At 41.3% G+C, this 71,032-nt stretch overlaps 5 protein-coding genes and 1 long non-coding RNA gene across 10 annotated transcripts in view; 4 read left to right on the top strand and 2 right to left on the bottom strand.

Moving 5' to 3' along the window:
* LOC121798225 (protein ANTAGONIST OF LIKE HETEROCHROMATIN PROTEIN 1-like) overlaps positions 1 to 144 on the top strand; it is a 1,517-nt gene extending 1,373 nt beyond the window's left edge. Inside the window, exon 1 of the mRNA XM_042197128.1 lies at positions 1 to 144. This exon is cut by the window's left edge and continues 1,373 nt beyond it. The gene's annotated coding sequence lies outside the window, so the exon portion shown is untranslated.
* A 540-nt stretch (positions 145 to 684) lies between these two features.
* LOC121800291 lies at positions 685 to 5,139 on the bottom strand. The gene is made up of 3 exons (XR_006050469.1): positions 4,146 to 5,139; positions 1,600 to 3,249; positions 685 to 812 (listed from the first exon to the last, which is right to left on the bottom strand). It is a non-coding gene; the product is annotated as an uncharacterized LOC121800291 (long non-coding RNA).
* Positions 5,140 to 37,547: 32,408 nt separating this feature from the next.
* LOC121800028 lies at positions 37,548 to 47,710 on the top strand. Of its 4 annotated transcripts, none has more exons than XM_042199574.1 (16): positions 37,548 to 37,702; positions 37,816 to 37,899; positions 38,907 to 39,221; positions 39,306 to 39,558; positions 39,939 to 40,234; positions 41,105 to 41,284; positions 41,505 to 42,242; positions 42,392 to 42,486; positions 42,583 to 42,642; positions 42,716 to 42,804; positions 43,969 to 44,529; positions 44,656 to 44,712; positions 45,371 to 45,441; positions 45,530 to 45,587; positions 46,306 to 46,570; positions 46,698 to 47,710. In XM_042199574.1, the coding sequence occupies exons 3-16, from the start codon at positions 38,962 to 38,964 to the stop codon at positions 47,366 to 47,368; spliced, it is 3,654 nt and encodes a 1,217-aa protein (XP_042055508.1). In that variant the 5' UTR covers positions 37,548 to 37,702; positions 37,816 to 37,899; positions 38,907 to 38,961; the 3' UTR covers positions 47,369 to 47,710. The 4 variants fall into 4 exon arrangements, with proteins under 4 accessions (XP_042055508.1, XP_042055506.1, XP_042055507.1 ...); XM_042199572.1 differs by having other exon boundaries at positions 38,787 to 39,221; XM_042199573.1 differs by having other exon boundaries at positions 38,667 to 39,221; positions 42,395 to 42,486.
* A 1,883-nt stretch (positions 47,711 to 49,593) lies between these two features.
* On the bottom strand, positions 49,594 to 52,176 carry LOC121797975 (mitogen-activated protein kinase kinase 2-like). Its single transcript, XM_042196776.1, has 8 exons — positions 51,986 to 52,176; positions 51,811 to 51,895; positions 50,961 to 51,095; positions 50,610 to 50,837; positions 50,351 to 50,533; positions 50,028 to 50,245; positions 49,891 to 49,936; positions 49,594 to 49,806 (listed from the first exon to the last, which is right to left on the bottom strand). Exons 1-8 carry the CDS (start codon positions 52,120 to 52,122, stop codon positions 49,711 to 49,713), a joined length of 1,128 nt encoding a protein of 375 aa, XP_042052710.1. The 5' UTR covers positions 52,123 to 52,176; the 3' UTR covers positions 49,594 to 49,710.
* A 2,230-nt stretch (positions 52,177 to 54,406) lies between these two features.
* On the top strand, positions 54,407 to 56,076 carry LOC121800025 (protein RETICULATA-RELATED 3, chloroplastic-like). Its single transcript, XM_042199568.1, has 2 exons — positions 54,407 to 54,453; positions 54,867 to 56,076. Exon 2 carries the CDS (start codon positions 54,876 to 54,878, stop codon positions 55,935 to 55,937), a length of 1,062 nt encoding a protein of 353 aa, XP_042055502.1. The 5' UTR covers positions 54,407 to 54,453; positions 54,867 to 54,875; the 3' UTR covers positions 55,938 to 56,076.
* Positions 56,077 to 56,552: 476 nt separating this feature from the next.
* Positions 56,553 to 58,429, top strand: LOC121800026 (protein RETICULATA-RELATED 3, chloroplastic-like). 2 transcript variants are annotated; one of them, XM_042199569.1, is made up of 2 exons: positions 56,553 to 56,806; positions 57,099 to 58,429. In XM_042199569.1, exon 2 carries the CDS (start codon positions 57,153 to 57,155, stop codon positions 58,209 to 58,211), a length of 1,059 nt encoding a protein of 352 aa, XP_042055503.1. In that variant the 5' UTR covers positions 56,553 to 56,806; positions 57,099 to 57,152; the 3' UTR covers positions 58,212 to 58,429. The 2 variants fall into 2 exon arrangements, with proteins under 2 accessions (XP_042055503.1, XP_042055504.1); XM_042199570.1 differs by having other exon boundaries at positions 56,554 to 56,731.
* The last annotated feature ends 12,603 nt before the right edge of the window (positions 58,430 to 71,032 follow it).

Below are 71,032 nucleotides of genomic sequence, written 5' to 3'. Positions count from 1 at the left end.
AACGAATAAGTTATACTAGTAGCTAGTAACTAGTTTGTGTAGTGCAATTCATTGATTTGATTTAATTTGTCATAGCGATCATATGTGTGTATTACTACTTTAAACAGATTTCATTATAATTTAAAATATTCATTATAGTTTAAAGTATAGTCTTTTGTAATGTGCTCTAATAATTCAGATGAATTTCAGATGACACCGGCAAAAACTAGCGCAAACAGAGGAAAAAAACACATATCACTAGTTAATGTCCCACTACAGAATGAATTTCAGATGCAGAGTTTTGATAGATGTAAATTAGAGGAAGTATATATTTCCATCAGCATAACTTTTCTTAGAAATATCAACCATACTTTTTGTAAAAAAAGGATTTCAGAATAATTGTAGCCATACTTATAAATAACTAAATGGATATGCAATTGGTCTTGATAATTCAAAAGAACCTAAAACAACATGACTAGTTAAAAAGCAAAGGGCTTGTTTAGTTTGCTTGACATGACATGACATGACAACTTAATATATATGCAACAAGATAGTGCATGTTTGGTAGGTTGGATAACTTATCTAGGGATGGAAATTGGAATTTCATCCTTAGATGAGTTTTCCACCCTACCAAACATGCATGCACGAGATAATTACATGGGGATTGGCAGAGTTGATAAACAAGGAATATACAAATTGATGTTTGAAAAGAATTGCAAAGAGAGAAGCAAGTCATTGGAATAAATAATTTGAGATTCGCCAGAATTGAGAAAACAGAAATCAGGAAGAAATAACGTCATTCTGGGAAGAATATCAGGTGTTTTGTTGGTAATCTGCAAAGTAAAATATGAAGAGGATATTGGGAGTTAGAGAGATATAATGGGGATTTGTACAAGTAAAAAAAAATAAATAAAATACTATAGAATGTTGACATGGTATACATATAAGTATAAAAGAAAGAGACAAGAAATCAATGTGCTAAACGAAAAATACTAGAAATAAAGGAATCTTGTCCACTGATTTAAATGGTCTTTATATTATGTTCTAGGATGATGGTATGACACATAAAATTTCTTGCAAATTCCCTTAACCTGAATATATGTAACTGGAATTTTGTTTGAATATTTCATAAAATTACTTATAATTAATGTATGATTGGTGGATAAATAATTCAAATTGAAAGATATATAAATTTAAGTTTTTTTCAGATTTATTGAGATATTTAATGCTTGAGAATTGCCACTGAAAATGGCATGTGATAAAGATTCAAAAGTAGTATAGCATTAAAACAACTTATCGAGTTCATTATCTATATTGCACTACGACATTATTCAAATGCATCTACAGTTTGTTTGATTTTTCATAACTACAAAATGATTGATTCCCTAATTTACCCTTTCTTTGATTTTTCATAACTACAAAATGATTGATTTCCATAAAATAAATCTTATAGATATGCTATGTGACGTAATTTAGGCGGTTTTGATCACCATAATCTAAAGGCTTGGTTTTTATTTTGATCCTATACCCTAATTTTAACTTAATTGAGTAAATTTAAGAATTACTATTATCTTATCATTATTGATAAAAACCAATATGCATATGCTTCAAATTAGTTACCTCAAAATCTTGACTAGTGGGGCATAATCTCCTTCCTCTACTCCCTCCATGAATTCACTTGACATGCCCCTGATTTTTATCTCTTGAAGAGTGGAGATGAGCTTCTCCAAATTACAACACGAATCGATCGACAAGAAAGTAAGTTTTGACAATGCTTTTTCTTTCACTTCCCATTTCTTCATATCTTTCAAATCAGAAAGATAAAGCTTCTTTAGTTGTGGAAATGAATTTGAATGGAAAATCAATGTTCCTCTCATCTCTACTTTCCTTAACTCGAGTCTTTGCAACATCGGATACTTCCCAATCTCCATCACTTCTACAACACCCTCGTCCCAACTTTTGACACATCCCTTGTTTGTGGTGTGGAAAATTGCCACTCATATTGCAATTGTAGAACCACATAGTAACCAAAGAAGGAGACATCAACCCATCATTTATTACCTTTCTGTGAACTTAAATCACATGACTCAACCACGAGATGAGTCTCACGTAGTTGGCTATTTTTGTTGCTCAACACAATTGACAGGCTATCCACATCATAAACTCTTAACATATAGACTTTGCAGGCTTACTAATTTGGGAATATCTTCAATGCAAGTAGTCTCACTACTGATACTTTCTAATGTCTCCAACTCCTCTAGTCCATCTAGTCTTAGTTTCTCCTCTCCAATCAACTTTATTCTCCTACTAAGAAACAAATGTTTTAGTCTTTTCATCTCCCAAATCACATTTGGCAATCTGAGAACAATCAAGGGTGATAGCCAAGTACAACATGCTGCATATAGATTTTGGTAGCTCTCTCACATTAGACAACATCAAACTCAAGTATCTTAAATGAATTAGTTCACCCACCTTACTTGGTAACATTCCCCTTTCAAACTCATAACCTTCTACCACAAATATCCTCAACCATTTCTCGACTTCTCAAAGTTAATCGAATTCTCTTTCAAGACAATTTGTGAACCAAGAAAACTACCTTTTCGGAGAAGCATAAACAACGAAGATGATTAAGTTCCTCTAGCCCATCTATACTTGATATACTCTTCTCGAGGTCATAATTTATGGCTAATCTGCTTATGGAATTGCAAATGGATGGAAGCAGTGCTAACCTTGGTGGAGGAATGCCACACAGATATTTGGAAGCATCAATGCGCTTCACAAACTTTTCTTCTTCAGCCTTCGAAGAGCAGAGATCATGCATCAAATCATGCAGCCCACATGAATCAAAATTCTTATGTAGAGTGCTGTACACTTGACTCTTATGCAGTTGAACCATACACCTCATAGCAAGCTCAGTTAGATATCTGCTCTCGTTAGGCCCTTTATCTTGATATGAAATGAAGTCTTCCGCCATCCACAATAAATACAATCTCTCTGTATCAATCTTGTGATCCTCGGGAAAACATGCTAAATAAAGGAAGCACGGTTTCAAGTAATAAGGCAAGACATCATAGCTCAACTCCAACCCTTGTTTTACCCTTCTATATTCTTCAACACCTTCTCCATGCCTTAAATATGTTTCCATGTTCATATTTACCTTTTTCCAGTCTAGTAAAGTTTGCTCTTTTTGGTGCAAAATCCTTCACACTTTAACACGATTTCTCTTCAAATATGTTCAAATGCTTTTAAATCTTCATCAACTGCCACAATCTACAACATAATAAGATACGGTGTATTTTATTTATTCTTAGAATTAACACAATAATACTAATAAGAATTAGTATCACAAGTTATTTTCTAGTCGGAAGTAGTCTTACAATTTCATCAAATAAAAATATAAATAGTCCTTATATAAATCTTATTCTTTACTCTTTATCAAATCTTTCACTATATTGTATCTATATACCTCATTTATTAATATATATATACATTTGATCTCTTTTCCTTACTTCATTGATTTATATAAATATTTTTTTTCTTTCATTTTTTTGACAAATATACCCTAGAAAAAGTTATTTTCTACACAACCTATTTTAGTTTGAACTATTCAATTTAATATCTATATACCACCACAAATTCTATTAATATGAGATGTAGGAAGACTAGTCTATGTTAGAGGAGAGAGCCTATTTGATCTATAGATCCTACATAAGTAAGCTTCTAACTAACTGATGTGGAACATTGAATCCGTAACATTCACCATCATAAAAAGAATTGGTGAGGTAGCCTAGAGGCTCTAACTCCCTCACGTCTCTCTCTTTCTGCCTTTTGATAAACATTCAAATTTATGTACACTTACCCCAACAAGCCCAACCCCAAATGAATGAAATGATAGTGAATATACTAATTCCACTTCAAATTTTAACTTACCATATCAGCCTTGATTTGGGGCATAAATTGTGAAAAGTTTGCTATAAGTGCTAAGTTTATGACTTTTGCAACAAACTTTTTAACTTTATAGAATACCAAATGTTAGTATTAGAAATCATTTATCTTATTTTTAATTTAAAAACTCAAAATATCTAACAAAATAACACAACGAAAGCATTGAGCAACCAACCAATGCACCCTTAAACAGTTAAACTTGACAAGCTACAAAAACTAACCTGGAGAAAAGTCTGCTACTTTTTAAAGTAAAGCCCAACCTTCATCTTCTATAAGAAACTTCAACTTATGAGGTTCGGATTCTTGATTAGCAATATTCTGGGAGCGAGTGGTGAGAATGACGTTACAATTCACCGGAAAAGCTTGCTTTATGATCTCCCAATCATCATTATTCCAAATATCATCAATCACCACCAAACATTTTCTCTCCTTTGAAAAACTATGAATTCTTGTCACCAAATCCTCAACTTTCAAGTCATCAATTTTTTGGTTGCTGGTGCAGAGTTGTTTCAAAATATTGACGAAAACAGCCTTAGGATGATACTGTTGGGTGATGCAAACCCAAGCCCGAGCATAACTTTGGAGGTCTCTGTGGTTGTAAACCTTTCTGGCGAGAGTAGTTTTTCCGAGACCACCCATTCCATATCTTCACTACTCGGGGCCGTTTATCATCCTTCACCTTGGAGACCAAAAGCGCGATGTCTCTCTCCATGCCCACGAAATGAGGCTCAACCTCCTGCGCATACGTCTGTCTCAGCGTCCTGCTTCATGAGAGATGAGCATTCTTGTCCCAACTCCGACTCTAACTTGTTAGTGAGGCCGGATAAGGTGGATATTATGTCGCGAGCCTCGTCCCCAACATGGTGGACGCTGTAGCACTCACAAATGATGCAAATGTACCTTTGGAGTTTTTCCTTGAGACTCTTTCACCCTTCCCTTTTGGATTGAGCTTCAACAGCATACGTTTCGAGCAGATTCTTAGCTTTGAAAGCGAGATCTTTGAGTTGGGAAATGTAAAGCTTTAGAGTTGGAGAATCACGTCTCTCTCTATCTGCTTTCATCAACAATGCATGTATGCTTCTCAAATCTCCTTTGACTTTGTCAACATCACCTTACACACTAAGAAAAAACTCAACCAGCAATTCACGAAGGATTTCCAGAAACACATTTGCAAAATAATCTGCCATTCTTTTTTTTGACAGATTAGATTTTGTGTTATCGATGCAAATGCTTCACAGCAATGCAGAGAAAATAAGAACACCCAATTAATTAAGGCAAATGGAATTGTTTGATAAGGAAGGAAGCTCACAATACGTGCCTTCTGTAGCATAGAGATCCTACTTTTAGCTATACTAATTAATGTTTAGGAGTTTGCTTTAGTCTATTGCTTTAGTAATGCTTAGAGGTTTGCTTTATGCTTAAGTAATGTTTATGGATTTAATTTATTCTTCAAGAGGCTACACCTATTAAACACTGGGAAAATATACTAATTAAAAATCAAATCAAATTAAATTCTAACCGCTCAAAGGAGATATACAAATAAATCACAAATTCATGTTACACTATCATGCAAAAAGTCTAGATAGCATTCGTTATGATCAAACTCATGCGTTTTAATAATTTTTTTATTTTTTATAAGAGTAAAATATACTCCTCCATTACTCTCTCCGACCTCCGCCCAACAATAGCTAGAAGTCGCCTTTGGTGTCGGCGCGAGTTTTAAGAAATAAAAAATATAAGATTTGAAAAGTTAGTAGAATATGAAAGTCATCTTTTTGTAATAAAATGTGAGTAAATTGAGTTAGTGGAACATAAGACTTACTTACCACTTATGATAAAAGTGAAATAAAACTCTTACTGTGGAAATGACGAAATGACAAAATATGACTGTTATTGTGTGATAGGAGGAGTATTACACAATAATTACACACCCCAACTTTTGATTAATGAATGTAATTATATATTAATAACTTTTTAAATTAATAATAAAAGTAGTTTTAAATTCTAATTGGGCGTAGTAAATCTTAGTGAATAACAGTAATTGTAAAATTCAATAAATTTAAAGAAATTAAATTAAATTTGAATATATAATATGAAAGAAAAGAAATGATAGTAAAAATATTGAACTCTCTTTTATTTACACCACGTATTTTTTTAAAGGTTTATAATAGTGTTAATAATATTTTTACACTTTTATTTTTTCACTTCTATGTATTGAAAGGAAGAAATAATTGAAACCTAATTTTCCATTAAACCGAGTCATAGTCGCCGCCGATAACATCTCCGATACCAAATCACGGCCAGCCAGAGGTAGTTATGGCTCCGCCGCCGTCTGATCCGAGCCCCGAGTAAGTTTACATCTCCCCTCCGATTACATTTCGTTCAATTCAATACGTATTCAGCTGAACCCCGCAATTCATCTATGAAGCGACGTCGTCAGAAGGCCACAGAGAGGTCCTCAATTCAAAATTCTAATTCCTCTGATCTACGCCCCTGTTCTTCCTCTCAGTAAGTCAATTTTCTCCGTTGTTGTGTGTATTTTGGCGCCTTACAAATCGATCGACGTAATTTCCCCTAATTCTCGGTTGATTGGCTGCAGTTCGTATTTCACTCCGGCATAAACCGGTTTTGAGGGATCGATTGTTCACTGTAGCCTTGGCAGGAGCTTTCGCGCATGGATTGTACTTGGTGTATCCTTTAATTATGTCTCTCTGTGTGTGTATATGTGTTGTGTGTGTAAAATGTGAATGATTTGGGGGTAAATTTGAGTTTTATCAATTGAGCATTGCTGCTGATCTTAGCTGAGTAAGATGGACAAATACCTAGGAGCATATCTGGCTTTGTTAGTGTTTGTAGCTTTGAACAGCTAGCCGTGAGAAGAGATAATCTTGCAATTTTACGAAAACCTTGGATTCTCGAACCTGTTAGGATGCTAATGTAGTTTAAACTCTGATTGTGTTTGTTATAGTAACCTTTGCACAAAGAAGAGGAGTTGGACACACTCCAATCTCTGCTGATGCATCATTACAGACTGGATAACTATTTAGGTTCGGTTGATAATGATGTTGGGGTGAATTTGAGTTTTATCTATGTGAGTATTATTGCCACTGCCCATCTTAGCTAGTAAGATGGGCAAATACCTAGGAATATATTTTGCTTTGTTAGTATTTGTAACTTCAAACTGTTAGCCACGAGAAGAGAGAACCTTGCAATTTTTCGAAAACCTTGGATTCTTGAACCTGTTACGATGCTAATGTAGTTAAACCTCTGGCTGTGTTTATTATAGTAACCCTTGTATAAAGAAGAGGAGTTAGATATGCTCCAATCCTTGCTGATGCATGATTACAGACTAGATAATTATTTTAGGAACCACTGATTTAGTTGAGTTTGAGCCTTGTCTTTTCTTCTAACTATTCTGGTTCCTTAGTCAAAACAATGAAGGTGAGTTTCATGTTCGTTAAGAAGAAGCTTATGTAACAATTATCCTTATTTGTATGACAGATTTCACTTATATGATGTTTCATATTTAGGAAAATGGTGATTGTTTAGTATTTTTCTGAACGAGTACAACAATGTTTCCTTAGATGCATATTTATCAATTTGGCTAGTTGCAACTCTAGTCCTCTGAAAATCTTGATTGTATAATACTAGGAAAGTGTGTTTAAAATTCACTTAGAAGTCCAAGTCTTATAGGGTTGAGTCCTTTCTAATAGAAGTATATTGCAGGAGTGATATGTTCTCTTTATTTAAATTTTAAACATTGTTTTTTATTTTCCTTTTCCCCAAAACTTTTCAGCTTATGTATCTTGTGTTTAGTTGTTGCTTCTTGTTTTTCCTTATATGCTTGTTCAGAACTGATATAAGCAAGTGACTTGGTGGAACAAGGATGGAACTGTTTGGATGAAGGATTGCCTAGATGCCTGTATTTCACTTCATTTCTTGGGAGTTCTTCATGACATTTTTGCCAAATCGGAACTTCAAGTGTGTCTGGACATCTATCCATATTTTCCTTATTTTCTAATTTGCGTAATCCAAGGCAGATAAATAATAGGCACAACTAATGTGCCAACATTTGTGAGAGATTTAGAATTTCACAGTAATAATAGGCTGGCCGTTAATGGCACATCGATAATTGGAGCTGCCTTTTTGAGCAGTATGGTGGAATGATAACTTAGTTTCAGCATTTTATGTGATTGAAAATGCATTTTTGAGCTGATTCTGTTTATGTCTGTTTTTCATTCTATAATCTGTGAGAATGGGCTGATTTGTCTGGTGTCAATAAACATTACTTCATCAATCCACGATAGGGCTGGCAATTTTTGGCACGACACGATAATACGACACGAACCCGCACGAAATTAATGGGTATGTGTCGAAGCTTATTGGGTTCGTGTCCTTATCGTGTCGACACGATAAGGACACGAAAATTTCGTGTCGTGTTCGTGTCGTGTTCGTGTCGTGTTCGTGTAACACATTAAGAAATATTATTATTATAATATTATTTTTTTTATTTATTTTAATATTTAAATTAGGTTTAGTACTTTAGTCTTTCTCCTTTAGCGTTACTTTTACTTTCCAATTTAGGGCAGCGCCGCTCTTCTCTCTCGCCGTTCTTCTCTCTCGATCTCTCCGTCTCTGAGGGAAAGAGAAGTATGAACACATTGTGGCTTGTTTTCTGAGGGAAAATCAAAGTTTGGATAGTTGTCCTAGAAAGAGAAGTATGGATATTGGTGTGATGTTTTCTGAGGGAAAATCAAAGTTTGACCCTATGCATTTTCGTCAGTTGTTGTGTAATGCCATAGTTGTTCATGATTTGCCATTTCGATTTGTGGAGTATGAACACATTGTGGCTTGTTTTCAGTACATTAAGCGGGATATTAATCTGATGACTAGAAACACGATAAAGGCTGATGTCTTAAGAATGTATGAAAAAGAGAAGACTGTTGTTAAGTCTAGACTAAGTGAAATACCTGGTAGAGTCTGTTTGACCTCTGATTGCTGGAGTTCCATTACTAGTGATGGTTATATTTCATTAACATGTCACTTCATTGATGAGGAGTGGGTCTTACAAAAGTTGGTGTTGAATTTCTCTTTGATGCCATCACCACATACTGGCAAAGCATTGTGTAACAAGTTGTTTTCTATGATGTGTGATTGGGGGATTGAGAACAAAATATTTTCTTTGACATTGGACAATGCAGCTGCGAATGACTTATCAATTGACTACTTGATCAAGCAAATGAATTTGAATAATTCACTTATCAGTAAGGGTGAATTTTTTCATATTCGTTGTTGTGCACATATAATCAATTTGGTTGTACAGGTTGGTTTGGAGGGCATTGAGCAATCTGTCACTAAGATTCGTGACAGTGTCAAGTTTGTGAGAAGTTCACAGACGAGAAAGCAAAACTTTTTGGAATGTGTGAGGAAGGTAGGATTGGAGACAAAGAGAGGTTTGAGGCAAGATGTGATCACAAGGTGGAATTCAACCTTTTTTATGCTTGATAATGCATTATATTATAGGAAAGCTTTCATGAATCTGGAACTTTATGATGCGAACTACAAGTTTTGTCCTTCTTCAACAGAATGGGATAAAATTGAGAAGATTCGTGGCTTCTTGTCATTGTTTTATGATGTCTCTAACTTATTTTCGGGTAGCAGCTATCCTACAGCGAATTTATATTTTCGCCCGGTTGTTATGTGCTATAATTATTTAAAGCAGAATATAAATAGTCCAGATGAGTATATCAGAAAAATGGTGGGACAGATGATGCCAAAATTTGAGAAATATTGGTCAGATTTCAGCATGATTTTGACTATTGCTGTAGTCTTTGATCCACGTTACAAGCTTCAATTTGTGGATTTCTTTTATAAAAAGTTATATGGAGCATCAAACAGCCATCAGTTTTTACTAGTGAAACAGAAGCTGTTTGCGTTATTTGAGGAATATTGCACTTGTTGTATGGATAACGTTGATCATGCTAGAAGTGGTGAAAATGAGAGTAGTGACTTCACAAATGCAGCTTCTTTGGCAGTGGTTGAGGTAAGTTATTAACTTTTGTTATATATCATGAATTTTATTAGATTTTATTGAATATAAATTCATTTTGATTTTATTTGTATCTTAATTGTAGGAGTTTAATTCATTAGATGTTGAATTCGGATTGAGCCAAGAAAAGTCGCAATTGGAGTTGTACATGGAGGAAAAAAGATTGGATGTCAAATCCAATCTTGATATTCTTAATTATTGGAAAACACAACAATACAAGTATCCACAAGTTGCTTGCATGGCTCGTGATATTTTGAGCATTCCAATCACGACAGTTGCTTCTGAATCTGTGTTTAGTGTTGGTGGAAGAGTTCTTGATCCACACCGTAGTTCACTCAAGCCGGACACAGTAGAGGCGATTATATGCTCTAGAGATTGGCTGTTTGGAAAAAAAGGTATTTCTTATTTGTTTAGTTCATGCTAAACTTATTATTATAATTGTCTCATTAATATTTTTTTTTTCCTTTCGAAGCCATCAAAGTTGATATACCAACAAATGACTTAGCCGAAGACTTTTTGAATGGCGATGAGGAAACTCAAACTGTAAGCTCTACAGCTTCCACATCCACATCCACCACTTTTGCTTGAAAGCTTCATAGGTTAGACTTTATACTTGCTTGATTTGTACAAGACATATACAATACTTCAATTCAATTGTTTCTTATGTGTATACAGTGCCTCCACATACTGGTTGCTGGTTGCTACTTGTTGCTTGCTACAATGATCAAGAATTTTGGAAAAGAATGATGTATGTTGCTGCAATAGCCAAGAAAATTTGGAACAAAGAATGATGTTTTGGATTTTTCTATTTGCTGTACGTTTAATTTGTTGAACTATTTTTGTTTGCTAAATCAGATTGTGACATTGATTTTAAGTTTTTTATCCTTATTGTGTTATCAGGTCCTTATCGTGTTATCAGGTCTAATTATTAGTGGGTCGTTATTGTGTTGTGTCATGTATGTGTCGTTATCGTGTCGTGTTGACACGAATTGGTTCGTGTCGTTATTGGGTTCGTGTCGTGTTAGTGTCGTGTTCGTGTCTGAGGGTTGCGTGTCGTGTTCGTGTTCGTGTTTGGAGTTTCCTTAACGTGTCGTGTTCGTGTTTGGTGTTATCGTGTCGTGTCGTTATCGTGTCGACACGATAACGACACAACACGCACGATTTGCCACCCCTAATCCACGAAAAGTATATATAACAATGTGGCAACATTTGTTGGTCATAAAAAAATACATCCACCAACATTCAATTGTGGGTATTTGAAAAAGAAGAGAATTAGTAGTATAATACAAGAAAACGAACTGATAGAATATCATGAGGATATGTAATACAGGTCTTGACATGGAGGAAGAAGTTAGTTCTGGGTTGGAAAAAGATGAGGTCTTATTACTCAATTGAAATAATAGAAATAACAAGACTCAAATATAATGGAAAAACAAACCTAAGCCTACGTGGTTCGACGCTCATAATTTGATCAGGGAAAGAACCACAAAGAAAACCAAATGGAAATAAATAACTGACTCAGATAACAATACTTAAAATAGACTTGACTCGATATAAGGAAATAACTGAACATAATCATGGAACTTAGGATGTGGATGTCGGTTGTGGTGCGGGCGTGTTGGAGCCAATGTAGGTGTCTTGGGTGTTGGTCGTGGAGAGTCGGGAAGTGCACTGGAGTGTGATAAAAATGTGGTTGGAGTGTGATCCGTATGAATACGAGAGTACATAAACAAATTCAAGAAAGTCTTCAGTTGAGAGAGCCTTCACTAGGTTGTTGGACCAGAACGTTTTCTTCTGATAAAGAAATAGCACAAGTAAGGTCAAGATCATATATATAATCAAATACTACTAATATGTTACTTGCTAACTAATCAATACATTATATTAAAAATATCAAATGAATAATGTACGTAAGCTAAAAAATTCATTACCACCTAATTAGCCTCATCCTTCTTATTCGAATATCGACAAGTTGCCCATAATACTACTTCACATGTGGCTAGTTGCCTAGTTGTGACTATATAGCCCACAGAAAATTTTGATTGTAAAATACTACTTGGAGAGTGTGTTCAAATTTCAGATAGGAGTCCAAGTCTTATAGGGTTGAGTTATTCCTAATAAAAGTATATTATTGCAGGTGGAACAAGGATAGGACTGTTTGGATGATGGATTACCTAGATGCCTGCATTTCACTTCATTTTTTGGGAACTCTTCATGATATTTTTGTCAAAATTGGAGCTTCAAGTGTCTAGATATCCATATTATCTAGATATTTTGAAGGAGGATCAATAATATGCACAACTCATGTACCAACATTTGTGAGAGATTTAGAATTTCGCAGTAATAATAGGCTGAAGTTATCACATTTATAATTGGTGCTGCCTTTTTGAGCAGTATGGTAAATTGACAACTTAGCTTCAACATTTTGTGTGATTGAAAATGCATTTTTGAGCTGATTCTGTTTGTGTTTGTGTTTGATGCTATAAGCAATTGTTTATTTCGAGGAATGAAGATTCTAAATAGGCTTATGATTTTCGAAAATTGTAAGCTTTGGTTTCTTCATTTTATCTGATTATTCTGAGTGTCTACTCTTGGTTTTACCTTTACCACATTTCTCGGTAGCATAGTTTTTTTTTATTGTGAGTACTTGATGCAAAAGGAAAATTGTAAGTTGTAGTACAAGACAAGAGTTGAAAGAATATCATGAAGATATTCGAGTACATAATTTTTTTTCCAAGAAATACAAAGAAATAGCACAAGTAATGCACATATGAGTCAATAAACATTCCAATTATACGTTCCTGGTTATTTCAGACCCCAATTTAACACGAACGAAGAGTCAATAAACATTACTTCATCTGTCCATAAAAACTATAGTATATAACAATAATAGCATTTGTTGGTCACAAAAAAACAAATCCAACAATATTAAATTGTGGGTATTTGAAAAAAGAGAATTATAAGTCGTACAAGAAAACAAATTGATAGAATATCATGACTCATGAGGATATATGATACAATCCTGAAAAGATAAGTTCGTATTGCTCAACTTATATAATGGAAATGACAAGACTATTTTATAATGGAAAAATAGACCTAAACCTACATGGTTCGACTCTAATCTCATCCGGGAAAGAACCACAAAGAAAACCCGGATGAAAATAAATAACCGACTCGATAACAAGACTTAAAATAGGCTTAACTCTATAAGGAAATAACTAAACATAATCTTGGAACATATGATGTGGATGTCGGTTGCGGTGCGGATGTGTTGGAGCCGATGTAGGTGGCTCAGGTGTTGGTTGTTGATGGGGTACGGACTAAACAAGCCCAACAGCAGTGACGGCCCATCAGCCCAAAGCCCAAGGAAGAGTATCAGTTCGGCATTAAGAGTATCAGTTCGGCATTACCAAAGAGTTCGGCCCCAGCCTACAGCTCGGTAAAAGCCGACCAGTCAAGCTCTACTCTCAGATCGGCTAAAGCTGCTCGGCAATAGTTCAGCAGTTCGGTCTCAGTATTCGACCGAACTGGAAGATAGTCAACTCATGCAGGATCACATGCAGGATAGTGGACCAAGTACAGAGATAGTGGACTCATGCAGGATCTCATGCAAGATAGTGGACCCATGCAGGATCTCCATGACCTCCACGACATCCACAACCATCATTAGTGGTGATGCAAGCCACGATCTTAGTTCAATGTATAAATAGAACTTAGATCAGATAGAAAAGGGTTAAGTTCTAAAGAAGCTCTCGAGACATAAAAGATCATATAGCAAGTCTGTATTGTAAGCTGTAGAAAACAGATCAAGCAATACAACTCTACCCTCTTTTCTTCCCGTGGACGTAGATTTACCTCAGTAAATCGAACCACGTAAATCTCTGTGTCGTGATCTGCATTTTCCTGCATTCATCACCATCAAAAATTCGCCAAACCATCACTGGCGCCGTCTGTGGGAAACAGAGAACCAAATCTGTGATAAAGCGAATTTTTGACCCTTTTTCCACCACAAAAAAAAATGCATACTAGATCACATACTACCCGTAATACCGTTCGTGATAACCGTGAGGAAGCTAGTCCAGCTCGCAGGTCTGAAAAACGGCCTCGGGAGACATCTACCTCCGGTTCTCACGAAGAAGGAACAAGCCACTCCAGGAGAGATCGCACCGAGTCTTCCCAGCAGCCCGATTTAAATGAAGCTGTCAAGCTGTTCTTGGCCGAGAAGCAGGAGGAGTTCTTAACCTTCCTGCAGAAGAGCCAACAGCCGGAGAAGACAACGGCGGATTCTCCCTCCTCATCCAGACATGAAAGTCACTACCGCAGTAGTGACGTGTCTTCCAGGAGAAAGAATCCTCAACCCCGACATGTTCCTGTTCCTCCTCGGTACCGGAACCACAGGAGAACTCCATCTCCTCCGTACCGAAGAGATGTCGGGTTCGCCATGTACGGAGCATTAAAGACTCCGTTCTCGGACGATATCACCCGAACTCCTTTGCCGCGGAACTACCGGACACCGTCAATGACTTATGACGGGCTAGTGGATCCTCATGACTTCTTGGGATGCTATCAATATAATATGGCGAACCAGGGTCTCAATGAGGTCCATATGTGCAAGCTGTTCCCCGAGCTGCTCATCGGGAACGCCAGAAGGTGGTTCGACAGCCTTCCTCAAGGCAGCATTAGATCCAACCGAGATCTAATGGATGCTTTCCACAGGAGGTTCTTTCAGAAAGCGGAAGCCCGAATTACTTCGGCTCAGCTGCTTTCTATACGTCAAGGTCGCGACGAAAAGATCAGCGACTTCCTGACGAGATTCCATAAGGAATGCCTACAAGTAGATAATCTCAATGATCTACTTGTCATTTCGGCATTCCAAAATGGAATCCTGCCCGGAGCTCTCTACAGAAAGCTCGTGGAGTGCGGTCCGCAAACAGCTCAAGAAATGTGGGACATTGCGGACCAGTTTTCCCGTGCGGATGAGGCAGACCGTCGAAAACGGTCTTTAGACAGCTCATCCCGAGAAGAGAAAAAGAAGCCCGATCAAAGCGGCCAGGTGCTTCCTCGCCGAACTCCTTTTGAAAGAATTCAAAGGGCACCGGTACAAGGCAGATTGGGGCCACGTCTCAATCCTGAGAAGCCGCCCGCTCAGTTCGTACCATTAAACAAGTCAAGAGCGGAAATTTTCGAACTACATTCCGATATGTTCGAAAAACCAAAGCGGATGACGAAATCAGCCGCGCGGCGACCTCAGGATCAATATTGCTCCTTCCATCAAGCCCACGGTCACGATACCGAGGAGTGCCGAAATTTGGCTGCAGGTATTGATGTTCTTGTGAAAACAGGAACGTTAAAAAAATACCAAAGCAAGCAGCCGAAAAAGAACAAAAGGCAGAGAGGTGCGAACTGCAATCCTCAGGATCCGAAAAGGCATGAGGATCCCGAAGACGACGACGAGCCGCAATATGATGGAGTAATCCAGACTATTGATGCTCTCCCTGCCGGGAAGACTAAGTCGTCCCTAAAAGCAGAACGCAGAGGTTCCAATCAAGAGGAGCCAACACATAAAAGGCTGAAGAAAGACGAAGTGATTACATTTTCAGATGCCGATCCCGTCCCAGCCATCTCTCCTCACCAAGACGCTATTGTCATTCAAGCCGGAGTGGCAAACAAACTGATCCACAGAGTATTTGTGGATACAGGAGCGTCAGTCAGCATTCTTTTTAAAGAATGTTTCGATAAAATGGAAGTGGATCCAGCTCGGCTCAGTCCGGCTCCACTTCCTCTGAAAAGTTTCGCCCAGGAGGACACCCGCCCTGAAGGTATTATCAGCCTTCCGATCACGGTGGGAAAAGCGCCTACAAGCTCCAATACGATGATCGAGTTCTTTGTGGTGAAAGCTCGGTCCCCGTACAACATCATCCTGGGGAGAGACTGGCTCAACACAGTTCGGGCCGTTTGCTCTACTTATCACCTCACCATCAAGATCCCCACTAAAGGTGGGATAGCGGTCATCCGAGGTGATCAAAAGAGAGCAAAAGAATGTCTGCAGATTGCGCTTAAAAGTGCCGAGCAATCAGTTCGGCACCATCAAGCATAGCAATCACAGCAACCGGAGTCAGAGGCAAGCGAGATGACCGAAGTCACTTCAGAGCCGAACTCAATGACCGTTCAGTTATACGAAGATGATCCATCCAGAACGGTCAAGATCGGCTTCGCAGGAACGCCTCTACTCCGGGAAAAGACCATTCAGCTCCTCAAGGAGTACAAAGATGTCTTTGCATGGTCTCCGTTGGACATGACCGGAGTGCCCCCCGAGGTAATCACTCATCGGTTAAATATTGATCCTTCAATCCGGCCAGTAAAACAGAAGCAAAGACTCTTTGCGGCAGAAAGAAGCCAAGTCATCCATGACGAAGTCCGCCAATTACTAAAAGCGGATGTACTATTCGAGGTGAAATATCCTTCTTGGGTGGCCAATCCTGTGATGATCAAGAAAAAAGAAGGAGGATGGCGGATGTGCATAGATTTTACCGATCTAAACAAGCACTGTCCTAAAGATTGCTATCCCCTTCCGAATATAGATAAAAAAGTAGAAGCTTTGATCGGCTTCGAAATTTTCTGTTTTCTTGATTTATACAAAGGATATCACCAAGTGTTGATGGATGAGAGTGACGCTCCGAAAACAGCTTTCATTACCGATTTCGGCATTTTCGCTTATAAAAAGATGCCATTCGGTTTAAAGAATGCCGGAGCCACTTATCAAAGGATGGTAGACAAGCTTTTTCGGCACCTAATCGGAAAACAGGTTGAAGTGTATGTCGACGACATAGTTGTCAAAAGCAAAAGCACTTCGGAGTACGAAGACAACCTCAAATCCACTCTCGACGTGCTCCGAAAAGCCAACCTCAAACTCAACCCCCAAAAATGTACCTTTTTGGTAGATTCAGGAAAATTTCTGGGTTGTTGGGTTTCAAAGGACGGACTCAAGGCAAATCCCTCAAAAGTTCAAGTTATTCAGAACATGGCGATGCCGAAGTCCATACACGATGTGCAAAGACTAACTGGATGTCTAGCCGCATTGAATAGATTCCTTTCCCAAGCAGCCGAAAAGCAACTGCCGTTCTTCAAAGTGTTAAAAAAGGCACCAAAGTTTGAGTGGGGAGCCGACCAGAAAAAGGCTTTTGACGAGCTCAAAAGTTATTTAGCCGAGCTTCCAATTCTCTCTGCTCCAACAGATGCCGAAGTGATTTTCTTATACTTAGCAGCATCCGATCAAACCATTAGCGCGGTGCTTGTACGAGAAGAAGGCCTAAAGCAGTTTCCCATCTACTTTACAAGCCGAGCATTAAGAGGTCCAGAAACAAGGTATCAACCTCTGGAAAAAATTGCTCTGGCGTTAGTAAATGCAGCAAGGAGACTGCGGCCATACTTCTATGCTCACAAGGTATGCGTCTTAACCGATCTGCCTCTTCGGCAAGTTTTGACCAAGCCAGAAGCATCAGGCAGAATCGCCAAATGGGCCATAGAGCTGGGAGAACACTCAATCGAGTACCTACCTCGAAAAGCCATCAAGGGACAAGCCTTGGCAGATTTTCTTGCAGAGGCCAAGTTCGATCAAGCAATCCCTGTCATTGCCGAACAGAAAAATTCTGCCAATGCCGAACTAGCACAGCCCTTGGAATCCGAAGAAGAGCCGCCGGACTGCTGGAGCGGATTCGTAGATGGAGCTTCGAATAAAACGGGAAGTGGAGCTGGTATTCTGCTTATCGCTCCCGATGGACACGAGGTAACCTATTCACTTCGGTTCTCATTCCCAACCACTAATAACGAAGCCGAATACGAAGCCCTCCTTGCCGGACTCCAGCTAGCGCAAAGTCTATGTATCAAGTCTCTCAAAATCCATTGTGATTCACAAGTCATAGTGAATCACATGTTGGGTACAAGTGAAGCCCGTGATGAGAGGATGAGGAAATATTTAGACAAAGCGCAAAGCATTAGCCGAAGTTTCTCTTATTTTCGGATAATCCGCATTCCCAGAGCAGAAAACAGCCGAGCAGATACTTTAAGTAAGTTAGCCGCATGTCCAAGCTCAAAGGTGGAGGAATTGATGCATCGAAGCATTGATGAAGCTGAGGTACATTCAGTAACCAGCTCGCCGAACTGGATGACGCCGATCTTACAGTATCTAGATCAAGGACAACTGCCCGAGGATAAGAGAGAAGCTCGGAAAATCACATGCCGAGCACTTCGGTACGAACTTCATGGAGGAGTCTTATACAGAAAGTCCTACCTTCAGCCGTTATTACGATGTATAGGGCCAGAAGAGACGGACTACATCCTCAGAGAAGTTCATGAAGGATCGTGCGGCAGCCACATCGGAGCTAGAGCTTTAGCTAAAAAAGTTCTAAGATGGGGATATTATTGGCCAACCTTGGTACAAGAAGCAGTGCAGCTCGTCAAGACATGCCCGAAGTGCCAAATCCATGCAAATATCCCAAGGATGCCGCAGACCGATCTATCCACTATGCAAAGCCCTTGGCCTTTTATGCAATGGGGTATAGACATAGTAGGACCACTACCACAAGCTCCTCGGCAAATAAAATTCCTAATCGTTGCCGTGGACTACTTTACGAAGTGGGTGGAAGCTGAACCATTAGCTACGATAACGAGCTCAAAGGCATTGGATTTCGTCTGGAAGAACATAGTGTGCCGATTTGGCATACCCCACATCCTCATCTCGGATAACGGGACTCAGTTCACCGACAAGACGTTCAAAAATTGGTGCCAAGAGCTGAATATTCAACAGCGGTTCACTTCGGTCTCTCATCCACAAGCAAACGGACAAACGGAGGTAACAAATCGTATCCTGGTGAAAGGGTTAAAAGCTCGGTTAGAACAAGCCAAAGGACAATGGGTAGAAAATCTCCCTCAAGTCCTATGGTCCTACCGAACTACACCCACAACCTCCAACGGTGAAACTCCGTACAGTCTTGTGTACGGCACTGAAGCCGTGATTCCGGTGGAGATCGGCATACCCAGTCCCCGAACTCTAAATTTCTCAGCAGAAATGAATGACGACGGACTGAGAGCCGAGCTAGATCTTGCCGAAGAAAGAAGAGAATTGGCATGCATAAAAGCAGCCAAGTACAAGGAGCAAGTAGCCCGGTATTACAACCAAAGGGTGAAGAAGCTGCAATTTCAAGTGGGAGATCTCGTCTTGAGAAACAACGAAGTAAGCCGAGCAGAAAAGCTGGGCAAGCTCGAACCCACATGGGAAGGTCCGTATCGGGTGTCAGAAGTCCTCGGCAAAGGGTCTTACAAATTGGCTCACATGTCAGGAGAACAAGTACCCCGAACATTTCCAACCTCAAGAAATTCCATTTGTAAGAGACAGTCCGGTCAGTCAGTCTTGAGTCCTGTTCGGTCAATGTGCTTTCTTTGGTTTGCTTGGTCTTTGTTTGTCTCTGTGCGTTTTGTCTGTGTGTTTTGTCTGTCTCTGTGCGTGTCGTCTCTTACAAATGTTACTGAGGTATCTTGTTCTTCGAAGGCTGATCCCCTTCTTAGAACATATACAAGCCAACGATTGTGGGTCAAAGCTTCTAAAGAGGATACAAGACCACAATTCAGCTTAAACAAGCAGTTCGTCTGAAACGAACTGCAATAAGCCAACGATTGTGAAGTCCAAGCTTCTAAAGAGGATACAAGACCACAATTCAGCTTAAGAATCAAGCACTTCGTCTGAAACGAACTGCAACAAAAGTCCGATTCACGCGATAAAACTTGCCTGAATTAGGACAAGGGAAAGTCCGATCCACGCGATAAAACTCGCCGAATTAGGACAAGGGAAAGTCCGATCCCCAAATTAGGACAACGGAAAGTCCGATCCGAGCGATAAAACTCGCCAAATTAGGACACAAACCAAGTCCGGTCAAAGAAGAGTTTACTTCATAAGACCGAGGACAAACATCAACTTACCCCGTACCTTTATCCAGAATGCCGAAGTGACTCGCTTCGCCGAAGTGATTCGCTTCGTTTTTCGGGGGGGGTAGTGATGGGGTACGGACTAAACAAGCCCAACAGCAGTGACGGCCCATCAGCCCAAAGCCCAAGGAAGAGTATTAGTTCGGCATTAAGAGTATCAGTTCGGCATTACCAAAGAGTTCGGCCCCAGCCTACAGCTCGGTAAAAGCCGACCAGTCAAGCTCTACTCTCAGATCGGCTAAAGCTGCTCGGCAATAGTTCAGCAGTTCGGTCTCAGTATTCGACCGAACTAGAAGATAGTCAACTCATGCAGGATCACATGCAGGATAGTGGACCAAGTACAGAGATAGTGGACTCATGCAGGATCTCATGCAAGATAGTGGACCCATGCAGGATCTCCATGACCTCCACGACATCCACAACCATCATTAGTGGTGATGCAAGCCACGATCTTAGTTCAATGTATAAATAGAACTTAGATCAGATAGAAAAGGGTTAAGTTCTAAAGAAGCTCTCGAGACATAAAAGATCATATAGCAAGTCTGTATTGTAAGCTGTAGAAAACAGATCAAGCAATACAACTCTACCCTCTTTTCTTCCCGTGGACGTAGATTTACCTCAGTAAATCGAACCACGTAAATCTCTGTGTCGTGATCTGCATTTTCCTGCATTCATCACCATCAAAAATTCGCCAAACCATCAGTTGTGGAGGTGCGCTGGAGAGCCTAATTATTAATATGAGATTACATAAACACAATTCAAGAAAGTCTTATCATTAATTGAGACAATAAATGCGAATAAGCAAGTCTTGAGAGCCTTCACTAGGAATCAAAGCTCTGTTGGACCGGAAAGTTATCATCTGAAAAAGAGAGAGATCATTATGTATAGATATAGCAGTCAGTTTATATAGAAAACACAACAGAGAAACAACTTCCCTAGCCAATAAATAAATAAATATAAATATATATATATATATACATTATAATGGTGTATTATTAGTCGTTGTGCATTATTCTACCAAAAATATGCATTATTAAATGACACGTGACATCAATCTAACCGTCGGATGACAAAATCGTGGGGCTGAGATTAAAAAGAACAATAGAATAAAAGATACAAAAAGGAAATGAATACATCTATATATATATATATATATATATTGAGAGAGTTAGATGTTTGCTTTATGATGCAAAGTTGCCCAGAAGCTTTGGGCAGAAGCTCGGTCTACTGTAGCACATATGATTAATCTTTCTCCTAGTGTTCCTTTGCAAGGTGATGTACCAGACAAGGTTTGGTTTGGTAAAGACGTGTCATATGATCACTTCCGTGTGTTCGGCTGTAAAGCATTTGTTCATATTCCTAAGGATGAGAGATCTAAGTTAGATGCCAAGACTCGACAATGCATCTTTATTGGTTATGGTCAAGATGAATTTGGGTATAGACTTTATGATCCAGTTAAAAGAAAGCTGATGAGAAGTCGGGATATGATGTTCATTGAGGATCAAACCGTTGATAATATTGACGGGACAGAGAAAAAGGATCCAGAAGAAAGTAGTGACTTGACTGACATGGATCCCGTCCTTCTAGGTCATTTGCCAGATCCTGTTTAGGATCACGTGCAAGATGACATTATTGATGACCAACAAGGTATAGATTGTCACGCCCGCATTTCCTAAGGATAGGAAGTACGGTGGACCGCGACTAGGGGGGGGATAACGAAGCGGGGAAGAAAGGGGGAGAACAAGAATACTTGACCCGAAAACATTTAATAAAAGGAAGTTCACTTCAAAACATTGTACTGTAGCGACATTCTAAAGTTAAAGTAAACAGAGTTTAAATGGAAACATTGTATCGGATTACAAAGCAGCGGAAAAGACCAAGAGACAGATAGTGCCGGGTATGACGACACGACACCATCCAAAAGGCAAAGTAAAAACACCATTTTGACTTTAATTGCTCAACATCCGTCATCCCCATCGTCGCTCAACCTGCACATTAAGAAAACAACATGCAGGGCTGAGTACTTATTGCACTCAGTGGACACACGCCAAAAACATAGTTTGTCATGCCATATCAGTGTAACCTTGGGGTTTTAAGTGTAAGAAAATAACCCAAGTACACTAAAACATATTTCATAAATTCGACTGCGCAGTCATTTTCAGATATTGCCACCCTTATTCCCACCATCATACACTATCTGATCCAACGGGTGACAAGGGGCGTGGCCACACCCCAGGTCAACTAGACCGGCCAACTTGCTCTCAGATGGCTCCCGATCTCGTGTACACTAGCCTGAGGGTTCGCAGCCCAACAGACCCGAATTCGATTAAACATATGTGGTAAACCACTTCAGATAGGTTTCAAAACAAAACAGTTGGCAAGACAAACAGTTCATCTCCATAAACATTTCCGGAACAGCGTCCGTATTAAAGATAACCCACAAAATAGTAGGGTAGAAAAGCCCACCTCGATTGCTTAGCTTTTAAAATAGTTCCCTTCAACCACACTTTCCTCGTAAAAGATCACCCTTTTTGAAAGATAAATAAATCATGATTAGAGTCAGGGTAGACGATGTTTAACGACAATGCATGATTCCTACTTGGATGACTTCAACATCTAGCACGTTACACGTATACACACTTAACAACATCTCATAAGCCAATCACACAAAAACACACGCCCGAAAACACACCCCGCACGCACCCGACACGCATACGACGTACCCAAAACGCGCACACGACACACACACAACACTCATACTCCTGGCATACCCTTACTGTGCAACGGCTCACTTGGCTCGGAAAAGGTTCGGAAAAAGCTCGGAAAAAGGATCGGCGTCTCGGCCTGGCTCGGTGTCTCGGCCGCCTGGCTCGGCACCTCGGCCGGCTGTCTCGGCCGCCTGGCTCGGTGTCTCGGCCGCCTGGCTCGGCACCTCGGCCGACCGTCTCGGCCGCCTGGCTCGGCACCTCGGCCGACCGTCTCGGCCGCCTGGCTCGGCACCTCGGCCGCCTGGCTCGGCACCTCGGCCGACCGTCTCGGCCACCTGGCTCGGCACCTCGGCCGCCTGGCTCGGCACCTCGGCCGACCGTCTCGGCCGCCTGGCTCGGCACCTCGGCCGACCGTCTCGGCCGCCTGGCTCGGCACCTGTCTCGGCACATGGCTCGGCCCTGGCTCGGCACGGCTCGGCACCTGTCTCGGCACATGGCTCGGCACCTGGCTCGGCACTGGCTCGGCGTCTGTCTCGGCGTCTGGCTCGGCACTGGCTCGATCATGTGTACACCCGTTTTCCCCAACCAACGATTCTCAAACCCTATACGACAACCACACCACACATTCTACATCCCAAAACACACCCAAACACCTGGGATCAACCCTTCAACACTCTCCACCACACTGCCCTAGGCCGAACCCTAAAACTCTCGGCCAACACACACGAAACCCTCGAACCAAACGCTGATTCCTCCGAGCCATCTCTTGGCCAAACACACCCACAGACTTCACAAAATCGAAGCACTCAGACACACCCCCATTGCACACACATACATCACCCAGAACACACAACTCGCAGAACTGCGCAGTTTACTTGCGAAAATCATAATAAAATCATACGACCTCCAAAGAAGCTGAAATTTACTCACCACACCCAAGACACATCCAAGTTTATACAGTTAAAATTTCGTATCAAAAGGAGATCTTTTGCTTAGTCAAAAAGGGGTCGGAACCCACTGTCAGTTATCACCGAAAACATGTTCAACACAAACACATAGCCACAAATCCTATTCGACATCTAAACCATCCAAAAACGTCCTACATGCATGTTTTTCGAAATTATCATGAGTTAGGGTATCGGGTTACCTTTCCCGGATAGTTCAACGTAATTCACACGCTTTACTTCTTCTTCCGACTCCGATTCACAACGAGAGTGCGTAACACCTTGAATAATCCACCATTCGATGAGAGGGAGTGAAAGAAAAAGATGAGAACCGAGAGGGAGAAAGGAGAGAAGCTTACCGATGAGAGAACCCTTCGAGAGAGATGAGAGATTGAGTGATGAGGGAGGGAGAGATTGAGAGAGAGTAGATAGCCACGGTTGTGAGGAGTGGGAGGAGGTTGAGAAATTAGTGGGAGAGGGGGGGGGTTTCGAAAAAAACAGAGGAAGAGGGAGAGGAAAAAAGAATTTAGTTAATTAGGATTTTAATTCATGATTTATTAATTATCCCAATTATAAAATGCCTAGGTAAATTATATCCCATCCACAACAATAAAATAAATCAAATAAGATTTTCCACACCATGTTTTAAACAAGAAAACACAAAAAGATCAACCATTAATTAAAAGAATAAAAATTCAAAAAAAAAACATAAACATATTTTTTTTCGGATGTTACATAGATGATGTTGGTGCTCCTATGGATGATGATGAGAATGATCAACACTAAGCACCTATAGCTCCACCAACAGTTCCACTTCAGAGGTCTATTAGAGATCGACGTTCTAATGTAAAGTATACTTCTGAAGAGTATGTTCTTTTAACTGACAGGGGAGAACCTGAATGTTATGATGAGGCTATGGAAAGTGAATGCAAAGATAAGTGGGTTGAGGCTATGAAAGATGAACTTCAATCCTTGTATGACAACCATACCTTTGAGTTTGTGAAACTTCCTAAGGGTAAACGAGCTTTGAAAAATCAGTGGGTTTACATGTTAAAACAAGAAGAAAATTCTGCAGGTCCACGATATAAAGCCAGATTGGTCGTCAAAGGTTATAGTCAGAAGAAGAGAATTGATTTTGAAGAAATATTTTCTCTGGTTGTAAAGATGTCTTCTATCAGAACCGTTTTGAGTTTGGCAGCTTATTTTGATTTAGAGGTTGAACAGATGGATGTAAAAATCGTTTTTCTTCATGGGGATTTGGAGAAAGAGCTTTACATGGAGCAACTAGAGGGTTTTATTGTACAAGGAAAAGAAGATTATGTGTGTAGATTGAAGAAAAGTTTGTACGGTCTTAAGCAAGCTTCCCGCCAATGGTACAAGAAGTTTGAGTTTGTTATGGAGGAGCATGGCTACAAGAAAACTACTTCTGATCATTGTGTTTTTTGTTAAGAAATTCTCTGATGATGATTTTATTATTCTATTGCTCTATGTTGATGATATGCTTATTTTTTGCCGCAATACTTCTAGAATTGATGTGTTGAAGAAGGAATTGAGTAAGTCCTTTGCAATGAAGGACTTTGGGGGCCGGCAAAGTAGATTCTTGGCATGCAATTGACACGTGACAGAAATGCCAAGAAATTATGGTTATCACAGGAGAGGTACATTGAAAAAGTACTTCAAAGGTTTAGTATGGATAAAGCTAAAACAGTGAGCATTCCTCTTGCTCCACATTTTAGATTGAGCGTGAACCAAAGTCCCTCCACAGATAAAGAGAAGGAAGAGATGCAGAAAGTTCCATATTCTTCAGCCGTGGGTAGTTTGATGTATGCAATGGTATGCACGAGACCGGACTTGGCCTTTCTGTTGGTGTAGTTAGTCGGTTTCTTTCTAATCCGGGCAAGGAGCATTGGAATGCAGTGAAGTGGATTATGAGATATCTTCGTGAAACTTCCAACTTGAGACTATGTTTCGGCATTGAAAAACCTGTTCTAGTTAGTTATACAGATGTAGATATGGCCGGAGATATTGACTCAAGAAGATCTACTTCAGGTTACTTGATTACTTGTGCAGGGGGAGCTGTGTCATGGCAATCTAAGTTGCAAAAGTGTGTTGCTTTGTCTACCACTGAGTCAGAGTTCATTGCGGTGACCGAAGCATGCAAGGAGTTGCTTTGGATGAAGAAGTTTATGCAAGAGCTCGACTTTTCTCAAGAAAGGTATGTCTTGTTTTGTGATAGACAAAGTGCAATTCATCTCGATAAAAATTCGACCTTTCATTCAAGATCGAAGCATATTGATGTGAGATATCACTGGATACGAGAAGTTCTTGAGGCTAAATTGTTAGAGCTTGAGAAGATTCACACCGATGATAATGGTGCAGATATGTTCATCAAATCTTTACGGAGAGGGAAGTTTGAAGTTTGTCGCTCGATCGCCGGGATGGCGGTCTCCTCCTCATAATGGGAGGGGGAGATTTGTTGGGCTGGTCCCATTACGTGGGAGCCCAACTCAAGTTGGCCCAAAATAAATGAGCATATTTCTTTTTTCCTTAATGCTAATTAGTGTGTGTGTTTAATTAGAAATTGACAGCACATCTTTTGATTTGGGTGAAACACAAAATTGAGACGGTGGAGAAGAGAAAAGAGGGTGAGAGTCAGCTGATGTATCATCAATTCAGAGTCAGAATTGAGAGATTGAGTGGCAACGTAACTCCATTTTGTGAAAGGTGAGTGCAAATTTTCAGCTTGGTGCAGTTTTGTTCGTGGCTTCGATCGGGTATTCATCCGTGGTCTGATTGAGCTGAAATTCGGACAGTGGGTAGTCGACTTGAAAATTAAATTATATTTTCATTACAGAACATATAACACTTTTGATTTTTTACATTAAAATTATTAATACTAAGACATAACTTTATTTTTAGTCTTGTGTTGATATACTTATGTCTTTGCGTTGATATTTAACTTTACATGTTTAATGTTGTGTTGATAAAGTTATGTCTTTCTGTTGTTAATATGAATCATCAAATTAATGTATGGTTCAACTCCATAAAGAAAGTAACTACTCTCCACTAAACAAGCTCGATACATGTGGGCTTCATGATTTGATGCATGATCTCTGCTCTTCTAAAGCTGAAGCTGAAGAAGAAAAGTTTGTGAAGCGCATTGATGCTTCTAAATATCTGACCGACATTCTTTCACCAACTCAAACAAGATTAGTAATACCTCCATCCATTGGCAATTCTAAAAGCAGATTAGCCATCAGTTGTGACTTCAAGCGTGAAGTGTCAGGTATAAATGGGTTAGAGGAAGTTAATGGTCTTAGATCGTTTATGCTTTTTTGAAAATATTTATCTATACCAGCCGTTGGCTTCAAAGAGAGTACGATTGACTTTAAGATGTCCCAAAACTTGAGGATATTTGTGGTAGAATGTTGTGAGTTTGAAGGGGGAAAGTTACCAATCAAGGTGGGTGAACTTATTCATTTAAGATACTTGGGTTTGCTTAGGTCTAAGGTGGATGAGCTACCAAAGTCTATATGCAACATGCCATACCTTGCAGACCTTAGATTTGAGAGTCTTGAATGTTATAAGATTGCCAAATGTGATTTGTAAGATGAAGAGACTAAAACATCCGTTTCTCCCACTCCATAACATAAAAGTGATTGGAGGAGGGGAGAAACTAAGGCTAGATGGGCTGCACGAGTTGGAGACATTAGAATGGATCAACAGTGAGACAACTTGCATTGCAGATATTCCCAAATTGATTAGTCTACAGAGTCTAGTTGTTAGAGTTTGTGATGAGGATAGCATGCAATAACACAAGTCGATAATTATTTCTAACACAATGTGGCACGATAATATCAAAGACAAACAATCAGCCGAAATATAAACTGAGACAACGTTTTTTACGTGGAAAACCCTTTCGAAGCAAAAGGGAAAAACCATGTCTATACATATCTTTGAGATTAAAAAAATATTAGTCCACTCAAAAGGGAAACCTATTTTTTTTAGTTTGTACTCGATGCATTTTTATCTATATTATTGATTTTGTTCGATGTCTATACATATCTTTGAGATTAAAAAAATATTAGTCCGAAACCCGAATGACTAGAGTTGGGCTTGAAAATTTTTAACCCGATATATTGCAGCTTTATTTTATTAACCCTTATCAGATTAGCTTGCAAATCTATTATCGTTGACCCGATTGACATCTTTACTTATGCATACAACCACAACTATTTGAAGACAATATTATTCGTTTCACAATGATCTAAAATCTTAAAACAAAATTAATGCTAATTTATCTAAAAATATTTTATTAGTCAGTTGCTGCCATTTTTCTTAGGATCTCACCAAGCCTTGTTCGCACCTTCCAGCCGGCCGGCCTGCCGGCACTCTCTCCCCATTTTTTTTACCCTTTATCACTTCTCTTTCCCAAAATCAAATTAACTTGGGAGAAAAATGTCGACTTGCATTATCTCCCTCAAAACACTCACATCTCACACCACCCTCAAATCCGCCTCCCTCCGCCGCTACTGCCACGCCGCCGCAACTCCGCCGCCGACGCAGCATCTCCAGATGCTCGGCCAATCCCAACTCCAAAACGTCGTCGTACTGGAGAGCCACTTTACCCCTCCCACCACGAAACACGAGATCGACGACAGCCCCCGCCTCGGCACAGGCTTCTTCCTCCACCCCACCCTCCTCGCCACCTCCATCCACTCCGTCGCCCGCCTCTCCCCCTCTCACCGCGCCGAAATCGCCCGAACACTCGCCTTCACCCACCGCGGCGCCGTCATGCTCACCACCCCCCTCGCCCTCAATTTCGCCAAAGGCATCGCCCTGCTCCACGTCCTGGAGCAGAGCGACGAAGCTCCGCCAGTCTGCAGCCGCGGCTGCAGACTGGCAGACTCCCCACCGCAGAAGGACAACGTCCTTCTTGCGGTGGCCAGGCACCAGAGCCTGGGGCTGGCGATGATGGTGGGTGATGGAGTACGTACTAAACAAGCCCAACAGCAGTAAAGCCCATCAGCCTAAAGCCCAAGAAAGAGTATCAGTTCGGCATGACTAAAGAGTATCAGTCCGGCATGACTAAAGAGTTCAGTTCGGCACAACCAAAGAGTTCGGCCCCAGCCTACAGCTCGGTAAAAGCCAACCAATCAAACTCTGCTCTCAGGTCGGCATCAAGCTCTACTCTCAGATCGGCAAAAGCTGCTCGGCAATAATTCAGCAGTTCGGTCTCAGTATTCGACCGAACTAGGAGATAGTGGACTCATGCAGGATTTCCACCTCCACTACACCCACGATCTATTTAGTGGTGTCAAGCAGTCATTAACTCATGCAGGATAGTGGACCCATGCAAGATCGCCACGATCTCCACGACATCCACTGCCTAGTAAATGGTGCTGCATGCCACGATCTTGGTTCAATGTATAAATAGAACCTAGATCAGATAGATAAAGGTTAGGTTCAAAAGAAAGCTCTCTAGAGATAAGAGATCAAATAGCAAGTCTGTATTGTAAGCTGTAGAAAACAGATCAAGCAATACAACTGATGGAGTACGTACTAAACAAGCCCAACAGCAGTAAAGCCCATCAGCCTAAAGCCCAAGAAAGAGTATCAGTTCGGCATGACTAAAGAATATCAGTCCGGCATGACTAAAGAGTTCAGTTCGGCACAACCAAATAGTTCGGCCCCAGCCTACAGCTCGGTAAAAGCCAACCAATCAAACTCTGCTCTCAGGTCGGCATCAAGCTCTACTCTCAGATCGGCAAAAGCTGCTCGGCAATAATTCAGCAGTTCGGTCTCAGTATTCGACCGAACTAGGAGATAGTGGACTCATGCAGGATTTCCACCTCCACTACACCCACGATCTATTTAGTGGTGTCAAGCAGTCATTAACTCATGCAGGATAGTGGACCCATGCAAGATCGCCACGATCTCCACGACATCCACTGCCTAGTAAATGGTGCTGCATGCCACGATCTTGGTTCAATGTATAAATAGAACCTAGATCAGATAGATAAAGGTTAGGTTCAAAAGAAAGCTCTCTAGAGATAAGAGATCAAATAGCAAGTCTGTATTGTAAGCTGTAGAAAACAGATCAAGCAATACAACTGATGGAGTACGTACTAAACAAGCCCAACAGCAGTAAAGCCCATCAGCCTAAAGCCCAAGAAAGAGTATCAGTTCGGCATGACTAAAGAGTATCAGTCCGGCATGACTAAAGAGTTCAGTTCGGCACAACCAAAGAGTTCGGCCCCAGCCTACAGCTCGGTAAAAGCCAACCAATCAAACTCTGCTCTCAGGTCGGCATCAAGCTCTACTCTCAGATCGGCAAAAGCTGCTCGGCAATAATTCAGCAGTTCGGTCTCAGTATTCGACCGAACTAGGAGATAGTGGACTCATGCAGGATTTCCACCTCCACTACACCCACGATCTATTTAGTGGTGTCAAGCAGTCATTAACTCATGCAGGATAGTGGACCCATGCAAGATCGCCACGATCTCCACGACATCCACTGCCTAGTAAATGGTGCTGCATGCCACGATCTTGGTTCAATGTATAAATAGAACCTAGATCAGATAGATAAAGGTTAGGTTCAAAAGAAAGCTCTCTAGAGATAAGAGATCAAATAGCAAGTCTGTATTGTAAGCTGTAGAAAACAGATCAAGCAATACAACTCTGCCCTCTTTTCTTCCCGTGGACGTAGATTTACCTCAGTAAATCGAACCACGTAAATTCATTGTGTCGTGATCTGCATTTTCCTGCATTCATCACTATCAAAAATTCGCCGATTCATCACTGGCGCCGTCTGTGGGAAACAGAGAACCAAATTTGTGATAAAGCGAATTTTTGACCCTTTTTCCACCCCAAAAAAATGCATACCAGATCACACACTACCCATAATACCGTTCGTGATAACCGTGAGGAAGCTAGTCCAGCTCGCAGGTCTGAAAAACGGCCTCGGGAGACATCTACCTCCGGTTCTCACGAAGAAGGAACAAGCCACTCCAGGAGAGATCGCACCGAGTCTTCCCAGCAGCCCGATTTAAATGAAGCTGTCAAGCTGTTCTTGGCCGAGAAGCAGGAGGAGTTCTTAACCTTCCTGCAGAAGAGCCAACAGCCGGAGAAGACAACGGCGGATTCTCCCTCCTCATCCAGACATGAAAGTCACTACCGCAGTAGTGACGTGTCTTCCAGGAGAAAGAATCCTCAACCCCGACATGTTCCTGTTCCTCCTCGGTACCGGAACCACAGGAGAACTCCATCTCCTCCGTACCGAAGAGATGTCGGGTTCGCCATGTACGGAGCATTAAAGACTCCGTTCTCGGACGATATCACCCGAACTCCTTTGCCGCGGAACTACCGGACACCGTCAATGACTTATGACGGGTTGGTGGATCCTCATGACTTCCTGGGACGCTATCAGTATAACATGGCGAACCAGGGTCTCAATGAGGTCCATATGTGCAAGCTGTTCCCCGAGCTGCTTATCGGGAACGCGAGAAGGTGGTTCGATAGCCTCCCCCAAGGCAGCATTAGATCTTACCGAGATCTAATGGATGCTTTCCACAGGAGGTTCTTTCAGAAAGCGGAAGCCCGGATCACTTCGGCTCAGCTGCTTTCTATACGTCAAGGTCGCGACGAAAGGATCAGCGACTTCATGACAAGATTCCACAAGGAATGCCTACAAGTAGATGATCTCAACGATCTACTTGTCATTTCGGCATTCCAAAATGGAATCCTGCCCGGAGCTCTCTACAGAAAGCTCGTGGAATGCAGTCCGCAAACAGCTCAAGAGATGTGGGACATTGCGGACCAGTTCTCCCGTGCCGATGAGGCAGACCGTCGAAAACGGTCTTTAGACAGCTCATCTAGAGGAGACGAAAAGAAGCCCGATCATAGCGATCAGAGGCTTCCTCGCCGAACTCCTTTTGAAAGAATTCAAAGGGCACCGGTACAAGGCAGATTGGGACCACGTCTCAATCCTGAGAAGCCACCCGCTCAGTTCGTACCCTTAAACAAGTCAAGAGCGGAAATTTTCGAACTACATTCCGATATGTTCGAAAAACCAAGGCGGATGACGAAATCGGCCGCGCGCCGACCTCAGGATCAATATTGCTCCTTCCATCAAGACTACGGTCACGATACCGAGGAGTGCCGACATTTGGCTGCAGGTATTGATGTTCTTGTGAAAACAGGAACGTTAAAAGAATACCAAAGCAAGCAGCCGAAAAAGAACAAAAGGCAGAGAGGTGCGAACTGCGCTCCTCAGGATCCGAAAAGGCAACAGGATCCCGAAGACGATAACGAGCCGCAATATGATGGAGTAATCCTAACTATTGACGCTCTCCCTGCCGGGAAGACTAAATCGTCTCTGAAGTCATAGAGCAGAGGTTTAAAAGCTCAGTCCGTTTGCTGGGTTGTTGGGTTTCAAAGGACGGACTCAAGGCAAATCCCTCAAAAGTTCAAGTTATTCAGAACATGGCGATGCCGAAGTCCATACACGATGTGCAAAGACTAACTGGAGGTCTAGCCGCATTGAATAGATTCCTTTCCCAAGCAGCCGAAAAGCAACTGCCGTTCTTCAAAGTATTAAAAAAGGCACCAAAGTTTGAGTGGGGAGCCGAGCAGAAAAAGGCTTTTGACGAGCTCAAAAGTTATTTAGCCGAGCTTCCAATTCTCTCTGCTCCAACAGATGCCGAAGTGATTTTCTTATACTTAGCGGCATCCGATCAAACCATTAGCGCGGTGCTTGTACGAGAAGAAGGCCTAAAGCAGTTTCCCATCTACTTTACAAGCCGAGCATTAAGAGGTCCAGAAACAAGGTATCAACCTCTGGAAAAAATTGCTCTGGCGTTAGTAAATGCAGCAAGGAGACTGCGGCCATACTTCTATGCTCACAAGGTATGCGTCTTAACTGATCTGCCACTTCGGCAAGTGTTGACCAAACCAGAAGCATCAGGCAGAATCGCCAAGTGGGCTATAGAGTTGGGAGAGCACACAATTGAATATCTACCTCGGAAAGCCATCAAGGGACAAGCCTTGGCAGATTTTCTTGCAGAAGCAAAGTTCGATCAAGCAATTCCTGTTATTGCCGAACAGAAGAATTCTGCCAATGCCGAACTAGCACAGCCCTTGGAATCCGAAGTAGAGCCGCCGGACTGCTGGAGCGGATTCGTAGATGGAGCTTCGAATAAAACGGGAAGTGGAGCTGGTATTCTGCTTATCGCTCCCGATAGACACGAGGTAACCTATTCACTTCGGTTCCTATTCCCCACTACTAATAATGAAGCCGAGTACGAAGCCCTCCTAGCCGGACTCCAGTTAGCGCAAAGTCTGCTCGTCAAATCTCTCAAAGTCCATTGTGATTCACAAGTCATAGTAAATCACATGTTGGGTACAAGTGAAGCTCGTGACGAGAGAATGAAAAAGTATTTGGACAAAGCGCAAAGCATCAGCCGAAGTTTCTCCTATTTTCGGATAATCCGCATTCCCAGAGCGGAAAATAGCCGAGCAGATACCTTAAGTAAGTTGGCCTCAGATCCGAGCTCAAAGGCGGAAGAATTAATGCATCGAAGCATTGATGAAGCCGAGGTACATTCAGTATCCAGCTCGCCGAACTGGATGACGCCGATCTTGCAGTATCTGGATCAAGGACAATTGCCCGAGGATAAGAGAGAAGCTCGGAAGATCACGTGCCGAGCACTTCGGTACGAACTTCATGAAGGAGTCCTCTTTAGAAAGTCTTACCTCCAGCCGTTATTGCGGTGCGTAGGACCAGAAGAGACGGACTACATCCTCAGAGAAGTTCATGAAGGATCGTGCGGTAGCCACATCGGAGCCAGAGCTTTAGCTAAAAAAGTTCTAAGATGGGGATATTATTGGCCAACCTTGGTACAAGAAGCAGTGCAGCTCGTCAAGACATGCCCGAAGTGCCAAATCCATGCAAATATCCCAAGGATGCCGCAGACCGATCTATCCACTATGCAAAGCCCTTGGCCTTTTATGCAATGGGGTATAGACATAGTAGGACCACTACCACAAGCTCCTCGGCAAATAAAATTCCTAATCGTTGCCGTGGACTACTTTACGAAGTGGGTGGAAGCTGAACCATTAGCTACGATAACGAGCTCAAAGGCATTGGATTTCGTCTGGAAGAACATAGTGTGCCGATTTGGCATACCCCACATCCTCATCTCGGATAACGGGACTCAGTTCACCGACAAGACGTTCAAAAATTGGTGCCAAGAGCTGAATATTCAACAGCGGTTCACTTCGGTCTCTCATCCACAAGCAAACGGACAAACGGAGGTAACAAATCGTATCCTGGTGAAAGGGTTAAAAGCTCGGTTAGAACAAGCCAAAGGACAATGGGTAGAAAATCTCCCTCAAGTCCTATGGTCCTACCGAACTACACCCACAACCTCCAACGGTGAAACTCCGTACAGTCTTGTGTACGGCACTGAAGCCGTGATTCCGGTGGAGATCGGCATACCCAGTCCCCGAACTCTAAATTTCTCAGCAGAAATGAATGACGACGGACTGAGAGCCGAGCTAGATCTTGCCGAAGAAAGAAGAGAATTGGCATGCATAAAAGCAGCCAAGTACAAGGAGCAAGTAGCCCGGTATTACAACCAAAGGGTGAAGAAGCTGCAATTTCAAGTGGGAGATCTCGTCTTGAGAAACAACGAAGTAAGCCGAGCAGAAAAGCTGGGCAAGCTCGAACCCACATGGGAAGGTCCGTATCGGGTGTCAGAAGTCCTCGGCAAAGGGTCTTACAAATTGGCTCACATGTCAGGAGAACAGGTACCCCGAACATGGCACGTTTCCAACCTCAAGAAGTTCCATTTGTAAGAGACAGTCCGGTCAGTCAGTCTTGAGTCCTGTTCGGTCAATGTGCTTTATTTGGTTTGCTTGGTCTTTGTGCTTTCTTTGGTTTGCTTGGTCTTTGTTTGCCTCTGTGCGTTTTGTCTGTGTGTTTTGTCTGTCTCTGTGCGTGTCGTCTCTTACAAATGTTACTGAGGTATCTTGTTCTTCGAAGGCTGATCCCCTTCTTAGAACATAAACAAGCAGTTCGTCTAAAACGAGCTGCAATAAGCCAACGATTGTGAGTCAAAGCTTCTAAAGAGGATACAAGACCACAATTCAGCTTAAACAAGCAGTTCGTCTAAAACGAGCTGCAATAAGCCAACGATTGTGAGTCAAAGCTTCTAAAGAGGATACAAGACCACAATTCCGCTTAAGAAATAAGCACTTCGTCTGAAACGAACTGCAATAAGCCAACGATTGTGAAGTCCAAGCTTCTAAAGAGGATACAAGACCACAATTCGGCTTAAAAATCAAGCACTTCGTCTGAAACGAACTGCAACAAAAGTCCGATTCACGCGATAAAACTTGCCTGAATTAGGACAAGGGAAAGTCCGATCCACGCGATAAAACTCGCCGAATTAGGACAAGGGAAAGTCCGATCCCCAAATTAGGACAACGGAAAGTCCGATCCGAGCGATAAAACTCGCCAAATTAGGACACAAACCAAGTCCGGTCAAAGAAGAGTTCACTTCATCAGACCGAGGACAAACATCAACTTACCCCGTACCTTTATCCAGAATGCCGAAGTGATTCACTTCGCTTTTCGGGGGGGGGTAGTGATGGAGTACGTACTAAACAAGCCCAACAGCAGTAAAGCCCATCAGCCTAAAGCCCAAGAAAGAGTATCAGTTCGGCATGACTAAAGAGTATCAGTCCGGCATGACTAAAGAGTTCAGTTCGGCACAACCAAAGAGTTCGGCCCCAGCCTACAGCTCGGTAAAAGCCAACCAATCAAACTCTGCTCTCAGGTCGGCATCAAGCTCTACTCTCAGATCGGCAAAAGCTGCTCGGCAATAATTCAGCAGTTCGGTCTCAGTATTCGACCGAACTAGGAGATAGTGGACTCATGCAGGATTTCCACCTCCACTACACCCACGATCTATTTAGTGGTGTCAAGCAGTCATTAACTCATGCAGGATAGTGGACCCATGCAAGATCGCCACGATCTCCACGACATCCACTGCCTAGTAAATGGTGCTGCATGCCACGATCTTGGTTCAATGTATAAATAGAACCTAGATCAGATAGATAAAGGTTAGGTTCAAAAGAAAGCTCTCTAGAGATAAGAGATCAAATAGCAAGTCTGTATTGTAAGCTGTAGAAAACAGATCAAGCAATACAACTGATGGAGTACGTACTAAACAAGCCCAACAGCAGTAAAGCCCATCAGCCTAAAGCCCAAGAAAGAGTATCAGTTCGGCATGACTAAAGAGTTCAGTTCGGCACAACCAAAGAGTTCGGCCCCAGCCTACAGCTCGGTAAAAGCCAACCAATCAAACTCTGCTCTCAGGTCGGCATCAAGCTCTACTCTCAGATCGGCAAAAGCTGCTCGGCAATAATTCAGCAGTTCGGTCTCAGTATTCGACCGAACTAGGAGATAGTGGACTCATGCAGGATTTCCACCTCCACTACACCCACGATCTATTTAGTGGTGTCAAGCAGTCATTAACTCATGCAGGATAGTGGACCCATGCAAGATCGCCACGATCTCCACGACATCCACTGCCTAGTAAATGGTGCTGCATGCCACGATCTTGGTTCAATGTATAAATAGAACCTAGATCAGATAGATAAAGGTTAGGTTCAAAAGAAAGCTCTCTAGAGATAAGAGATCAAATAGCAAGTCTGTATTGTAAGCTGTAGAAAACAGATCAAGCAATACAACTCTGCCCTCTTTTCTTCCCGTGGACGTAGATTTACCTCAGTAAATCGAACCACGTAAATTCATTGTGTCGTGATCTGCATTTTCCTGCATTCATCACTATCAAAAATTCGCCGATTCATCAGTGGGGAACGCGAGGGGGGAGATCAGGAGCGTGGGAGCGAGGGCGCCGTGGCCGCTGGATGACGGGGCGGGGTGGATCGAGCACGGGTGGTTCGGGGTGGGGATCGGGGATCCTGAGCCGGGGAGGAGTGGGGAGTTGAGGGAGGTGTCGGTGTCGAAGATTATGGGGAGTCCGTGGTTTAATATGGAGGGAGAGGTCGTGGGCGTTGCGTCGTGGGAGGTGAAGGACGAGGCGGATCGATTCTCGGTGGGTTTCGCGGCGCCGGCGTCGAGTGTTAGAGTGGTGGCGGAGTATGTGAAGAAGAAAGGGAGGGAAGACCCGATTGTGATGGATAGTTGGGTCGATGGTCATGTCTATTATGGACAAGATCATTGTTAAACATGTTTCTTCCTATTTAGTTACTTTTTCATAATAGATTGAATTACTATAAATTACTGTATGAAATTTGCAATTATATGTGAACACATGGAAATGTTAAGTCTATGCCTTTAGAATCGGCTTTCAAATCGTCTCAGTATTTCATAAAAAAGAAAAGACGTAACTATGAAAAATGCAAACTTCGTGATTTATAATTCGTGGACCAAAGTTGATCATCTTTCATGATTTATTTGTCAATCTTTTACTTTTCTTTTCAAGATAGAAAACATAATTACTATTATTTATTACCTAAAAAATATAATATTATGATTCATAACATTATTATACAAATTTGAATATAGATATTAAAATGATCGATATATGGTTATTATCATTTAAAGAAATCTCACTTCCATCATTATGTCAATTAGATAAGTAAACGTGGGATCATATTCATGGTATAATCAACTTCAACTAAAATTACTTTGATGACTAACAAATGGCCATAAGATACTATAGGAGATGATAGTATATTCCAAACAATTGGGCTTAGATACGATGATTTCTCAATGTATGGCCCAATATTTCTTTATCTAACAAATAACTTAGGTCCAAATATATTCCATAACTATTCATACCTAATGTCCTAAAATGAAATAATTTTCAGATATTCATTTATTGATTCTAATTTCTAAATACTATCGGCAAAATTCAGGTGAAAAAATGAATTATATTTAATAAAACATCATCTTCTTTTGATTTAACGACCGACTTCGGCTTTCTAAATACTTTTGATTAATTTTGCAATTATATTTGAGAATTTCACATTGAATTTTGCCTGGGCATTAATTTCCTGTAAACGTACGTGTGAATTATTGTTTCTGTTCCATAATTGCATAAATTATGTGAATTTTCAAAACCCTAATTGAACCCTTATTGATGATCGATTATCTGAGATGTTTTTATCATTGCAGAGATTACGAGTTGGAGCTTTGTAGATCAAGCATCTTTTTGAAGATTATAAAAGTGATGCTGACAAAAAAAAGTTAACTTTTCAGGTACCCTTTTCTCTAAATGTTTCTGAAAGGATCAGTGCTGATTTTTTTCTAAATTTTGCTGCTGTCAGATATAGTAGGCTATGGTAACTTACTGTTTATTGAATCTGAGTATTTGCTGGTTTTTCTTTTGATCACATGGTATAATTGTTCCCTGTTGGTAGTTGATATTGATTCTTAGCTGTGTGAGGAGAAGCATTTATTTTGGCTTCTAAAGTGTATAGGAGATAAATGGATAGTGCCAAAATATATTTTGAGCAAGTGAGGTGTCCTAATTATGAATGCAAGCTGGTTAATTAAGTGGATTTTTTATGGGAGCATTAATTAAGCTCAATTAGTTTTACCACAAGGCACAAAGGTTCAGCATTTAGATTATCTGCGAGAAAGAATAAATCTTTTGAACTCAAGGTAGTTGTTACGGATCGAGATATTAGGAGTCGATATAAAAGTTCCAGATTTGGTATAGAGGTAATGCATCCATTAAATTATCTGGTTACATTGTTCGTTAATATTGATACAAAATTGCATTTATAAATTATTTATTTTTAAAGCTTGTACATGCATATAATGGGAAAAATGTCGCTGATGGGTGTCTTTGGTCTTTGCTTTGCTGTCATTTAACATTCTGTGTTGATCCCTGCAACGCTCCTTTTATTTCATTCAAAACTGCATTCCATCATCATTTCTGTGTGGGACTTGGAATGCATCTGCAGTGTAGTTTCAGGGTTAAGGTAAATCTCTATATAACATACATTTTGGTTTTCTTTTAGGCACAGGTTTGTCAGTGTCGTGTCTTCATATTCCACCTTCTGAGCGTTGGTTTGATGCGTATATATTCTAGTAATACAAAATTGCCATGCAAGATTGTGTTAACTGGTTTCTCAACACAGATAGTGTGTGGAAACTGATGCCATGTCAGCATCTAGAAAATTTGATATCTCCAGTAGTCCTGATAGGCCATTGTATGCATCTGGCCACCGTGGTTCCTTTGGTACCGCCTCACTGGACAGATCAGGTAGCTTTCGGGAGAACTTGGAGAACCCACTTTTATCAAGTCTGCCAAGTATGACAAGAAGCAATGCATCGGTAACTCAAAATGATGTAGTCAACTTCTTCCATTGTGTGCGTGTTGATCCAAAGTCCATGGTCGTAGATCATAAGTTAAATAGGCCAGCAGATTTTAAGCGGCTTGCTAGTGCTGCTGTTGGTATGCCCCTGGAAGATTTTTTACCGTCATCTTCCAAAAGCAAACATCTAACTTCTCCCGCACTAGATGACCTCAGGCGCCTAAAATCTGGTGTGCGGGAAAGTGGTACTAAAGCTAGGTAATTGTTACTGATCTTAGCCCGTTCTTATATTTCTTACCCATCTGAAGTGAGCAGCATATTATAATATTCCACCTTCATTAGGGAACGCGTGAAGATATTCAATGACTGTTTATCAGTAGTTAACAAGTGTTTCCCTGCTATTCCATCGAGAAAGAGATCCCGGATGGATGCCTTGTCGATCGATCGTTCAGCATCTGGAGTGGGTCTTGGGAAAAAGGTATTGCAAAACCATGCTATTTCAAGTGGTTTTGAGCTGGAGCAACAAAAGTCTGAAGGAAGGATAAAGAATGCCATACCAAGCAAGCGCACTCGAACTTCTATGGCTGATGCTAGGGTTTGTGGTCATTTCCTTCCTTCTTTTTTTCCCAATGTCACTATTTGTCTTTTTCTTCTTTGTATCTCTGTAAAATTTCCTAAAAGAACTGTGTTTTTCTTAAAAAAGGAATCATGATCCCTATTTCTTGTCTTATATTTTTTTATTTTTAAGATTTTGAAGGAAAAAAATACTCAATACAGTATATTGAATGACGTGCATGCTTCTGTCAAATTTGGACTTTTCTTTCCTTTCTGGTAATCGGGTATTAATTTTTTGTTTTGCTTATCAATGGATATTCTTATCTTGAATTAATGTTGGACTTTCATACGTACTTGATTGGAATTGATCACTGAAACCATTTTTATTGATGGCCTGACTTTATGTTTTCTTGCATTTAGATGGAAGCACGAGCTAATATCCTTGCAAGACCACCTGCGACTATGGATAAGGACAGGGATGCAGTAAGAATCTCTAGTTCTAATTCAGTTCAGGGTGAGGATCAAACTATATCCATTGCTGTCGATGGTTGGGAGATTTCCAAAACGAAGAAAAAGCGCACGGGTAAAAAGGTAGACAATGCTGGTAGTTCAATGAAGACAAAAGCAGTTGATGGTTATAGGGAACCTAAACAAGGAACACATCCGCGTCTAATTCCCGAAGCCCGTTCAAGGGTGGCTGATGCCTATGGCTTCAGGTATGCCGCGCTATAGTTCTGTTGTCAATGATACTGCTGTAATAACAAAATGTGTTTCCAAAATTTTTTCACTTCATTGTCTGTATGGTGGATGTATATGCAACTCTTAAGATTAATAAGTTCCCTTTCTACTGGTCTATTCGCTGGAGAAATCATCCATTCTCAATCTATTCATACTCATCGGATTCTGCATTGAATCAGAGAGAATACATAAAATGCTTGGCTTGACATAACATATTTTCCTTTTTGTTACATAGATAATCTATATAATTTGTATATTTTTCATGTAGAGTAACAAGTCCTATTTTTTATGTTCTGTGAAAAGTTCTTTTCTTGATATCTATCAATAGCATATTAATTAGGTGAGACTGTCCTGCTTAAAAAAGGACAGATGGCTTTGAGAGCCTATCACCCCAGTTTTCAGGGCATGAATGTCCGTTACATATATATGATGTTTCGTGCTCTATATGCTCCGAGAATTGTAAGCTAGGTGTGGATTAAAGATATTAAGGGATTTGATATCTTATAACTGAACGGGAATCCTGTTATCAGATAACGAGCCAAGATATTTCCATGATTTATTCACGTTATGTTGCCTGCTAATGATTGTCTTCAGGTCCTATCATTTTTTTTATTGCCACCATATGCTAATACTGTTACATAACAATAATGGGAGAGGTTTTTATCTACTTTCTTGATAAGAATGTCTCCAAGGAGGATCATTAATTGAGCACCAAATATCTAGTATTTTCTTTTTCATGCAGTTTCTTCTGTTCTCTATTACTTAGTTCCCTGGTGAAAAAGATATACTGTTGCCGTTCTGAATTTTACCTTTTCATCCTAGTAACTTAAATAGACACCTTCACACAGATCTGGTGCTACTAATGGAAGCGTGGGTCTAGGGAAGAGTGAGGCTACCTCCCAGACCAGTTCAGGCATGCGGTCATCTATGTCTCGGACTGATTCCGAGAACAGTTCTGTTCTCCATGAGAGGAGAGAGCGTTCTAATGGTCAAGAGAAAGAAAGGATGAATCTGAAAGCCGTAAACAAGTATGGAAATACATTTATTTCAGTTTTCACAATTAGTTTCAGATAATTAATTGATTAAACAATATACCGTTTTTGTCTTCATACTGCTGAAAGACCTGTTTTTACAGTTCTCTTAGGCCACGCCCACATGCATGAACTATTTTCTGTTCTGTGTTGCTTCACCTTATTACGCTGCTTTGCCTCCTGTTCTCTAACATATTTTCTTTCCGACCATTTAAAGGGCAAATTCACGAGAAGATATCAGTTGCAGTAGCCCTACTTCAGGCTCAAAATCGAATGCTAATGTTCGTGCCCCACGCTCAGTTTTAGTCGGTGGTGTCTCTAAGATGTCTCAAGCAGTGCAACGGTCTGTATCATCTAATGATTGGGATCTATCTAACTGTACAAACAAGGTTACTGGTGGCCTTGGGGCCAGCAGTCGTAAACGGACCCCTTCTGCTCGGCCTTCATCTCCTGTTGCCAGTTGGGCTCAGAGGCCACAAAAGATTTCTCGAACTGCAGGAAGAACTACTTTATTACCAGTTGTTTCTGGAAATGATGAGGACCCTATTAAGGAAGCTGCATCATCTGACATGATTGTAAATGAGAGGCGTTTTCCTCCCCATACTCTTAAGCAAGCCAAAATAAAAGGTGACAATATCTCTCCAGCTGCATTATCTGAAAGTGAGGGATCAGGTGCTGCTGAAATCAAGTCAAGAAACAAGAATAAGAAGTCTGATGCTCTAGATGAGAAAGGTGTTAAGAATGTCCAGAAAATCTCAGCTCTGCTGCTACCACCAAGGAAAAACAAGGCAGTCAATACAGGCGACCGCAGAGATATTGTTAGGAGGCAAGGCAGAACTGGTCGAGGATTTACTTCCTCTAGGTCCCTCTTGCCTTTGTCAGTGGAAAAGCTTGGGAATGTGGGAACCACTAAACAAATTAGAAGTGCAAGACTTGGTCTTGACAAGACTGAAAGGTTTAAAGCCAACAATTTTTCTTCGATTTTTTTTTGGGTATTGGTTTTTGTGCTCTTTTCGTTTTTTTTTCCGTGGCTCTTCTTGATGGTGTGAACTAGCATATCTATCAGTCAAGAAACTTCTATGACATGTGAAATCATTTGTGCAGCAGAGTGGGCAGGCCACCTACAAGAAAACTTTCTGATAGGAAGGCTTATACGCGGCAAAAACATATTACCATTAATACAGGAGCAGATTTCCTTGGTAATCATTTAATTTCAGAATGCGTACGATGACATTTTCCTTTTGTGTCCAAATCTTTATTTGCCTTTTTCTAATAACTTGTATATGTTGATAAAGTTGGTGCTGACGATGGTCATGAAGAGCTTTTGGCTGCTGCAAATGCTGTTACAGACACTGGTATTATTCGTTATGACGTTCTAATTCTCTCTCATAACTTTCTCCTGGCAATAATATGTATAATTGGATGCAGCTCAAGCCCTCTGTAGCCCATTCTGGAAGAAGATGGAGCCTTTATTTCAATTTATCACTGATGTGAATATATCCTATTTGAAAGATCAGGTGAAGTTTATTTGTGTAACATACCTATCAATTTCAAAATTCCAGCATAAAATGAATTTTGACTAAATGACTTGTGATATATGTTAGTGCTCCCACATGTAAATGTATCTTACAATAGCTATACCTATTAGAGTGTGGCTTGGGGGAAAATATTTTGCTATCTTGCTTTTTGTTCTTCTGACTGAGAGGCATTGTTGTTGGTCGAAGATATGAGGATTATTTCCACATTTGACTCATGGACTTTACTGTTAGCTATATATGTAGTCTTTGGCTTGTGAAAATTCAGTGGAGTTAAATTGTAGTATAAAATTGCATTTGTTTTCTGATTCTGTTATTATATTACTATAAAAGATTTTAACTCCCTCTGTCGACAAAATATTTGTGACGTTGTGGACGGCACGTGTTAGTAGGTAATGTGTGAGTGGAATAATAGTCTTACTTTAAATGTGTGGTGGATATTGTGAGTTGTGCAGATCCTACTACTATGAATGGAAAACGTCAAATATTTTGTGGATGCGCCAAAAAGGAAATAATTCGTTTTCGTGGACGGAGGGAGTATTTCTTTGCAGATTTCTGGAATTCAAATTTTCATATTTGACCCTTTTCTCAATTTGTTTGATCTTTTTCTAATAAAATTCGCCACTAGTCTAGCTTGCTTTCATTATTTTGTTTGTGTTTTTGAAATGGATACATGAAGTGAGCAACACTTTGTCAACAAATAACTTTTTATTATATTGTACTACATAAGATTCATGTGTCTATTCTCCATCAAATAGGAAAGGCTATAGTTACTCGTTAAGACTTATCAGTGGTTCACATGCTAGAGTTATCGAATCCAGTTTAGGGCCCCTTTTGATGCTTCGTTGGCATCTTCACTTTTTGCACAAATTTGAGACGTCTGCATTGATGTATTGTTGATGCTAATATTTATGATATAATATTACTTTGATTTATTGTTAATGAATGTTGTGGTTCTAGGGCTCCTACAATTATAATCAAAGTAATACACACACTGTGAATGTCAAGTTTTACTCTATGCAAGTATATAAGAATGAAGATTTGAATGATGTTCAACATGTACTGATGATTGAATCTTAGTTTGATGCAATTTTTCTACGTTTAGTTGCATGCTGAAGTCCTCTTTGTAATTTTTCTTCCTTCCAGATTAATTCTGGTACAGTGGTGGGCGCACCTGCTCCAGTTCTTCTTGATACAGTTAGCTGCATTTCAGCACCTGACTATGGCTCGAATGAATATGGGAGAGGTGAGACTGAAGCAAGAAGTGTGGAACTTAGCTCAGAGCATGTTGCTCCTGGAATGGAGAAGCCGGATGAGATTTCCATGTACCAGAGAATTATTGCAGCTTTGATTCCTGAAGAAGTTGAATCTGAATATGATGTCCATGAATCTTCATTTGAGATTGAAAAAGATTTGGGATCAAGTTCTTTCTGCTCTCACATGTCACCAAGTTGTGACCCTTCTGGATGTCCTACGTTTAATGGTTATGATGTAAATTCAAATGGAAGATCATTTTACGAACTGGAGAAGAAAATTCTGCCAATTCCTGGCACGGGTTTCCCAAGCTGCGATCATTTGCAAAATGGTTTACACACTAACCAGTCGATACCTAGTACAATATGCTCTGAGTATCAGTATCAAAATATGTCAATAAATGAAAGACTAATCATGGAAGTTCACAGCATAGGAATCTACCCAGATTTAGTGGTATGTTAGATCTACTCTCTTTAAGGTTTTAAATATATTCCACGTGCTTCTTTTCTCTCTTGCTTTTGAAGCCTGCCTTACATTAGGTTGTTTCTATACTCTTCTGATCGATCTTATGTGGCACAGAGTGGAGATGAAATAAGTGGAGATATCACTAAGTTGGATGAGAAGTACGAGGAACAGGTAACATATGTTAAGTATAAAACTTTATCAAATCAAGAAGGGTTTAAGCATTGCTTACGAATTTTTTTTGTCAGTATATATTCTTTTCAACTTTCATGTACTACTTGTTTGGTAATCTGTTTATTTGTACATAGTTTCATATTAGGAATATGTAAACATAAAGCTAAATTTTTCCAGATTTGGACTATTGGTCCATATACTTAAGAGAAGTGCCATTTAAAATCTGTGATACCTGCAGTTCCATCATCCTCATCCGTGCATGTGTGTGGTGAAAGAAAATCAAATAAAGGGACAGATAAATTTCTTTACAAGGAAGTAAAAGAATGGCTGGGGGAGTGTTCCGTTTTTGTGCTAGTATATCTGGAATCTTGATTAAGATCTTTAACCAGGCACAAAATTCGAATATTGATGAACTTTGGTGTAGCTTCTCAAAAGGCTATTTCTTAGATTTATTTGAAACTGGCATTTGAGTTATTGTATTGGGTTCATCTTGAAACATCCAAGAGAAAACTCTTTTATTTTGATGACGCTTATTATAGATCAGGAATTAGGATGACTGTTAATTTCGGACTCTTCTGTGTATTGTTTTTAGTGTCCTTTGTAAGCCTTCTGAATTTTATATTTTAATAATCCTTCTTATTGTTAATCTCATATCTAGGCTTCACGGAAGAAGAGCTTGCTTGGAAAACTTCTATGTTCTGCTATTGATGCTAAAGAGCTCCAGCAGAAGTAAGGATTTTGTTTAATTTTTCCTAGGAATATGATATCTAGACAACCTATCTTTCCTGATACTAATATAAGAACCCATTTACTGTAGGGAATTTGAAGGGCGTGCTCTTAGCAAACTTGTGGGAATGGCCTATGAGAAGTACATGGTAAGCATCTCTATTCTCTCTATCATCTCGTTCTTTCTCTATTATCCTTATAATATACTGATGTAAGAATTCTTTTAGAGAACCACTTGACTATTGACTATTTGTTAGTATCAAAAACAATAATGCCATATCTTGCCCTCATTAGTAATACTTTCAACATGAATTTCTTACCAATAGACAGAGAGAAACCTGAGAACTTTTTTTCTTCACAAAAGGTTCTTATCTTTCTTTTGAGAGGCTCTAAGCATCAGCTACTCAGGATTCATAATTTTTTGAAAAAGCTTTCATATGTAAAAACTTGACTATCTGCAGATAAATAGTAGTATAAATTTTTTGTCGAATGCTCTAATTACTTGGACATAGCTTCACTCAGATTAAAAGATAAGCAAAGGAAAAAGTATATAATAAAAGGGAAAGCTAAACATACCGTTTTCCTATGTAAAAAGAAACAAGCAATTGCAATCTAATGGTTTATGCTTTGAATCACTGAAATCTGTACATTCATCTGTGTGAAAACAAAAAGAAGATAAAAGGAAAATGAAACAAGGTTGTGACTATCGATCTTATGGAAGCAAATCACAGTACCGGCTACCTCTACATTTGATTGGCTACCTCTACATTTGTTCTGTCCTAGTCTGCTTCAAAATTCAATCTAATATAACTGGTAGCTATTTCTGCTATTTAATAATTTGTTATCTTAACTATTTCCTCCCTACAGAGTTGCTGTGGACCTAATGCGCATGGCATGAAAAGTGCCAGTGGTAAAATGGCCAAGCAAGCAGCCTTAGCTTTTGTTAAGCGGACTATGGAACGGTACCGGGAATTTGAGGAGACAGGAAAGAGCTGCTTTGACGATCCTCTGTATAAGGATATTTTCCTCTCTGTTGTATCCCGCCTTGTTGATGGACAACCTTTGAACTCCAGCACTAATAATGAGTCTGGAAAACTGCATCTTGGAGAATCTGTCGAAGCTAGAACTTCAGGTAAATGCCAGATAAAATTGCAGGATGCTCATAAATATTTAATTGTGTTATTCCTTGCAAATACTCGTCTTCTCTTAAAGTAGGAACTTCTCTCTTTATGAATACTCTTGTTTTATGGTGTTTACAGCTCCTCTTGGTGCACAGCAGAGCCCCAGTTCAAACAATCAGGATCTTTATTCTTCTGAATTATTTACATCAAATAATCTTGGTTCTGATGAAGTTACTGGTAATGAAGACAGTTGGTCAAATAGAGGGAAAAGGAGGGAAGTATTACTTGATAATGTAGGTGGTATTATCAGCAATGGCCTTGGTGGTTCTCTCTCATGCAGTGCAAAAGGAAAAAGAAGTGAGAGGGACAGAGAGGGAAAAGGAAACAACAGAGAGAGCTTCCCCAAAAATGGAACTACAAAAATTGGTCGCACTGTATCAGCCTCTGTCAAAGGTGATAGAAAGTCCAAGGCAAGAACCAAGCAGAAAACAGCTCATTTGTCTGCTTCAGTCAATTGTTCTCTGGGAAATATGGGAGAACAAACAAAAGGAATATTCTCTGCAACACTGAAATCAAGTGAGAATAGCCAAAGTAACTTTGGCAAGGATAACAACTATTCCAATGACATATTGGAGGAACCAATTGATTTATCTGGACTGCAACTACCTGATATGGATGACTTAGGTGGTAATGGAGATGACCTAGGATCATGGTTGATGAATATTGACGATGGGTTACATGATAATGATTGTATTGGTGGCCTAGGAATCCCAATGGATGACCTGGCAGGGTTGAATATGATGGTTTGAGAACTCAATGTTGTAAATTATATGCCCATATATACAATTACAAAAAGAAAAAAGAAAGAAAAGTTGGCCACTGACAATTGAGTTTGTGCCATTGTCCGGACCATGAGCTCAGCTTGAGTGATTATGGAGTTTCTCTTTTTTCTAATTAAGGATTATGTGTGTAATCAGAGGCTGTTGACAGTTGACTGTAAAGATCTTTTTGTTCGACTTCGACATATAAGCCCACATCTCAGTTGTACGGTCTTAGTAAACATTTTCGTTGTAGCAATTACAGATCAGGAACAATCCCCCCTGTACATACATAAGTTATATATATTCTAATAAAATCATACTTTTGCTGAATTAGCACTGTTCCCTGTTGTACTGGCTGTGAGAGCATCTTGTCATAACATATCTAGTTTTGTTATGAACTTACATTTGACACATCAGTTTTCATTGTTGCTACACTTCTAACCTCTTGCAGACGTGAAGGCTTTGATGATAGTATGCTGGCTTTGTGACCATTCTGCGTTTCCATGGAGTATGAAGTGTATATATAGTAATATTGCTGGTCAAGGTAAGTGGTGATATATGGAAGAGGAGAATCTGTTGCATTCATTTGAGGTAACTGCTTATAGAGGCCTATAGTTAAGTTTTCCATTTAACGTGACAATCAAACTATCTAGAGCCATTCTTGTTGATTTATGTAGTTTTGCTTAATAGTTTTGTGGCAACTTTCTGCACTTCAGTGTATGCAACTAAAATGTTATGCTTCTTCTGAAGTCCGGAATCAACTGAACATGTTTTCATGTTCCAGATTACATTAGGGTCTATTTGCTTTGGATGATTAGATATGACAAGTCAAGATATGTTTTATAACTATGTTTGGAGCATATATACTTTCTTGATAGATTGTTTGGTTTGTAGTTTTATTATTTCATGACAAATGCTCGGGCCTGATGTTGTTTCGAGGACTCATCAGAAATTATAACTTGTAAACTAAACACATGTAAAATCTATTTAAAAATTCTTTTATTGACATAACTTGCATAGTAAACAGGTAAGTTTGTACAGGTTTTATGTTCTGTCCAATTGCCTTGTGCATTTCTTACCTTTCTTGTGATCACATAATGGGACTCTCTTTTTGAGTGGTTCTATTTTGGAAATTCTAGGATTCTCTAAATTTTGGTTTGAAGAATTTGCTGACCAATTTAACTTGACTTCATCGGGCATTAGATAGAGGCTGGGCTAATAAGGGTGTTAGATAAATTTTTATCGAGAATCCTCATTACTCATTTCAAGCCACTAATCTGTCAATTCGAATGTACTTGTTGCTATGGGTCAAGTCCGTCTCGAGGAATTCTATGCATTTTAGTTTGTTCATATTTCTCACTGAACTTATTCTGTCATCCCATTTATGGAAGCAAGCTACTTGAGAGCTCTTTCTCGAACCTATAATTTGCATAAGTTATTACAGAGCTGATTGAAATTGCTGATATGCATGCGCTTGTTTGTTTGTCAATCCCTTTATCACACATGAGTTCGTTGCAACGATTGAATGATGCATTCTTTTCTCTGTATTTCATCAGCTTTAACACCATGAGCAGACTCTTCCGTTTCTGCTTTTAGGCCTTCTGGATTTTTGTTGTATTTCTTATGTTCTTCATCCGGATATAGATGTTTAATGTGTCAACCATCACTTTCCATAAAGTTTTCGGGGAATGTTGCTTTCCACGTTAAAAGGTGAGCATAGCTAGTATTGAGTAACATTGATGGTTGGTGGAAGTTGCATTGGCTTTCGAGGTTCAGATATACAAGGATTATACAATCTCTTGGGATATTTTGATTTGGTTTGTTTTTAAATCTTCAAAAGTTCGTGTTCGTGAAGGTCCAGCTCTCCTGCATCACATCCTTTCCCACTTACTGTTTTTTACTAGGGCGCATATCGTGCACCTTGATGATGAAGGGCTTGCTCTTCGTTGCGCCTTCTGAACCCCTGAGCATCGACAGCTTGCAGAAAGTTGAACTTGTGCTAGTCGGTAAGCTCCCACCTGTATTTGATTCATACTTTTGTTTTTGTTTTGCAGAATTAGAAGCTATTGCTACCCTTTTCTTTTTAGGTCTCCATATCTTCGATTCACTAATTGTTTTTACTGTATTTTTGGACTCGTGAGGTATACTTGCTACCCTTTTCTTGAATGGATTGCTACTTGTCAAGATTAATTGATGATTATGGGGTTTCAAAATTCAAAGACACCCAAATTTGGGGGGTGATTCACGAGATTCTCTATTCCCAACCGTCTTCATTTTACAATAGTACAAAAATAATTCCAACTACTAGAAACTTGCTTGTCATAACATGGTTAGATTCGAACCTCCTCCTGTGGAGGTCCTGCGCTCGTCAAGTACAAGGCTAGATCAACGCCAAGCTCGTCGTACATAGTGATAAAAGGATGTGCCTGCATTTCATCACATTAATCATCAACCACCATAACCATCTATATATCATCAAAAACAATGAAACAAAACTAGTTTCTAATCACCATGAGTTCGTTCGCAGAAAGTCTATCCTTTGGATCCTTCTGCACACTGAGAAAGTCACAACAAGACAACATCAATTCTCACACTCATTAAATCATCAAAAGTTAGATTAGGATTAGGAGTAGTATGAGTATAGTACCAAGAAGAAATGAAAGAGCAGAACTCTGTAGAAAATACATCAGAAGATGCATAAGGTGCCGGTTGATCCACAATAGCATTCATCAGATCGTAGAAGGCCCACCCTCCCGGCTGTGGCGGGGAGAATGGAAACTTCCCCGTTGCACACTCTAGCAGGACCAACCCGAGGCTCCAGATATCACTTTTGAAACCATATGGGCCTGCCCGGATTCTCTCTGGCTAAAACGCACACATTTAAACAAACAACGAAGAATACTGAGATTTGATTAGGTGTCATAAAAACAGCAGCAAAACGCTATTTGAACAAACATCGTGATTACTTACAGACATGTACATGTACGTGCCAGTGAATGTATCAGCCACACTAGACGTGCTATTGAGCATTGCACTAACACCAAAGTCAGTTATCTTGACTTCGCCTCTGTGATTTATCAGCAGATTCGAAGGTTTCATGTCCCGGTGGATAATGTGTTTTTTGTTATGAAGATACCACAAGCCTTTCAGTACCTACACAGCTATGCTAACAGTTAGAACACTACTTAGAGCAAAAAACTATTCATCATTGCTTGAAATAAAAACCCACCTGCTTACAGATTGCTGCAAGATACGGCTCGGGGATCATGTTAACCTTCTTCATAAAATCTGCAAGAGACCCGCCGTCCATGTACTCCAAGATTATGTAGATTGCACCGTTTTCATAGAAAGATCGGTAGAAGACTACAATGTAAGGGGACTGTGTTGCTGATTCATTGATTTGTAGCTCTCTTATTATATGCATACGAGTAGACTCTTCGACGTTTGTTTGAATGACCTGATCAAAGTAAAAGTTGGGATAAAGGATAATGCAATGTAATAATCCTAGTAATGTAACTAATGTAAGAAGACAGTTGTCAACTGCAGCCAACTATTTAGGGAATGTTTTGATCTTGAATACCTTGAGAGCAAAGAATTGGGCTGTCCACTTATGCTGCACCAAGTGCACAATGCCGCCATTCCCTTTACCGATTACTTGAACAACATCAAAGTCTGCTAAGCTCAACTGGTTATCTGATGGCTGGATTAATGCTGACTGAAACAGATGACAAATGTAAGTCCAAAACTGGGAGTCCTAAACTGAGCTCTACACTTGGAAAATATCACAAATTATTTATACGTTCAGTACACACTTTTACGCTTCGTTGCAAGAGTTCTCGAAGCTCTCAAGATCAAGACAAGTTTCATCGATTCATGATTTTCTCTTAACGCTTCGTTGCAAGATCAAGACAAGTTTCATCGATCCATGGTTTTCTTCTTAAAACGTATACATATGAAGGTACATATTACACTCATTTCAAAAGTTGCTGCATTGACTACCATGTAAATAGCTATGAAGGACAACACACAACACAATATCATCACAAATCAATAAGGACATGTTTGGTGTGATGGAATTGAGGTGCGAATGGAATGTCATTCTTTATGATTTCACAGTTTCACTTTCACCCCAAGATTTTGTGCATCCTCTCTCTTTAAATTTTGCTTCCATTCTTTTCCTTTTGTGTTCCTTGTGTGTACCAACCAAAATAAACATAAAAAATTTAGCTTTCCTTTCCTACATTCATTTCTTCATACCTCAATTTCATTTCATCACCATCATATCAAACATGTCCTAATAAAGCTCAATCAAAACATAGAACTAACGATTCATTCATAAAAACCTAAAATTTCCAACATTCCAACCTAAATCCCAAATCAAAAAAAGCAACTGAAACAAAATCATCATTCAATTAAACAAAGATACATACAGCTTGAAATTCATTCTCAGACACAAGCTGCACTCCATCTTTGTTCACCAACAAATCACCACCCTTCATCGCCCCAGATCCCGTCCTATCATTCAAAAAACCAACAATTAATCCCAAAATCAAACGCGCAATTCACCAATCATCTCCACAGACAACAGTAGTAGCAAGTGCGCACACGAATTTAGAGAGAGAAGCTTCGTCGGGAGGAGGGAGGGAGAGCTTGAGAGCCGGAGCTAGATGCCCCTTCTTCATTTTCATTGCTTGTTTTCCATCTTTAGCTGCTGCTGCATCATCTTCTCGCTGCTGCTCCATTTTGGTGTCGAGCAAAGACAAATAGAAAGTCTTTGTGAGTAAACTCAATAAATTCCAAAGCGTGGGATAATAAATAATGGAAACTTATGCTCTATATTCAGTGATTTTAAGTAAGTGGATTGCGACAGTGGACAAAATATAACATTATACTATTTCTCGTTTGATGTATATTTAATGTTACTTATTTATTTATACGTTGATTAATAAATGAATCAAGATTTGATTTTTTTTAAATTGCACTAATGCTCATAATAAATATTGTAACAAAAATAAATAGTAACTGAACGAGAGCATGCAATGCAATGATAGCATAAGATACGTAGTATGCGGAGTTAAACTGTAAAATGATCCTAATAATTATTTAAATCATAAAGTTTGTCCGAATTTTTGCAGGTTATGAAATTTCGATTTTTCTCAATTGACTTATGCGTATACACAAAAATGAATTTGGCGACGTTCAACAATATTTAAAATGAGATCGTTTAAGCGAGCATTAATATTTTTTTCCTTTTATCTTTTCTCTCCTCATAGAGTATAGACATTGTTTTGTACACATTTGTGATAGCTAAGAAAAAATAGGGAACTCTTAGTTTAATGGAGTGTTCCGTTTTCAATTTTCTTGGGGTTTGATAAAAAAAATTGACCAAATTTTATGTTTTAATTGACTATTATATCAATTGAAACTATGAACCATTTCATCACCTTGTTGAATGAATTTACGGTCTTGGGTTTGATACTCAAAGATGGCAACTTTTTTTTTATTTTTTTTCTTCATACAGTTTTCCAACGAATTCATGCAATAAGACGACAGTAGATCTTTGTGATCTAAGCTTGATAGAGTATTAAATAGTTATTGTTATATGTATATGCATATAGTAGTAGACTACAAGATTTTATTTTTAAGGTAAAGTATCACTGTCCATTTGATTTTTCATTTTTCTAAAGTCAGTTTCTGGTAACTTTCCCGCGCCCACCAATCTCGGTTTCAATGTCATTTCCATATTACTTTTGTGATTAAGAAATGGAAACAAGTATACATCTGCTCAAATTCACGTAATTAAAATTCTATTACTGCAAACCTGCAATAGATACAAACGGCAAATAACAATGATACACCTACAAAATGTCAATTTAATGATTATGAACACAATAGCTCCCATAAAAACACCAGGCAACAAAATCTCTAGTAGTACTGTTTTTGGTATCAAAAGGAGTTAAATAATTTTATTAAGTAAATGTGTTTTATTCATTGATTAGTAAAAAAAAGACGGGTTTATCAAGTTAGAGTTTCAACAAAAAAATTCCTTAAAGAAAATAATTCACGAGTTATATTGTGCACAGGGCTGGCAATAATTGTTAGTAATTCATCTAAAATTAGATATAACAATATCCCTCATAAGATATTGTAATTGATTATTTGTAACTGATATTCAAGATATATCTATAAATTTACATCAAACTACCTACTATTTCAATTTTTGTTTTCCAAAAATTTATAAATCATAATTTTAGAAATCATGCCTGATTTCAGCTAAATTGGTCAAATAAGAATGGATGTATCTTAGTATCAACTCATAAATGGAAAATGGATGCGAAATCATCCTTAAATCTCAGCATAAAAATGTGACAGTCACATGGGACGTGTTGACAATCTATTGAAATTTCGTGTGAACCCAACAATTATTGAAATTCCAGTCAAATAAATGGTTTGTCTTTTATGACTTTAATCAAAATACATTTGTTATCTTCAAAATTAGAAATTTTGTCATGGTACACCGGTTCGAAGTTGATTTAAAATCCAAATGATATTTAATAATCTTGTTCAAATTAATAATCTCATCCTAATATATATTAAAATATATTTTGGATTTTGGAATATTTTTCAGATATTTCAAATTTTAAAACTAGTTCGAATTTAGTTATAAAAAAATTGATTTTTCGCATACTATTTCAAATCAGCTTATATTTTCTTATAATTCTAATTTTTAATATATTTGAATTGATCAAAAATCAATTCAAAATCTAAATGTTCACACCTAATAATGATTTATAGAAATACAAGTTATATTCATATTAATACTCAATTCATTCACAATTTAACAACTCATTTTGTCATTTTGATAAATGAAATTCACCCTCCATTAAATCATCACAATCGCATTTTATTAATTTTTACTCCTTAATAGTAGTGGGCCTAAAGGCCCATTTATCTTCTTAAATTGAGCTAGAATTAGGTGAGAGGGGCCCAATATTTGTCTGCCGCTATATAAAACATGACAGCTCACCTCTCTCAACAAGTGATGCACTGATTCTCAACAGCCGAAATCCAAGGTTCATTTCTTCATTTCCTATGATTCCCATTTTCTCGCACGTTGCAATATTATTTTATTGATGATTGTTGCTTAGTTATGATTCATAAAATGTTTTCTCTATGCTTATGATATCACTGCGAAAGATTAAACTTTTTTTGGTCTATTAAATCTTTTGCACTTCAATTAAGTTGGTGATGTATCAGATTTTATAATCGATTTCATTTATGTGTAAATTAGGGTTTTAGGTATCAAAGTTTATGATCTCCGCTTTTATATGTTAATAATCCGCATTGATTTTCACCTAAAGATCTTGAATTTGCTTGATTTGTTTAGTTAACTTATGTCACCTTTGAGATTTGATTTGTTTCTACTGCTTTTCAGAATCAGTTTAGGGTTAGAAGGAGTGATCTGCTTAATCTGTTTTGTTTACAGTGATAAAAGATGGCGGCGATGGCTCAGCTTCGCTTCTCACCCCTTGCGGGTAGTTACGGCCGCCCTAGCGGTGGTCGAGATTCTTCCCTGATATTCGCCGATAACACTTCTATCTCGTTCCCATTGTTGAAATGCCGTGGAAATTCGATAGGGAGTCTTGATCTACAGAGTAGATTTCATTTGCCATGTGCTGGGGGTGGCGGAGATATAGGCGTTGGACGAGGTAGTGGTGGCGGTGGCGGTGGTGAAAACGGAGGGTGGAGCGGTGGAGGGGATTCGGATGAATCCAAGTCTCCTTCATCGGGTAGTTTTGGACCTGTCGGGGCTTTCCTCAATGGATGGAGATCGAGGGTTGCTGCTGATCCGCAGTTCCCTTTCAAAGTCCTCATGGAAGAGTTGGTTGGTGTTAGTGCTTGCTGTTTAGGAGACATGGCTTCGCGCCCGAATTTTGGCCTCAACGAGCTGGATTTCGTGTTTTCAACTCTTGTTGTTGGTTCCATCATGAATTTCGTGCTGATGTATCTCCTGGCCCCAACCATGTCCTCAGCAAGCGTGTCCTTGCCTGGCATTTTCGCCAGCTCTCCAACGAGCCACATGTTTGAACCCGGGGCTTTTAGTTTGATGAGTAGGTTAGGGACTTTCGTGTACAAAGGCACTCTGTTTGCAGGTGTTGGGTTCGCAGCTGGACTCTTTGGAACCGCCCTTTCGAATGGGTTGATCAAGATGAGGAAGAAGATGGACCCCACTTTCGAGACGCCAAACAAGGCTCCGCCAACGGTTTTGAACGCCATCACTTGGGCGATCCACATGGGCGTCAGCAGCAATCTCAGATACCAGACGTTGAATGGGATTGAGTTCTTGTTAGCTAAGGGAGTTCCGCCTGCTGTTTTCAAGACCTCGGTGGTCGGGTTGAGGTGCTTGAACAACATCCTGGGAGGGATGTCTTTCGTGGTCTTGGCCAGGTTGACGGGATCGCAGAGTGTCGATGGAGGGAAGGGAGACGAGAGCGAGAAGCTGGTGAGCGAGACTGAGTCGGACGAGTTCCTGGTTAGGGAATCGGCCTCCAAATGATTGCCAGTGCGCAGATGAAATGGTTTGATCCTTGGTTCTCAAATTTACTTGGGCTGTGCTATTGAATTAGTTCCCTTTCTTGTACAATGTTTGATTTAGCAACTTGAAGAACTAATAAATAAAGTTATGGTTTTGATTAGCATCTCGATTTTATTTGATACGAAGCATATCTTATAATGTATGTTTAGGCAGTTCAGATTTGCAGATTTGGCATTAGAGTGTGGATTTATTTGTTACTATCAGTTTTACTTCTTGAATTAAGGTGAGATATTTGGTTTTGAAGTTGGAATGCACATTTATGGTACATGATTTTTCTTCATTTTTGTAACGGCCACAATATTAATAACTCAATCTCAATTCTTCATTATTGTTCAAAATTTAAAATCTTAAAAATATATGTCATCGACTACTTTAATTATGTTAAACCAACGAATATAGTTCTGTTGCAGCACGGCAGTGAAATGTGACTGACGTGTTGAAAATCTAAAATCCAGTCAAATGGAGAATATGGTTTGTTTTTTTTAACTTTATTATAATCTGAAAAACAAAAATGAAACTAATAACGTGGACGATTGATATTTGATTTCATTGATTGCTGAGTTTCATTCGTGGATACACAAAATACGAAATCCAATGTGGAAAATTAAAAATCGCAAAACATATCGATTAACTCGGTTTGATTTCATAGTTAGGTGAGTTGGCCAAAAAAGTAGCGGGCCGCTATATAAAAACGTGACAGCACCTTTCTCTCTCACCTCTCTCAACAAGTGTTGCTGTGTTCTTCAAAATCCAAGGTTCATTTCATATGATTACCCCTTTCCCATTTTCCCGCACGTTGTAATATTATTTTACTGAGAATTCTTGCTTAGGTATGATTCATAAAATGTTTTCTCTATGCTTGTGATGTCACTGCAAATGGTTTTATTTTTTTGTTAATTAAATATTGTGAACTTAGAGTAAGCTGGTGCTGAATCAGATTCTCGGAAATCGATTTTATTTTTGTGTAAATTAGGGTTTTAGATATTGAAGTTGATGATCTCCGCTTTTATGTGTTAATCCGCATGCATTTCTATGCTAAAGATCCTGATTTTACTGGATTTGTGCAGTTAATTTATATCGCCTGCTATATGAGATTTGATTTGTTTTGTTTCTACTGTTTAGGACGAGTGATCTGCTTGATCCGATTAGGTTTAGCAGTTTTCTCAGGGATAAAAGATGGCGGCGATGTCTCAGCTTCGCTTCTCCCCTCTTGCTGGTAGCTACGGCCGCCCTAGCGGTAGTCGAGATTCTGCCCTAATACTCGCCGATAATACTTCAGTCTCGTTTCCCTCGTTGAAATGCCGTGGAAATTTGATAGGGAGCCTTGATCTGCATAGTAAATTTCATCCACCGTGTGCTGGGGGTGGCGGAGATATAGGCGTTGGACGAGGTGGTGGTGGTGGTGGTGGAGGTGGAAATGGAGGGTGGAGCAGTGGTGGAGGGGATTCCGATGAATCCAATTCGTCGGGTAGTTTTGGACCGATTGGGGCTTTTCTCAATGGATGGAGATCTAGGGTTGCTGCTGATCCGCAGTTCCCTTTCAAAGTCCTCATGGAAGAGTTGGTTGGTGTTAGTGCTTGCTGTTTAGGAGACATGGCTTCACGCCCGAATTTCGGCCTTAACGAGCTGGATTTCGTGTTTTCCACCCTTGTTGTTGGTTCCATTATGAATTTCGTGCTTATGTATCTCCTGGCCCCGACCATGTCCTCAGCAAGCGTGTCCTTGCCCGGCATTTTCGCCAGCTCTCCAACGAGCCACATGTTTGAACCCGGGGCTTATAGCTTGATGAGTAGGCTGGGCACGTTCGTGTACAAAGGCACTCTGTTTGCAGGTGTTGGGTTCGCAGCTGGATTACTCGGCACTGCTCTTTCGAACGGGCTGATCAAGATGAGGAAGAAGATGGACCCCACTTTCGAGACGCCAAACAAGGCTCCGCCAATGGTTTTGAACGCCATCACTTGGGCGATCCACATGGGCGTCAGCAGCAATCTCAGATACCAGACGTTGAATGGGATTGAGTTCTTGTTAGCTAAGGGAGTTCCGCCTGCTGTTTTCAAGACCTCGGTGGTTGGGTTGAGGTGCTTGAACAACATCCTCGGAGGGATGTCGTTCGTCGTCTTGGCCAGGTTGACGGGGTCGCAGAGTGTCGATGGAGGGAAGGGAGACGAGAGTGAGAAGCTGGTGAGCGAGACTGAGTCAGACGAGTTCCTGGTTAGGGAATCGGCCTCCAAATGAGCACACGGAGATGAGATGGTGTGGCCCTTGAATCTCAATTGGTTCCTTTTTGTGTACAATCGTCTACGTTAGGAACTTGTAGAACTAAGAAATAAAGCTATGGTTTTGATGGTTGCTTGTGTTTTTATTTCTCGAATTAGGCTGATATATGCACATGGATAGTAAGTTGGTTTTATAGTTGGAATTCACATTTTATGCTACTACATGATTTATCTTCATTTTTGTAGTGGTCAAACTGTTATCTATGCTCGCAACAGAGTGTAAAAGCACTTTACTCGAGTGGCAATGTGGCATCATTCTAAGCCAATTTAAGTATGATTAATACTCTTCATAAACTCGGAATAAATCAATTTTGAATAATCTCAACATTGATCTTGAATAGTTGAACACAAGAACCGGGGGCGGGACCACTATGGTTTATGAGGTTGAGGTGTCCATGGGCCCCAATAATTTAATTTTTATTGTATACATCATATTATAATATCAATAAATTCAATTCAAATTCTATGCTCTAAAAAACATAGTAAATTTAATTTCAAAAATGTTCCTGAATTCATTTCGTTATTATCTATATTAAATTTAGATACCTAGAAAATATAAAAAAAAATACATAACATAAGATTTGAAATCACTAGATTCACTACATCCGTATTTTTATAATATGCATAGAATTTTCATTGTGAAATTCAAGACGCCAATAAAAGTATTTAAAAAATATTGTTAGATTTCAAATTCATAAACTAATTATGAAGGTGTGATAAAACAAATATTATATAGTTACTTGAAAATAATTAAAGACTTTCTTTATTCGCCATATTAATAATAAGACCATCCACAACGCGTCTCGCGCCGGGCTCGCGTCTCGTCTCGGAGAGACGAGACCCCCGCGAGACGCATTGCAGCGGCCATCTCGTCTCCAGCTCGCGACCGTCTCGTCGCGTAGCTCGTCTCGGAGAGACACGAGACGAGCTGTCTCGCCACGCGCCCGAGACACGTGGCACGTCCCCATGCGTGCGTGACGCCCACTCGCTGGCCCGCGAGTGGGCGTCGTCACTGATGACGCAATAATTCATTTTTTTTTAAAAAAAAACGATTTTTAATAAAAAAAATTTTTTCAAACGGTAATATTACCGTTAAATATTTATTTTCATTTTTTAAATTTTTATTTTTTTACTCTATAAATAATTCTATTCCATACTCATTTCAAACACAAACACACATCTATTCCTCTCAAATCCTCTCTATCACTCCAATTTCCATCTTCAATCAACTCAAACAAATGGATCCTTTTGAGCAAATGCGCCAATTAATGGAACAATCACTCGAAGAAGATCGACGACGAGAGGCGGAGGAAGCCGCACCACCCCCACGACGCTCCCGGAAGTACATCAATCGGAACCGGGAGGAAGCCGCCGTACGGTTAGTACGCGACTACTTCTGCGATAACCCGATTTGGGGAGATACCTATTTCCGTCGCCGTTTCCGCATGCGGAAACCGCTATTTCTCCACATAGCGAATACTTTGGCGGCCAGGGAGGAGTTCTTCCGAGAAGGGTTCGACGCGGTCGGTCGTCCCAGCCACACGACGCTGCAGAAATGTACTGCAGCCATCCGACAGCTTGCGACTGGACAAACGGCCGACATATTCGACGAATACCTGCACATCGGAGACAGCACTGGGCGCTTGTGCTTGCTCAACTTCTGCAGAGGCGTCCGGGCAGCCTTCAGTGACGAATTTCTCCGGAGGCCAACCACGGAGGATTGTCAGTTCCTCCTCAACCTGCACGAACAAGTGCACGGATTCCCCGGGATGCTTGGCAGTGTCGATTGCATGCACTGGCAATGGAAGAATTGCCCGGTGGCTTGGAGGGGTTCCTACACGAGCGGCCACAAAGGCACCCACCCAACCGTTGTACTCGAGGCCGTTGCCGACTACCGACTTTGGATCTGGCACGCGTACTTCGGGGTCCCTGGCTCGAACAACGACGTAAACGTGCTCCAACAGTCCGACCTCTTTACCGAAGTTTTGGATGGTAAAGCGCCGGCCATCAACTTCGTCGCCAACAACCGGCGGTATAAAATGGGGTACTATCTCGCCGACGGCATCTACCCGAAGTGGCCGACCTTCGTGAAGACGTGCGGCAGGCCAGCGAACCCAAAGCAGGCTCTTTTTGCGCAGAAGCAGGAGGCTGCGCGCAAGGATGTGGAGAGGGCGTTCGGGGTTCTCCAAGCGCGCTTCAACATCATCAAAGCCCCGGCTCGTTCGTGGTTCATGGAGAGCATGGTCGACATCATGTATACGTGCATAATCTTGCACAACATGATTGTCCGAGACGAAGGACCCGATGCCGGAAATTGGTTCGACCCCGAATCCCCCGGAAGCTCAACCGCAAGTAGTCCGCCGCGAAGTGGAGCGCATCCATCTATACAAGAACGGTTGGCTATTCGGGCAAGGACACGCGACTCTAGCGCCCACACCCAACTCCAAGAGGATCTAATTGAGCACATTTGGGAAAACTTTGGCGGAGAAGATTAAATTATGTCATTTTTATTTTTTTAGAATTTTAATTATGTCTTCGTTTTTTTTAATGTTAAGTTGTAATATTGTTTTAATTTTAATAAAGTGTGTTTGTTTAAATTGAATTGGGTTTTAAAAAAAAATATAAATTAAATTGAATGAATAGTAATTAAGAGACGGTATAGAGACGGTTAAGAGACGGAGCGTTGCAGGTTCCGTCTCTTAGTTAAGAGATGGAGGAAAAAAGGACAGTGGGGCCCTCAAATAGTGCTCAAATAGTAGTTAAGATGTCACGCCCGCATTTCCTAAGGATAGGAAGTACGGTGGACCGCGACTAGGGGAGGAAAAAAAGAAGCGGGGAAGAAAGGGGAGAACAGGAATATTTGACCCAAAAGCATTTATTAAAAAGAAGTTCACTTCAAACATTGTACTAAGAAGACATTTCTAAAGTTAATGTAAACAGAGTTAAATAAAAACAATGTATCGGATTACAAAGCAGCGGAAAAGACCAAAAGACAGATGATGCCGGGTATGACGACACGACACCATCCAAAAGACCAAGTAAAAACACTCATTTGGCTTTCACTGCTCAACATCCGTCATCCCCATCGCCGCTCAACCTGCACATTAAGAAAACAACATGCAGGGCTGAGTACTTATTGCACTCAGTGGACACACGCCAAAATCATAGTTTGTCATGCCACATCAGTGTAACCTTGGGGTTTTAAGTGTAAGAAAGTAACCCAAGTACACAAAATATATTTCATAAATTCGACTGCGCAGTCATTTTCAGATATTGCCACCCTTATTCCCACTATCATACACTATCTGATCCAACCATGACAAGGGGCGTGGCCACACCCCAGGTCAACTAGACCGGCCAACTTGCTCTCAGATGGCTCCCGGTCTCGTGTACACTAGCCTGAGGGTTCGCAGCCCAACAGACCCGAATTCGATTAAACATATGTGGTAAACCACTTCAGATAGGTTTCAAAACAAAACAATTGGCAAGACAAACAGTTCACCTCCATAAACATTTCCGGAACAAAGTCCGTATTTAAAGATAACCCACATAAAAGTAGGGTAGAAAAGCCCACCTCGATTGCTTAGCTTTTAAAACAGTTCCCTTCAACCACACTTTCCTCGAAAAAGATCACCCTTTTGAAAGATAAATAAATCATGATTAGAGTCAGGGTAGACGATGTTTAAACGACAATGCATGATTCCTACGTGGACGACTTCAACATCTAGCACGTTACACGAACACACACTTAACAACATCTCATAAGCCAAACACACAAAGACACGCCCGAAAACACACCCCGCACGCACCCGACACGCATACGACGTACTCAAAACGCGCACACGACACACACACAACACTCAAACTCCTGGCATACCCTTACTGTGCAACGGCTCACTTGGCTCGGAAAAGGTTCGGAAAAAGCTCGGAAAAAGGATCGGCGTCTCGGCCTGGCTCGGTGTCTCGGCCGCCTGGCTCGGCACCTCGGCCGACCGTCTCGGCCGCCTGGCTCGGCACCTCGGCCGACCGTCTCGGCCGCCTGGCTCGGCACCTCGGCCGCCTGTCTCGGCACAGCTCGGCACCTGTCTCGGCACAGCTCGGCACCTGTCTCGGCACAGCTCGGCACTTGTCTCGGCACAGCTCGGCACATGTCTCGGCACAGCTCGGCACCTGTCTCGGCACAGCTCGGCACCTGTCTCGGCACAGCTCGGCACTTGTCTCGGCACAGCTCGGCACCTGTCTCGGCACAGCTCGGCACCTCGGCCGACCATCTCGGCCGTCCGGCTCGGCACCTCGGCCGACCGTCTCGGCCGCCTGTTCGGCACCTCGGCCGACCATCTCGGCCGTCCGGCTCGGCACCTCGACCGACCGTCTCGGCCGCCTGCTCGGCACCTCGGCCGACCATCTCGGCCGCCTGCTCGGCACCTCGGCCGACCACCTCGGCCGTCTGCTCGGCACCTAGTTTACACCCCTTTTCCTCTGACCCCCGATTCTCAAACCCTATACGACAAACACACCACGCATTCTACATCCCAAAACACACCCAAACACCTGGGATCATCCCTTCCAGACTCTCCACAAATCTGCCCTAGGCTGAACCCAACAACTCTCGGCCAACACACACGAAAACTCTCGAACCAAACACTGATTCCTCCGAGCCATCTCTTGGCCAAACACACCCACATACATCACAAAAGCACAACACTCAGAAACCCAACCATTGCACATGAAAACATCACCCAGAACACACCACACGCAGAACTGCGCAGTTTACTTGCAAAAATCATAGTAAAATCATACGACATCCAATGAAGCTGAAATTTACACACCACACCGAAGACACATCCAAGTTTATACGGTTAAAATTTCGTACCAAAAGGAGATCGTTTGCTCAGTCAAAACGGGGTCGGAACCCACTGTCAGTTACTAACAAAACATGCTCGACAACAACACATAATCACAAAACCTATTCAGCATCTAAACCTTCCCAAAACGTCCTACATGCATGTTTTTCGAATTAAACGAGAGTTGAGGCCTTGTATTACCTTTCCCGGATAGTTCAACGTAGTGTAAAAGCTTTACTTCCTCTTACGACTCCGATTCACGACGAAGGAGGGTATCACCTTGAGGAATCCAAGAAGATGATGAGAGGGAGTGAATGGAAGAAGGTAAAAACCGAGAGGGAGAAGGGAGGAAGCTTACCGGTGTTGAGATTGTGAGGGAGAAGAGAGAACCGATGATTGATTGTGATTGGGAAGGGAAAGATATCGGTTTTGTGGGAGTGGGGGGGGTTGAGAAGATCGTGGGGTGAGGGAGAGAACCGAGAGAGAGAGGGAGAGAGAGAGAGAGAGAGAGATATTTAATTTATTAATTAGGATATTAATTTGCTTTTCAAAAACCATAAACTAAAAATTCACACCCATAAATAATGTAAAACAAATAAAACATACCACACCATATCTTAAACAAGATATTCACAAAAAGCAAACACCCTTTAATTAAAAAAAACGGACATTACATTCCTCCCACCTTAAAAAAATTTCGTCCCGAAATTTCCCTAGATTACTCAAACAGCTCCGGAAACTTCTCTCTCATCTTATCTTCTAATTCCCATGTTGCTTCTTCGACTCCATGATTCCTCCACCGTACTTTCACCGAAGCAATTGACTTATTCCTCAATTCTTGCACTCTTCGGTCCAAAATGGCCTCGGGCTTCTCCTCATAGCTTAGATCGGGATCTAGGACCATCATCTCTTCTTGGTGAACGATGTGTGTGGGGTCAAACACGTACTTCCTCAATTGTGACACATGGAAGACGTTGTGCACATTTCCAAAGCTTGGTGGTAGAGCCAACCTGTATGCTACCACGCCGACTCTATCCAAAATCTCGTATGGACCAATAAATCGGGGTCTCAGCTTTCCCTTCACTCCAAAACGAGTTATTCCCTTAGAAGGGGAAACTTTCAGAAAGACCTTTTCCCCGACCTCGAACTGTAACTCGGTCCTTCGAACATCCGCATAAGATTTCTGTCGATCTTGTGCCTCCTTGATCCTCCCACGGATTTGTCGGACAATCTCTATCATCTCTTCTACAGAGTCTGGTCCGAGAATTCTTCTCTCACCCACTTCATCCCAATAAAGTGGCGATCTACACTTCTTTCCATACAAGGCCTCATATGGGGCCATCTTGATAGTCGCCTGGTAACTATTATTGTAAGCGAACTCTACCAAGGGCAACACTTCTTCCCAACCTACGCCTCGATCTAGCACCACGGCTCGTAGCATGTCCTCCAATGCTTGTATCGTTCTCTCCGACTGCCCGTCGGTTTGCGGGTGGAACGCTGTACTGAAATTCAACTTAGTCCCCAACTCGCGCTGCAGGCTTGTCCAAAATCTAGAAGTGAATTTAGCATCACGATCAGATGTGATTGTCGCTGGAACTCCATGCAAGCGTATAATTTCCCGTACATATACCTTAGCCAACTGATCGGATCCATAAGTGGCACGAACCGGCACAAAATGGGCAGATTTGGTGAGGCGATCTATAATCACCCAAATCACCGTGTTCCCTCGCTGGGATTTTGGCAGTCCTACCACAAAGTCCATTGCAATATGTTCCCACTTCCATTCCGGAATCTCGAGGGGTTGCAATTTCCCATAGGGCCGTTGGTGTAGCGCCTTTACTTGTTGACATGCTAGGCATCTCTCCACAAATGCCGCAACATGCTTTTTCATACCGTTCCACCAAAACTGTCTTTTCAAGTCTTGATACATTTTGGTGCTCCCTGGATGAGCAGCGTATGGGGTTTCATGTGCTTCTCTCATGATTTCCATCCTCAGGCCTTCATCCTTAGGCACACACAACCTTCCCTTGTATGTGAGACCATTATCCGCTGCCTCACGAAAATTTCCGAGTTCACCCGTCCTCACTTCTGAGCGAATCTTTTCTAGTAACGTATCTCGCCGTTGAGCTTCTACAATTCTGGCTCTTAAGTCGGGTTCCATCACCAACGTGGCTACTATCCCTTCCACAGTCTCGGGCATTTTCACCACTTCCAAGCGCATCTTACTGAACTCTTGGATTATACTCTCCTCGATAGTAAGAAAGGTGGCCAGCTGAGATTGAGACTTCCTACTAAGAGCATCGGCCACTACGTTTGCTTTTCCCGGATGGTAATTTATACCACAATCGTAGTCCTTTACCAACTCGAGCCACCTACGTTGGCGCATGTTCAACTCCTTTTGCTCAAAGAAGTACTTTAGACTCTTATGGTCCGTGTATATCTCACAACGGACTCCATAAAGATGATGTCTCCAGATCTTCAAAGCATGTACCACAGCTGCCAGTTCCAAGTCATGCGTCGGATAATTCAGTTCATGGGGCTTCAATTGTCTCGATGCATATGCAATCACTTTCCCCTTCTGCATAAGCACACATCCCAGTCCCACCTTCGACGCATCCGTATATACCGCATAGTCAGTCTCTGGCTCCGGCACAGCTAGGATTGGTGCGGTGGTCAATTTCTCCTTCAACAACTGAAAGCTCGCCTCACATTCTGGCGTCCAAATCATCTTGACTCCCTTTTTCAGTTGTTGCGTCATTGGCCTTGCTATCTTCGAGAATCCCTCGATGAATCTTCGATAATAGCCCGCCAGTCCTAAAAAGCTTCGGATTTCGTTTTGTGTAGAAGGTGACTTCCACTCCTGCACCGCTTCTACCTTGGCCGGATCTACACGAATTCCATCTGAAGTTACTACATGTCCAAGAAAATTTACTTCCTTGAGCCAAAACTCGCATTTACTGAACTTGGCATATAGTTTCTCGTCCCTTAGAGTTGCTAGGACGGTTCTCAAGTGCTCTTTGTGCTCCTCCTCGTTCTTTGAGTAAACAAGCACGTCATCGATGAAAACCAGGACAAACCGATCCAGAAATGGATGGAACACGCGGTTCATAAGGTCCATGAACACTGCCGGGGCGTTCGTCAGTCCAAAAGGCATTACAACGAACTCATAATGACCATATCTTGTTCGAAAAGCTGTCTTGGGTACATCTTCTCGCCGAACCCTCAGCTGATGGTACCCAGACCTCAAATCCATCTTAGAGAAGACTCCTGCCCCTCGAAGTTGGTCAAACAAGTCGTCTATCCTTGGTAGTGGATACTTGTTCTTCAGCGTTAGTTTGTTTAGCTTCCGATAGTCGATGCACATCCTCATCGTTCCATCCTTCTTCTTTACGAACAACACTGGTGCTCCCCATGGTGACACGCTAGGTCTAATGAATCCCAATTCCAGTAGCTCTTGCAGTTGCACCTTAAGCTCCTCCAACTCTTTTGGCGCCATTCTATAAGGTGCTTTGGATATTGGTGCCGATCCGGGCTCCAGATCGATCGTGAATTCTACTTGCCTGTCGGGTGGGGGTCCCGGCAATGCATCGGGGAAGACATCGGGATATTCACTCACTATCGCCACATCTTCTATCTTCCTGTCTTTCTTCTCCTCCCCATTCAAATAAACAAGGTACGCTGGACATCCCTTCCTCATCATTGTAGTGGCTTGCAGCGCAGAGATAATGGACTTGCGTCGGCTCATTGGGACTCCGTGAAACTTCATCGGCTCTTTTCCGGGGGTTTCAAGCGAAATTTCCCTTTCTCTACAATGAAGGGTAACGTGGTTCTCCGCTAACCAATCCATACCCAAGATTATGTCTACGCTACCCATCGTCATTACTTGCAAATTATAAGCCACTAAACTGAGTTCACCTATTCCAAAGTTCACACATGCACAAGATCGGGATATATCTATAGCCCCGCCTACCGGTGAGGTCACACTCATAGTGGGTTCGGTCTTAACAGTAGGTAATTCCAAAGTATCCACACAAGACGTTGATATAAAGGAATGCGACGCACCCGTATCAAACAAGACAACTATAGGCATATTGAGAAGTGTGCCCATACCTGCCAAGTTTCCTTGCTCAAAGGTTTCTTTCCCGTTTGCCGGCTGTTTCCCCTTCAAGGCGTAGGCCCTTGCTTGCGATGGTAATCCTTGGCGGCGTTGTTGCGGTGGAGGTGCAGGTAGTGCCTGGGATTGTGGACGGAAACCTAGCTGGTTCTGTCTCGTTCCCGTTCCCATGTGCTTGTTTGGGCAATTTCGGATGTAGTGGCCACTCCCACCACAGTTGAAGCACCTAGGGTCTCGACACTCCCCGGCGTGGTACTTGAAGCACCTTCCACATTGAGGGTTCCTCGGCGGAAAGTTTGCCCTCGGTTGGAAAGTATTCTGTCTCCCGCCATTGTAGGGTGGGTTCCTCATGTGTTGTGGCCTCTTACCACCATACTGAGCCTGGTCACCATCCCACCTCCTCTTCTCTTGGTGGCCCGGCTGAGCTTGTAGAGGTGTCGCGTTTGTTGTTGCCACAACTCTTGGCTTAGGGAGTGCATCTTCCACGTCCAGTGCACAAGTCAAGATCTCCGAGTAGGAGAGTTCTCCTCGACAGGCCAATGCGGCCTTTATCTCATCTCTGAGCCCGGCCCGGAACTTCACCGCCCATTTCTCATCGGTGTCCATCAACTCGGGCGCATATCGTGCCATCTGCGCGAGGGCTCGGTCATACTCGGTTACAGTCATTCGGCCTTGGCTTAGTGTGTGGAACTCTACCACCTTGGCCCGTCTGTACGTCTTTGGAACATACTTGTTATCGATCTCTACTTTAAACTCCTCCCATGTTAGCGCCTCCAGGCGGGCAGGATTCATAGTTCTTTGCCGAGTCTCCCACCAGTAATCGGCAGCACCTGACAGTTGAAAGGTAGCACCAGCAATGCGCTCCCTATCTGTGCACTCCATGACCCTGAAGATACGCTCGAGGCCGCGTATCCACTCTTCCGCTTTGGATGGGTCTCCTTGTCCGTCAAATTTTGGGGGATTCTGCCTTGAGAACGTAACTATGAATCTTTCTTGTTGAGGCGGGGGTGGAGGTGGTGGTGGCGGTGGTGGTGGAGGTGGTGCCTCCACGTTGGGTCCTTGTCGTGGTTGGCGTGCATGTCTTGGCGGCATTCTGATTCAATATCCAAAAAGTGTTACTACAATTCTCATCCAAAATTACCACTTTCTCAAAATTTTCTTATAAAATCTTCATGTAGTATAAGATGCAACACATAGGATATATATATCAAAATCCAAATTCTCATTAAAAGAAAGAAGGCCAACATTGTTCCCAAGAGTAGATCGTACTGAAAGCAAAAACTGAAAAGACAACGAACTATTCTAATTCTAGACTACGACTCTATCATCCTCATCCATAGGCCCTTCCTCCGGGTCTTCGTCGTCGTCCTCCTCGGAGTTCCCTGGCAGAGCCTCCTCATAAACATCTTCATACCCTTGTTCACCCTCGTACATGCTCACATACTTGTCCTGATACACGACCCTCTCTTCCACCTCCTGTGGGGGCTGCTCCTCTCGAGAGTCCACCAGTGCACAATACACGGCTTTCCGAAAGCCAGCCATGTCACCCACCATGTCGTCGGTAGCGGGCTCATGCCACGTGTACCTCCTCGCCGTTCTTTCGGCCCACTCCTTCCAGCTATCGGGAAGCAAATCTATTAGCTTCTCAATGCCGTCATGCTCTGTCACTCCGAACTCCTGAGCTGCCCTCCAGAGGGTGTCGAAGTGTGCCACGAACTCGATCAACGGTACGTGATCCTTCTTCCGGTACACTCTATAATCCCTGAGCACCCTCTGTGCCCTAAGTCTATCGCGATCACTCCGTCGCGGGGTTCGGAACATACGCGCCATCTATAGAAAAACAGAAACAACCGCCTCGCGTATAAAAACAGAGTACATAACCGAAGAAGAGAGAGAGAGAGTGTGTATGCACGTATCGCTGTTCTAACCCAAACCCGCTGGTGTTCAAAGGCCAAAAGCTCTTATCTATCATAGGTCCAAGAAGCACTAGTGAAATTCTATCACGCCTAAGTTCAAACATTCAAAAGGCCAACACATACTCACATAAAAGCTCACATCAACATTCACGTCATCATATCATCACACATCAGCCACATGCTTTCATATAAGTTCATCATACATCAACAGTTCATAACACCATAACAGTTCATAACTCAAATAATTTCCAACTTTTCCACTTCACGTTGTACCCTTCCACATGTCTCAACATTTACTTAAACTTTACATAAAAATCATTTTCAACACCAAAATCACAATTTCCTCCACTTCCATATACTTTCCAAAATTTCGAAATTTTCATTACCTCATTTCAGGTTGAGTGCGATGAGTCGGATGTTGAGCCAATGACACTTTTGAAAACTTACTCCAGTCAGAAAAAGAATTTTTTTTTTTTTGGGTCCAGAGCAGAAAGAGAAAACCTAGGCTCTGATACCACTCTGTCACGCCCGCATTTCCTAAGGATAGGAAGTACGGTGGACCGCGACTAGGGGAGGAAAAAAAAAAGCGGGGAAGAAAGGGGAGAACAGGAATATTTGACCCAAAAGCATTTATTAAAAAGAAGTTCACTTCAAACATTGTACTAAGAAGACATTTCTAAAGTTAATGTAAACAGAGTTAAATAAAAACAATGTATCGGATTACAAAGCAGCGAAAAAGACCAAAAGACAGATGATGCCGGGTATGACGACACGACACCATCCAAAAGACCAAGTAAAAACACTCATTTGGCTTTCACTGCTCAACATCCGTCATCCCCATCGCCGCTCAACCTGCACATTAAGAAAACAACATGCAGGGCTGAGTACTTATTGCACTCAGTGGACACACGCCAAAATCATAGTTTGTCATGCCACATCAGTGTAACCTTGGGGTTTTAAGTGTAAGAAAGTAACCCAAGTACACAAAATATATTTCATAAATTCGACTGCGCAGTCATTTTCAGATATTGCCACCCTTATTCCCACTATCATACACTATCTGATCCAACCATGACAAGGGGCGTGGCCACACCCCAGGTCAACTAGACCGGCCAACTTGCTCTCAGATGGCTCCCGGTCTCGTGTACACTAGCCTGAGGGTTCGCAGCCCAACAGACCCGAATTCGATTAAACATATGTGGTAAACCACTTCAGATAGGTTTCAAAACAAAACAATTGGCAAGACAAACAGTTCACCTCCATAAACATTTCCGGAACAAAGTCCGTATTTAAAGATAACCCACATAAAAGTAGGGTAGAAAAGCCCACCTCGATTGCTTAGCTTTTAAAACAGTTCCCTTCAACCACACTTTCCTCGAAAAAGATCACCCTTTTGAAAGATAAATAAATCATGATTAGAGTCAGGGTAGACGATGTTTAAACGACAATGCATGATTCCTACGTGGACGACTTCAACATCTAGCACGTTACACGAACACACACTTAACAACATCTCATAAGCCAAACACACAAAGACACGCCCGAAAACACACCCCGCACGCACCCGACACGCATACGACGTACTCAAAACGCGCACACGACACACACACAACACTCAAACTCCTGGCATACCCTTACTGTGCAACGGCTCACTTGGCTCGGAAAAGGTTCGGAAAAAGCTCGGAAAAAGGATCGGCGTCTCGGCCTGGCTCGGTGTCTCGGCCGCCTGGCTCGGCACCTCGGCCGACCGTCTCGGCCGCTTGGCTCGGCACCTCGGCCGACCGTCTCGGCCGCCTGGCTCGGCACCTCGGCCGCCTGGCTCGGCACCTCGGCCGACCGTCTCGGCCGCCTGGCTCGGCACCTCGGCCGCCTGTCTCGGCACAGCTCGGCACCTGTCTCGGCACAG

Source organism: Salvia splendens, chromosome 4, assembly GCF_004379255.2.
Source record: "Salvia splendens isolate huo1 chromosome 4, SspV2, whole genome shotgun sequence".
NCBI lineage: Eukaryota > Viridiplantae > Streptophyta > Magnoliopsida > Lamiales > Lamiaceae > Salvia > Salvia splendens.
Note: the sequence above shows the minus strand (reverse complement) of the source record. Positions and strands in the feature narration are given on the sequence as shown.

What these genes read in the sequence shown, in the direction of transcription:
- LOC121800028 (XM_042199572.1), top strand. Translation starts at nt 38,809, where the DNA reads ATGTCAGCATCTAGAAAATTTGATATCTCCAGTAGTCCTGATAGGCCA. An exon ending in TACAGGAGCAGATTTCCTTG is followed by an intron (nt 42,487 to 42,582) that starts GTAATCATTTAA and finishes ATGTTGATAAAG; the next exon opens with TTGGTGCTGACGATGGTCAT. An exon ending in TGGCCTATGAGAAGTACATG is followed by an intron (nt 45,588 to 46,305) that starts GTAAGCATCTCT and finishes TCCTCCCTACAG; the next exon opens with AGTTGCTGTGGACCTAATGC.
- LOC121797975 (XM_042196776.1), bottom strand. Translation starts at nt 52,122, where the DNA reads ATGGAGCAGCAGCGAGAAGATGATGCAGCAGCAGCTAAAGATGGAAAA. An exon ending in CTGAGAATGAATTTCAAGCT is followed by an intron (nt 51,096 to 51,810) that starts GTATGTATCTTT and finishes CATCTGTTTCAG; the next exon opens with TCAGCATTAATCCAGCCATC. An exon ending in TTGCAGCAATCTGTAAGCAG is followed by an intron (nt 50,534 to 50,609) that starts GTGGGTTTTTAT and finishes ATAGCTGTGTAG; the next exon opens with GTACTGAAAGGCTTGTGGTA.
- LOC121800025 (XM_042199568.1), top strand. Translation starts at nt 54,876, where the DNA reads ATGGCGGCGATGGCTCAGCTTCGCTTCTCACCCCTTGCGGGTAGTTAC.
- LOC121800026 (XM_042199569.1), top strand. Translation starts at nt 57,153, where the DNA reads ATGGCGGCGATGTCTCAGCTTCGCTTCTCCCCTCTTGCTGGTAGCTAC.